Here is a 60,948-nt window from a genome sequence, read left to right on the forward strand (position 1 = left end):
AGGGAACTATGGTGGCCTTCATATACCAGAATAGCATATGCTTAGACTATGAAAACAAATTTAATTTTTAATATACTTACACGAACACACTTGTAGGCATGTTTTATTTTCTGCCAATAAACCCTCTTAAATGTTACACATTTCATAAATCGTTAATAGCTCTTAATCATATTGATCAGTTTGACCAAAATGCCCTGAACCTCCACTTGTTTTAATGTTTGGGAAGAATATGGAGCTTTTAAATTTATTTCCAAGCCATGTTTTGGCTTCAGTTTCTTAAAAGAAAGAAAACAGCAGCCGTACAGTAGCTTCTAGTCTGACTACAAATGATTTGCATGTACCACTGAGCGTATAAGTGTATATATGTGAGCCCATTAGTCCCGTGCTATGCCTTTTTATGGTGGGAGACATGGACAAGAGAGAGACAGAGTGGGAGGGAGAAGCAGAGACAGTTGAGATGTAATGGTTTACACAAAAAGCAACGTGTGACAGTTATATTGGCTGTGATCGCTTGATAGCTTTTTTCCATGGCCAGGTTGTTGATGTTGGAACAACAGCGACACGGAGCAATCATCAGTAGCTCGGGTCAGTGACTGACTCTAAATTTAAGCGTCATATCAAAATATAGCGCTGGCTTAAAGAAACTATAGGATTTTACAGGAATGCTGACACACTGGAATCGGTAAGATTTGTTGGCATCTGGAACATACATTGAACATACACGCCGTTACTGTCTCTCACTCATCACATCACTCACACTTACGCACAAACGCAGGAAGGGAAACAGTGGTTTGCTAATTTAATGCTGGCTGTTCATGAGGCGCCATGAAGGTTGACATTGCACAGTCTATTTTTAGAGCCACTCACTTTAGGAAAGACACAAATCCTTCCAAAATAAGAGCCACCACCACCACCATTGAAAAAAACAAACAAAAAAGCCCCCACTGTGACTGAAGCTACTGAGTGACAGATGATTTACAGCAGTTCAGAAGTAGATATTTGAGGTCAGAGACATCTGACACTCTAATCTGCTTGCACTCACAGCCGCAAACCACAGTGTCGAAGCCACAAACCAGCACTAACTAGAGTTTGTGGGGAAATGATGGAAAAAAGGTTATAGAGTAATCTTATCTGCAGTAAATGAATTAACAAATAAATAATTGTGAGACCTGTGGAAGAATCTGGAATCTGGAATCTTTATGTTCTCTGAATGCCCCATTCAAGCTTTTCATGCGTCATTACTGCACTATGTCCGGGAACCCACAGCTGAAGTAGCTTCCAGTCTTTTAAACTCCTCACGTTTGCTGTTGTTAAGACCTTGAACTATATAATCGATGACTCAGGTCAGTGATCCTTGAAATAAGAATCCAAACAGTGAGATACAAACATTTCTTACGCCAGAAAGTGTTCCACATTAATTTCACATTACAATTCCGAGCACTGAAAAGAAATACTGCAGCAAATCAAACAAGGTGACAGATTTAGAGTCTTTACACTGGTTAATGTTTGGATTACACTGTGAGATTCAAGTGCACTTGTTACTTCTGAATTCTTGCTTTTATAGGCGGTGTATCTGCACAGCTTTAAAGCAGGTACACTTAATTAATTTCCGACTTCTCCTTTGAAATCTCTGCTTTAACGTAATTCCAAACAAAACTGACATTACAAAGCTTTGCCAAGTGCATTTTTTATTGTTTATTTGTTTTATTGCTACATTCAGCCCCATACAGATTATACATAGATATATATGGATTCATTTGTGAGCTGCAGGTGGCATCATGTTTGAAATGTGTCATGCAACATATGCTGCATCACTATATTTCCTCTTGGCCATGCCTTAGGAAGCAGATAGAATTGAACTTGTGAACCCGACCGTCATCCATTTTGCCTTTCCTCCCTAAATTTCCTCCCTAAGTTCCCTCAAAGTGATGAGGCTGCGTTGGAGGAACAAGACCTTGATGGTTCGACGTGTGTGGAATGCTCGCTCTGAGAATCCAAATTCACACGTACGCTACCTTGGGCAGCTCAGCCAACATTCACAAATTCTCCCAAAACCAAGACCCACTTTTTGTTTTGTTTAGCCAAGCGGTATCACGTTGCAAGATTGCGGCGCAAGTGGGGCCAAAGCGTAGATCAAGGAGTCAAAGATGTCATCACACTGTTGCAAACACTGAAACTGTGATGGAAGACAGGTTGATGTTTTTGGCTTACCGCTGTAGTTTCTGATTTGGGGCTGTTTTTAAAGCTGTAGTCTAATCTAATAGCATTGTGAATCACCACTCTCTTCTGTTCAACAGCTTTTAAATCAACTTTTAATATTTTGATCCCATTTTTTTTTTGTGTGCACACGTCAGCCTCAGCAGATGTTGCTAAACATTCCTGCTTATGGCAAAGATGGTCCTCTCCCCCCTGGGAGAAGATCTGGATTTATGTCCATGGGTCTGCAAAGGGCTATAGTTTGATTATGGTGCTTATTAAGTTTAATGGGCCTGGTTGTTAACATATACAACCTACAGGCCAACCAGGATGCTGTCTGCTTTCTACAAGGATAAAAATACATCAAGTAATATGAAAAACATGTGATATAACATGTTATCACCTTAATAGATTAAGGTTATTTTGATTTGAACATATTTAGGGATTCTTTTCTTATCTTTTACAAAACCTTAGAACAGGATTTGGGAGCTGCAAATGAAACCTGACTTTACAGGTTTCCTTTGGAAGTGCCTGGTGGTCTCTTAGCCCTACGCTCAAACCTTTGTCACACTCACTGTCTCAACTAATGTAGGACACAGGAGTCAGTTTGCCTTGGAATCAGTCGTAGTGATGTCTTCCAGCTCCAGCTCCTCTGGAGGAAATACCTCCGCATATTGATTTGTTCTGGAGCATCTTTCAACGACAAGTTGGAATATCAAGTTACAGACTGCAGCTCGAATGTAAACTTCACAATCAATCTCTGGTAGGAACTTGCGGAGAACATAATCAGGCTGCAGCCAAAGCTAAACAATCATATTCGTCTCATGTTCTTCACATGATTTCTCTACGGACGCTCACTGGTTCTGGTGTAGCTCTTGCAGTTATGCGCGTATACGCGAGCAGACACTGCCAGCCGTCAAGCCATACTTATACATTTATCTGGAAATCCTCATAAGCACACTGATGCACTACTTTAAATCTGTCAATGCAATGTTTAATGTATATATTCTTTTCTTCTTTTCTTCACACTCTACACAATAGAGTTTGAAGATTTATTATAAGCTCTTTAATCATGTTTTAACACATAACAGCGCCCTGGTCTTGTGCTATAAAGCCGGAACACACTGTATATAATGCACTTGAGAGGCCAAGAGGATATGACATCAACCTTTTTCTTTTTATGGCATATATACACTGTATATTTTAAGCTGCCTTGGATTGTTGCACAGAAACTTGATAGCTCACAGGGCAGATTTCTGATAACTTAGTATGATCGTGTTGAAAGGAACCATATGAAACAGTGGGTTTTGTTTGGCCGTGTTTTCGTTGAGCAATCGCACACAACTCCTTTGGGATGTTTTCTCAACAACGAAAGGCAAAAGAGAGCAGCTTGAAATAGAGACGGCTGAAAAGTAAACATTAATTTCCGCAGCCAGAATCTCTCTGTCTGTTGCCGATTAAACCCTCTCCTCCAGTGAGAAAGCACCAGTGTTGAATTACTTTATGGTGTGTGTGTTGTGATGTGTGTGTGTGTGTGTGTGTGTGTGGGAGAGTCCGAAGGCAGTGGGTAGATGATCTAATTGTGCGCTTTAGAGTCTTTAAGGCAAACCTGTCCATACCCTGGTGTATGTGTGTGTGTGTGTGTTTTAGCACCTGTGTCCACTAATGTCCTCCCGAATATGATTTGTCATGGGCCAGAGGGAAAGAATGGACAGGAGCCGCTCATATATCCCATGCTGTATTAAGTTCACAACTTGGTGGGTATAGGTTAATAGACCAGTGAGTTGGTTATCTGGTTTCTTGGTCAGTTGTTTGGTTAGTTGTTGATGGGTTTTTTTTGTTCAGTGGTTGATTGTTTGGTGAATTCATTTGTTGGTGGGTTGATTGGTTGATTGCCCTCATGAACAAAAGATTTGAAACAAGTGCCAAACAGTGTGATTTCTTTAGGTCCTGAATATATTTATTATTTATACATTTATTATTGTAGTGGCTTAAGTGATTCACAAGCTCCTGGAAACCATAGGGTGTTCCACTAGCTCGACTTGTGACGTCATAACCAGGGAAACTGAGTGACGTCTGCACTCATGCACTGATTGGTCAGAGAGCCGTCACAGGAAGAGGCCTAAGAATCAAACCGAACAATGCCGAACTGTAGATCAATTAAAAAGACCTAACAATCCTGAAAACGTGGGTTAATCTCCAACATTTAGCAAGGAAAGGTCTAAAATCTCGTCATTTAATAGAGGAGTCTGGCGTATTCAGCGACATCATTGCTGAAAGCCTGCGATTGCGAGCGGCGAGCTGATTTCGGGTCTTTGTGTGATTCTCGTCACTACCGCCTGGGTTTTCATGACCATCCATGTTGTATTTATTTCTCCTTAGCGCACACTTTCTTCTGTAAAAGCCTGTAAACTCAACTTGCGCACAGGTTTTCTGCCTCCACTGAATCACATGACCTAAAGGCGCTTTAATTGTTGAGAGAGAAGGCAGCGACAAGGCTGCGTTTGGGGTGAGACACTCAGAGAGGAAAATAGGATTGTTTATTTGTGCAGCCCTAGTTGATGGATTACTTAGTTGTTTGCTAGTTCAGTGGGTAGACTGGTTGACAGGTTACTTAGTTGGTTGTTTGTTCACTGGGTTGATTGATTGGACGATTCATTTGTTGGTAGGTTAGTTGGTCAGTTTATTTGTAGGTTGACGGTTGGAGGAGAGGATTTTTTTGTTGGTTAGTTGGTAGGATGATTGGTTTGCAGTTAGAGATTAAGCTAGATATGTATATATATATATATACACATATATATCATCATTAATTTCATTGTGGAAATGTCAATATTCCAATTATTTAGTGATTCCACAATTATTAATCCCTACCGTTGATTTGCTGCTTGTGTTACATGACCCTCACTTATGTTTTTGTCCTCTGCATCAATTCTTTGCATCTATTCTTGTTTTGTTTGACTTTGTTGTGTGAAAACAGAATTATCAGTTGATGTCTGATCAATATAGAGCCTCACCATGAGAGTAAAAATCCACACAGAGAATCTATCTTATCGTTATTGATATTGTTCAACTGTCTGTGCGCCTGGATGCAGCAGTCTTTGTAGACAATAGAAAGAGGACACCACATATTCATATCCTGTCCCTTTGCTAAAATATGAGCCTAAAGGAATAAAATCTAATTTTGTTTTCAATTTTTTTTTTTATCAAAGTTCAGTCTTCATCTGATTGTTAGTTTGTGAAACTGATATATCTAAGTCCAGTTCAGGACATGGCTGGTTATTTTTCTTCGGGGGATTCTTGCCTGCTTTACTCAGAACACTCTTCCATTCTTGTCTCTGTTTATGAATTACACAGCGTGTGTACTCCAGAGTGTCCGACCTCTGTGTCACACTTTCTTTCGCACGCCTATTAATTACTGAGTGAAACTGTTCCATGCTGTAGTTAGTGAGGATTAACTGAATGTTCTTGTTCACACATGCAGGATTTAGGCTACCCTGAGAGCTTAGCTTTGAGAATTAATACCTGTGTGTGTGTGTGTGTGTGCGTGCACTTTTGTGCAGGCACAGATGAGTGTGTTTTAATTAAATATATCAAGTTCTTGGAAAACTAGTTGGTTTTGGTGAAATGGTGCGTTTTGCTTGGTGCACTCCCATTCCTTATACGTGCGTTTCTCCAGTGTATTTAAGTGGGCAGGCCTGGCTTAGGGAATTATTTATTTGGAATTCCAGGTCAGGACTTCATGCTGAGGGCCTGGGGCTTCTATAGTGGCTACTGCTTCAGTGACCCCCAACTTCCTGTCCTCACCCATCTCTTTTCAGCCTGGTTTCACTTGTTTTCATAGAAGCTCATGGCCCACATTCTCCTTCTCTTTTTCCACTGCCAAGTGTCCTTCCTTTCTTTCTAATCTCCAATTTGTGCTCAATGCAGCGAATGTAGCAGAAGCATGAAATCACTCCAACATGATTTTACACAATCAAGGCCTTTAACCTTATTTGGACAGATCAAGCTTTGAAAGTGTGCAGCGGTGCTCTCAGTCATAAAACCACTTTGGAGCTGAGGGCGGCTAAATGAGTGTCATCTTTCAAGCTGCTGCATAAAAAAAACAAAAACCTGGTGATATGCTGTAGTTTCCATTCAGTTTTTCCCCCTCTTTCTTAAGGAAAGAGTTTGTTAATTTAGAAGATCTACTTTTTATTTCCACTCACAGGCGGCTGGTCAGAATCTTAAGGGTTACAGTATAGCTAACTCAATTTCTTTTAAACCACATTCTTCAAATGAATTGACAAATAATGACAAAAAATAGTAACACTTTCCTCCTACTCCAACAACCATTTTTATAATATCATTTCTACATTAGAAACAGTTTTTGCAATGACTGACTAATTCCCCCTAAACTACTCTAAATCAGACATTCACACATGTCTGATTTTGCACTGGGTGTCATTTGAGAGTGAATCATCCCTTTGCCACTGTCTTATCTCCTCTGCTCTTTCCATTATCTTTCGGGAGTAAACTTGGGCTCAAGCAACTGTCTGACACTGACTGAATTCTGTCGGAAATGTCTTGTTGTGAGTTTTCCCATGACAACACTGATGAAACTCAGCTGCACAACACAAACGAGGACTTTTACTTCTGGTTTTCATGGTCCTGCCACTCTTTTGTTAGCGTGCGTCTTGTCATCCTCAATGAAAGCAAATCCTTGTCATTCAACGACAAATATAAATACGACTCAGGTTCTGAAAAGTAAACTGAATGACCTCTCCTCTCTTCTCAAACCAGAATGAGACAGAAGGCATTTTAGACACAGCCGGAGCGCCATGGCTATAAATAGAAACATAGCTCAGCGGAGGAATGGGTCGACACACTCAAGGAGAAGCGGGGCAGATGTGTATGGGTTGCAGGTGTGAGCGTGTGGAGGATTGTGCAGCTCACACATGTGAGTCCAATCCAACTGTCGCTGGTGTGTTTGATTAAAGTCAGTCTAGCTTTGTGTCAACACAACTTGATCTTTCAATTGTGAAGAATTGGTTTACCACAAAGGCATTGTTATGAGAATACAATGAAGTAATGTCATCTAGTGGACATTTTTATTTCAGCCCTTTATATTATGTATATATCAGCCTTTTTCAAACTGTGGGACGGGCCCCCCTGGGGGGGCGTGGAGACTTTCCAGGGGGGGTGCAAGTTCTGTTGTTTTTTTTTAAGTCCTAACTAAAGTTTAGCAGTCTCGCTGTGACCGGGACTCATTTAAGTGACGTACCACAACAACAACTACACTGGTGACAAGGTTTGGATTATAGAGAAGTTTCTGACAGGGGCAAAAAGAAAATGGTGCAATGTTTCGGACACTAACAACAGGCTGACGTCAGCCGAACGGAACAATGATTCACGACGACCCAAACCCAAGACGAGGAAATGCCACCAAAGACCTCTCTTTGTGTTGTGACTCAAAACATTGGTAGCATTATATGGCTAAAACAAAAAAAAAATTGATATTGCTAAAGTATTCTTTGTTATCCAAATGTATATATTGTTTAAAAAATGACACTATTATAGTTATAATTGCACAATTCATATTTTAATTTCTCATGAAGCAGTATTGAGGTTATTTGTATTGCTAAAGCAAACATGTTATTTGCACAAGAGATTATTGAAAGAAAAGTGAAAAATTTCTTCTAATATTGATTCAATAAATCAATATATACTTGACACATTGTTACAATTCCGTGAGAGTCGCGGGGCCCCCGGGAAACTTCTTCCTCCAAAGGGGGGCCCAATAGAAAAAGTTTGAGAACCATTTATACATGCCTGCTTTTATAATATATCATATTTCTTTGTAATTAATGTTAAAATGTGTTGTTTGGGCCATTAACTTGCAAATGTAAACATCAGAAATGATTTACAGTGTCTTAAAATGCTAAGCTAAAGTTGCAATTAGTATGTAGTGTAAAAGCTGTGAATCAGGACGCAGTAAACACAGAAAACATAAAGCAAAATGTCTTGACATTTAAATTATTTGAATGGGAAATATGGAAGAGGATCTTCATTTAATTATTTATGCATTATACTATGTACATAAATGTGTGTTCCCTTACACATCCCTCCACTTTCTTCCTTCTTTACTTTTATTTAATGTTATCTTATGTGGGTTTTGCACATTTGGCAAGAGGTGGAAGCAGAAAACATATTTGTATTCCAGTTTAATATTTGGAAAAAACTAAGTTAATTCCTACACACATATTTTTCATATTTGAACCCAATGGTTGCAACTTGTGTAATAATGGTGTTTTTTCACCACCTTGAGGACATTTAAGTGTAATGCAGGCATTTTCAAAGTAAATGTGAAGCTATCTCATAGCCAAAGGAGGGCGCCAGTCAGCTTTTTAATAAATCCACCAGGAGGAGAAAAGACACTTTAGCAGCACTCATGATGCATCGCTGTAAAAATGTGGGTGGGCTGCATTGTGGCCAGTCACAGCTGTGCACATCTGTCTCCTCAGCTTCTCTCTGTCATAAATATCTTGAGAAAACATTACAACAGCTGATACCAGCTGCAGTCAGTGCATATTTCATGGCTTGGCGGCCAAATTAAACTGTTTAAATAAAACTGGACACAGTGGAGACAAACAATTGGAACCTCTTTGCTGAAATCATACGTTTTCTTTTACACAGGACAATTCAATTACATAGACAGCCCCATAAATAGTTCTCAGTCCATCTTACTGGTACATAAACCAATAACAACTTCTGGTAATTGAGCTGTGTTATTATCACTCACTCCTGCAAAGTATTCTCATAAGAAATTTCCAGTAGAGTGGAGCTGTTTGCACTGTCACCCACACCCACACACACACACACACACACAACAATGTGTGTTTGTACTGCCTTCATAGGGAACAGCGTCACTTCCAAGCAGAGATGATATTCTCTCCTGCAGAGTACCTTCCCAGAACATTAGTGTAAGTGTGTGTGTGTTTGTATTAAGCATGCAATCTGAGATTATTAGTTTTTGAAATCCCTACAAGATTCAAAATCTCGTTGGCCTTCTTTTTGTATGTTTAGTGGGGAAATTTTAATTTTCGTTGATTTTGGGCCTGGTTTAAACTTTATAATAAATAAAAAAAAGTTCCTTTCTTTGTGTATATTATGTATGTATATGTGTGTACGTACACGCATGAAGGAGAGTCTTACTTTTCTTATATAATATATATATATATAAAGTAAAAGTCACTTAACTTTTACTTTAAAAGTTGCAGTGTGTAACTTTGGGTGATTTCTTTTTCACGTTGTTGATGTTATTACTCTGCCTCTGTTGAGTCTTTGTGAATTAGTTATGTTTAGTTAAACCCTATTGTGCGCAGTGAGGGGAAATTGTGTTTGGCACCACATAAAAACACACCATAAATTACAAACAGAAACAACAGAAATGATGCAGCACTATTGCCGGGCAACACAAGATCTAAACACTGGGAATCATCAATCAATGAGAGGTGAGGTGAATCGGTTCATGGAGGAATCGGACGTTTGACTGTCTTTTCCAGACTGGAACTGCTTTTCAAGATTAACAGTGAGGTGTGTCAGTCTGGCTTCCCACTGAGAGCTGCAATTTGCCTTCATTTGCCCTAATTGGAGGAGGTTTGCTGTTGCAGAGGTGCCAGCTTAAAAGCAGAGTGTGGGAAAAGGAGACTTTTCTCAGAAGTGAGAGATGGATATGGAACTATTATGAATAAAAATGGAAGATATAGAAGAAACAAGAGGCAGAGAAAGGGGGAGCAGAGGAGGGATGGGGCAAAAACATCTACACACATATACCGTGTGCTTGTGCACACACACCTGGGTCGGATTAGCTGTGGCTAGCAGGGAGGCTGTGTGTTAATGGAGATTTAATAGGTTCTGAAACTGCAGTCGTTCAGTGTGTGTGTGTGTGTGTCAATGCAGATGTGCAATATACTTTTGGATGTTTACCTGTGCGTCGACACACTTCTTTGTTTTATGAAGTTATAAAATCTTTCCATGTTGCATTTTTTTGGTCAGTGGAGTCTTCTGCAAAGAAACCTAAAGAATGTTTTCATTTGAGTGCACGGTTGAGCTGCGGCTCTCTTGATGTTTTAAGAATAGATATTTCTTACGGCAGAAATAATGGCCAAATATTTGAATCATTGTTTTATTTACAGTATTTGTAACGGCCTGACTCATCCTCCCCGCACCATAACATAATGTCAGACTTGTTTATGATGCTTAAAGATTTTTAAATGGTTTTCATTTTGAGTTTTTATTAGAATGAACCAGTTGTTCAGTTCTACCAAGCCCATACTATAACCATGCTTGACCATACTTCAGTTTTTTTCCATGCATCGCTTCCTTCGTGTCTGTAAAGCGGGGTTAAATTGCAGAATGCTGAGCAAGAATGATGCGTGAGTGCCTCAGTTCCTGTTTTGCTTTGTTTCATTTCATTTTTTTTTCTCCCGGCATTTCTAAATCCAACTTCTGTGCGCTCTCCTCTTCCTGACTGCCTGTCTGTCTGTTGCCACGGCAACAACTCAATGATGTAAACACAGCACTGACCCTGGCTGTAGGAGGGAGAACAAAGAAAGCATACCTCTCCAATGTAAGCATTAAGAGATAGTTTATACGCTCAAAAAACTCTGACGCAGTTGGTGCAAGTTCTCGTCAATGGAAAAAAAAAACCCAGACTGAGCTCTGACGGAAATTCTAAATACAGGAAAATAGATGTAAAGGTGCTAAAAGGTATGATTCGTCATCTACCTTAAACATCCTGATACTTTTCCTGTGTTCTGTTCATTCATTTGTTCATTTATTCATATCCTTCTCACAAACCGAGACAAAATGTTGTACGTGCAAAAGCCTAAGTCACTTTACTTCCTTCCCATTTGTAACTTAATGTAAAAGAGTAGTATATGACAACCTGATGCAGATTATTTTCTAACGAATAAGCAAAGGTAAACATTTTTAAATCTAAGCTACAAATTTCAGAGAAAAGCTAAATATTCAACATTTTACAATCTAATGCTGTTGGTTAATAACCTGGAAACACACACACACACACACACACACACACACACTACTTACAACAAAAGGAAAGCATGGTGTGGAGGAGGCCACATATCAGTTTGACAGGTTAGAACAAGCCACCACTTATTTCATGGTTAAAATGACCCCAAAAGAAGGTAAAACTATCGTAAACACAGTGTGTGTGCGTGTGTGTGTGTATGTGTGTGTGTAGCATGATATGGGATGGTGGGAGTGTAGGCGGAGCCAACAAGGGGAGTAGAGTTTGGATTCCAGCTGCATTCCAGAGGAAGAAAAAGAGATGGATGGATGGATCTGTCAACCCCCACCTCCTGTCTTTCTTCTTTTTCTCCTTCTACGCCTCCACCCAAACACACACACACACACACACACACACACACACTAAGTTTGCCTGGTGAAGCTCATGGTAAACCACATGATTATCTACAGAATTAAAGCCCTCCTCAGAACACAACCTATGTGTTTGTGTGGTTGGAGACAGAGAGCAGGGTCTGTGTAGAAAGTCACCCTCACATAAATCATCCCATTTTAATGTAAAGAAGTTAGTGTTTAAGCGGTTTAAGCACGAGAAGTCTCCGGGAAGTAAATGCAAGTATCGTGTGAAGCTATGGAGACACGTCCACTTGATAAGAAAAAAGAAAGGAAAAAAAAAGAAATCCTCAGTTTATGCTGCTTTTCCAAATTTAGATGTTTCTGTGGTCCAGTCCGAATCAGACAAAGTAAATGTTTAAACTAACAAGCTCCGTCGGGACAAATTGTTGAACCAGCTGATGCATCTACGAGGAGAGCATACCACATAAAGCACGAGGCAGGAAGAACACTAGACAGTCGCTTTCCAATACTTTAATAGATAACGCTTACCCCTCAGCTGTTGAATATGAATCATAGGCTACAAAAAAGTGCAGAAGATAATGATAATGAAGATATACTGAGGCTTCTTATTTCATTCTGCCAGAATTTTATCAAACCAGATGATGTTTCCGGCTGATTCAAGACTTCTCTTGAAGAAATACAAACGCTGGAGTGCCTGTGACAAAAGAAACGTTGACCAATCACAGTGTAGTTCAGAGAGAGAAGGCCCCTCCTCCTTTCCATGAAGCAGCGCCACATACATGTCCCTTCAAAGGAAAGGTCACTATTCCAGCGGGGGCCACAAGTGCCGACCGAACCAACCAAGAAAACAATAATCTGATAACAAACTCAATACATGGGTCAATATAGTCGGCGCCTTGCAGAGATAGAGATTCCAGTGGTCGTTTGTCACGTATAACACGTGTGTGTCTGTCTGTGCTCATGTGGTGCGAGGGGCTCCGGACAGAGAGCTTCCATCCAACGTTTACATGAAACCACCCAAATATTTATTCTACAATTTTTTGCTATCGCCGATGAAAAATGCACAAAGTGAAACAATCGTGGAGGTTTCTCCCTGTGTCGCTCTGTGGGAGAGGGTCAGTGACGACGGTTTAATACAATGGAGGCTTGAACTGGATGCTGGTATGTGAGATATATTGTGCATGTGGCACCTGCCACATCTTGTGCATACATAAACGTACTGAAATTGCTGACCGTACAGTCTGCATGCAATATACAGGAGTTTATTAGCTCCACATCACATACTGTGCAGTGTATCACGGTCTTATGACTGCTGAAATCTGAAATCCGCTTTAATAATCAGTTATCATTTTAAAGAGCTGTTTTAAACAGCTTTGTAGAGGGACGCAAAACACGGCTGCCCATTGTGAACAGAGCATTCCTCGAAGGCCACTGTGTTTATACTTCGGCCTAAATATTTAGAGCACCAGCCAAGAAGAATTGAGCCTGCGCAGTTTGCCTTCGATAAAACGTTGATATGCGTCAGGCCGGGTGACAGTGTCGCACTGCAAATACAGCTATTCAAACACAAACAAGCTTTCTACGTGCTTCAACGTATGCAGGCCTGGATTGATAATCTGCACACTAGTGAAAAATGAATCCACACGAAGGGAATGTTCATCACTTGATTCGCCTACATAACAGTTCGACTGAGTTCATACGACACGGTAACCATGTTGGACAGAGAAAGAAGCAAAATATAGTCGATTCTTTTCCAAAATAACGTTATTATTCCTTTAAACATCCTGTTCCCCTTTTGATATTTCTTCTTCCCCTCTGTAAACGACGGGAAAAACACAAATCCTATATGGACTGAAGGAAGGTAAGTTTAATGCAAATAAAGAAGAAAAGGAGAGCGATAACACACAGATAATAGGACACGACTGCAGAGAGAAGCCCTCCAGTCCTTTTTCCTGAATACATCTCCATTCTGCTGCATTGTAATACAGAAACCTCCTTTTTGTCCTCGACCAGCTCCTCTGAAAATTGAGGCAAGTTGATTTGCATTGGAAACAAGCGAAATAGCCGCCAGATTGAGCTAATTATCATGGGAAACCGACTAATAAGGTACCATATAATGTTTCACACAGTTTCGCCATGTCATTGTGTTTGATGCTTTCATTTGAATTGGATTTGCATAGACAAATATGAGATTAGGCGAAGCTCTAAACACTAAATTTGCAAATTTATATGCAAGCAGGCGATCGCACACGCACTCAGCCATCAGCCTGGCAGGAGTCCCTTAAATCTGTTCCAAAATGAAGCAATGAAATAAAAATAAATTTACATTTACTTAATCTATTTTGGAGAGTTTTTTTTTTTTTCCTTTTATCTGGAAATAAGTCCACATGATCACTGCATTTGTTGCTTGACGTTGTGGTCACATGACATCAGATGGTTTTATTCAACTAATAGATCCAGTGATTTTGACCAGTATTGGATTGATAAAAATATTAAGCACTGATGTTGGTATCAGACCAATATGTCAATATGTCAAGTTTGCAAAAAAAGAATATATACGCAATCCTTGCCAAAATGCAACATAACCAGTCATTTCCTGCATATGACATGGACTGATTGGCTGTCAGTTTTCCTGCGAGTCATGAAAAAATTGGCACAGGAAGTGAAGCCAATTGTTGTCACAGTTTCGACAACTGCAGGAAGTATCTGTGTCTGAGTCAACATGTTAGAATGCAACGTTATACCAACGTGTGGTCAAAGCCAACCGCTACGCATAAAAAAAAGAGACTTGAACATGTTCATTAACGTCTTAAACGTTCGTCAAGGGCAGATTCAGACACAGCAACGCTCGCGTGCTCAACACAGTCACAGAAGGTATTTGGATGACAGTGCGGAGAGATTCCTCGAGCCAACAGACTCACGCCGTCATCACTTAGTTTATTGAAACTCTTCGAAGTGTCTCCGGAGACTCTTCAACTCCTGTTCCTTCAGTTTTAGTCGGTCTCAACCCTGCACGTCAAGCGCATCTGACAATGAGAAGACGCAGTGAAAAGGAAGTTTTCGTTGTTGTGTGGATCACTTGACGTATTAAAGCAGGCATGCAGCTGGAGCCTTAAGTGCTGCCAATATTCATTAAACTGGCTGATTTTGGAAGGAAAGGCTTCCATGTTTTCATGAGGTTGCAGGAGGGAGAAAAGAAGCAGTATGTGTTGAATGTTGCACAAAACCTTTTTGCTTATTCGAACACACGTGCTTATGACTGAACATGACTGAAATTTAGTTTGTTGGTTTTGAGGCATCGTTTTAAGTCATGTGAGCATGTTGATCGCGCCACCCTGACGCATGGACTGTGGTGCTATGGCAACAAGTAAAAGCAATTCTTCTTCCTTTCTATGAGCAAATGCCTCAAATGTCATACAAATACAGACACTCCTGTAGTTTTTCCCCCCCACGATGCGCCACTCTCAACGCTACACGACTGTCACTGTCAATCACGTCCAAATCCACTATTAGACCACATTAGCACATCTTATTATAAGCTGACATGTTAACACACACACACACACACACACACTATCAGAGAAATACACATGTCCTTTTCATTGTGTTGCTCGGCACAGCTGGCAAGCTGAGACTCCATGGCAACTCTGGCAGAAAACAGTCAGGTGGCGTGGGAGCTGGATGTGTGTGTGTGTGTGTGTCTATTAAGCTAAAAGGCTGTAAGAAAAGCAGCTGTAAATTGCTGAAACCATTGTGACACATTGTTTGAGGAGCAAACAGGTAGTCGTGCATTACCAGATGCATAATATTCTCTATTCAAATTATAGCCGTATTCACTATTCATTCATATTTCTATAAGGTTTAGTGCATATATTATGAAAGTGTGTTTTTTTTCCAGCATGAGACGCAACTATACAATTTGACTTTCAGGTAAAAAGAACGCAGCAGGAGATTGTCCAGGTTAGACTCGTTCACAACAAGCAGCAGAAAGTTTGAAAGATCCAGGCGAGGGGTGGAGCTTGGGTTGAGCTTGCAGGAGGAAGAACACCTGAAGACTTGCCAGCTGTGTTCTTGTAGTTTTTACATCAGATCCTTTGGATATTTTCCGTAAATAAGGACAAGTTCCAGAAAAGTCCAAAGCAACATATGTGGACATTTTTCTTTCTCTCACTTATCTATACTTTAGTGCCAGTGGCGGTTGCTGGTCTTTAAAACAGGGGAAGCGGATTTGTAGCATGTTTAGTACGACATTCCCTTCATGTCTCTAGAAGATTTGGTAGGAAATGAAATATACCTATAAATAAGTGTATAATCACTTTAAAATAATAAATGAGTAAGCTTTTATATGTACTTTAATAAGGGGCTTTGCATTACGTAGGCCATTATCTTGTGCCACCACGTTTCTACATCAGAGCATGCATTTCATGTATGAAACATGAACTTGAAGATGAAAAAAAAAAGAGATCCTTTTCGGTATGTGAAAGCGACCGTAGTGCCCTCATGCAAGTGGAAAACATACCGAACCTTTAAACAACAGTAATTTAACTAATCAAATGTTTAGCTGCATCAGGTTCAGCTTTCTCATTTGAAAAGCACAAAAACCAGTCGAGCGACTGCATCTTGAATTCATTTATTTAATCCGTGGCAACTGTCAGCGAAGCACAACAGCAGAAAAGAGACATGACAATTAAAGGCAGACATCAGACAGTTTCGCAGACACGAGCAGAGTTTTCTCTTAATGTCCGCAAACCTCAAGCACATGTCAGGGTTTAAATGAGACGCAGATGCGATCACGTCACGCCGCACGATTGCGACTCATCACTCCATCTCCATCTAAACAGAAACACCCGCAACATGAACTGTGTGTGGAATCTGACACACACTTACGCCGCATGCAATGACAGCAAATCCGGCATAAAAAAAGTGAACATATACACACCGCAAACCTGTCAGTCAACCGACGAAGCAAACAAGCTGACAGAGCAGGCGACAAAGAGACGGAGAGATGGCTGGATAGAAGGGTGGAAGGTCAGATCAGCAGATATTTGCATGTGCACAGAGGTGGACGCGTGAGACATGAATAAACATACACACAGACGGGTGGAAAGACTGACCTCACGATAGCGAGACCTGATTTTGTTTTTTTTTTCTCCGCTGGAGATGATGTCACTGCAAGTCAGGTGATGAAAACACGCTGGCTCAGCAAGGTGCTGACATGACCAACACACACATATACACACATGCTGGTACTGGATAGCATTTGTATTGTGAGCAGAAAATATCAGCACTCTGAGGTCACTTACAACTAAAAATCCTAATGATGAAGTACTACTTATTTGAATAGTGTAATATCTACGTTACATAATGTTGGAAGGAAGAAAACATGAAGATATAAACGGTTTTCACCATGTATGAGTTATTTTAATTTACATAGACGGTCAAGAACAGGATAATTAAACTGCAGCCTTTCAATTTGTGACTTCAATTTGAAAAGAATGAATTGTTCCGCCCTGCTAATTACTCAAAGTGTGTTCTCTGTGATGCATTCTCTCAGTTTTGTGCACAGATTTAAGCAGAAGTTGGCCTCTGAGTTGTGTATGGTTCCTATGGTTTCAAACAAATAGCGAAAGAATGATGTGTGACATATGACATATTTTTAGCTGCCTTCACAAAGAGAATCTCTGACACTGGTGCAAAGGTATCAAGCAGACTCAGGTGTGTGTGTCGTTACAGCCTGGGTGTGTCCCAGACACACCCTGGCGAGAGGAGGTTAATCCCATCCACAAATTTCCCTGTGGGGATTAGTGCGGTACATTTTATTGTCCTCTGACACATCTGCCACTTCAATACTGAGCGGGCTCACGCATATTTTCTGTTGTGGATTGCACATGCAAAAAAGGTAGCAGTATGTGCACGCGTGCCATTGTGTTTAGACGCAAGATGCTTGTAGATCTGATCTGTAACGAATCACATTGGAGCCAGGACCAGAACACAGGCCATGAACCACTATAGACCAACAACTGGAGGAAGAATATGCACGTGAGCGTATTTTGATCTGCAGCTCAATAAATTTGAATTTCAGCAATCAGACATGGATCTGCCAAACAAAACGACCTTAACTTCAACTGCAACTACAAGTTTAACAGCCCCCAAACCTTTATTATTAAAAAAAAAAAAAAAGGTTAGGCTGAAGTGTTTTCATTGTTCTGGCCTGTCTAAAGGAGGTGGTGCAGGGATGAAAGCCATCGAGTCATGCTGGACTAGTACCAAGAATTCTTCACTCACAATCCCACCTGCCCCCTCACTCCCCGTCTGCATGTCTATTGGCCCTCAGGAGAGAGTATGGAGATTTAGGACAAGTGGGTTGGCCTGTTGATAGAAGCATCCAGATTGAATCCAGACCCAGGCTGTCGTCACTTTGTGTGTATGTGTGTGAGAGAGAGAGGGAGGGAGAGAGAGAGAGAGGGAGAGGGAGAGCGTTGGTTCCAAAACTAGGGTCATCTTTGGAAGGAGACTGGGACACGACAGCATTTGTTGATGTTTGTTTGGGTGTGTGTGATGAATGAGTGAACCCACATTGGTGGAGAAGCGCTCTCTCTCTCTCTCTCACACACACACACGCACACGCACACACACACACAGACACGCACAAAGAGATACACACACATTCCCCAGTTCTGAGGTCATCCCCCAGTGTGCTGCTTTGTGCTTCTCCTGCTGTAAATTCGTTTACACCGGCCCAGTTTTAAGTGGCGCCCCCTCTCTCTTTTCCCTAATTTTCTCTTACACTCATTCTGTCTTGAGAAATCAAAGTCAAAGTTCAACATCTGAAAGGAAAGCGAGAAAAAAAAAAAGACTCAAAGGCTAAGAAGCAAGGAAACGTGAGAATGTGCACAAATCCGCACACTTTTTTTTTTTCTCTCTCTCTCTCTCTTTGGCTTTACGCTTGAAATATTGGTTTGTTCACAGTGAAAGTGGATCAGAGGGAAAATCTTGCATCAGCTACTTGAGTAAAAAACACTTGATGTTTTTGCACAGCCGTTCCCAAACTAATAAACGCAGTGGTCCAGTTTAAATACTGGAAATCCTCTGTGGCCCGCATAAAAAAGCTTTAATGGAGAGCTATAGTATCCACTGTTATTCAATTAAATCACATGTAGCGCAGGTGCTCGCAAATCCCGATTATGTTTTAACAATACACAAGTTCCAAAGCTGTTGGACAAGGCCATTCTTTTCATTGCAGGTATTTTTTTTTATCAGACAAATTGAACCCAACACCAAATCTGGACATGCCCATTGCTTTAGTATCGACAAGAGCCTTCCATAACCTATTATAGACTAGGTATTTATGTGTTATGAGTTAGAATGAAATAATGATTCTTGACATTCTCAGCTTTCTCCCACTTTAAAACAAAGGCTTCACAAGCCTTTTCTCTGTCTCCTCCTGGATCATCTTACAGCACTTTAACAGAAAATTCTTTCCACTCGATGGAGTGATTTCACAACTCAGGTATTTGGCCTGACGGGGGATGGATGTTGTTGCACCTTGATGTAAACATTGGCAGTGTACATTATATACATTAACCATATAGCCGTGGCCTCATTTGTTCCCTGTGAAATCAGCGTGCATTTCCCGAGGAGTCTTTAAGCGAGGAGGGCCAAGAATATTCACATTTGGGTGTTTTTTTTAAATCAGGAGCAGGTGTACTAAATGCCAGACAAATCATGATGGAGATTTAAAGTGCGATAAATAATTCGAGCTCTTCTCGAGATGGACGCTTAATAGCAGGTTTTTGACTTATCAACGCATAAACGCCGAGCCAAATTCAACAGTGGAAAATCCTGAGCTCACGCTGAAACTGATATATGGTCTTATGTGCGCTCACTTTCACAATTGCTAGATGATACGAGAATTGATTGGCTGGCTGAAGGGATCGTGTAGAATCGGGTCATACAAATAATTCATGTTTTTATGTGCAGCCATATTTGTCCTGCCTCCTCCAGCCTTCCCTCCTCCTCCCACAGGCCCAGAATATGTGTGTTTGTGTGTTTAAGGCATGATCACAGTGTGACCATTGAAAGAATGTAGCTCTGAAAATGAGGACTTAACATTAATGTCCGTGTTTTTAAAGCTGAAAAAGCATATATCACTGTTTATGTCACATTCCACACTATATCCTCAAGAGCTGGCGTCAGGTTTCACAAACATCTATTTGGCCTAGGAAATGACACATTTACCATTGAAAAACATATTCGTTTTACTTGTTTTTCAGCATGAAGAAGAATAACCCCAGTCTATCTATTCTTTCAACTCTAGAAACAATTTGAATTTGGACAGTTAGTGGGTTGTGGGGCTAAATCACAGAGCTTGTTTTGTATGAGACTGATGTCACTGTGCAAAATATATATTCAACTACAAAACCAAAGTGCAAGGATGAGAATGATATGAATCATTTTAAAAATGTATAGGCTGCATTTTAAACTGGCATCGATTTTGCAAAATTGTAATTTGCAAGTCGCTTTCTTTCAAACTGCAATTTCAATGTCAGTCAGTCAGTCATCATCTAACCGCTTTATCCTCCACCAGAGGGTCGCGGGGGGTGCTGCGCCAATCTCAGCCACATCGGGCGACAGGCGGGGCACACCCTGGACAGCTCGCCAGTCCATCGCAGGGCCACACAGAACTAGAGACAAACAACCACTCACTCTCACACCCACTCCCATGGTCAATCTAGAGTGTCCAATCTACCTAATCCCCACATTGCATGTTTTTGGACTGTGGGAGGAAGCCGGAGTACCCGGAGAGAACCCACGCACACACGGGAGAGAACATGCAAACTCCATGCAGAAAGGCCCTTGTTCCAACCGGGGCTTGAACCCGGGTCTTCTCGCTGCAAGGCGAGAGTGCTAACCACAACACCACCGTGTGGCCCGCAATTTCAATGTGAAAATTATTAAATGTTCGACCCTTATGTGCATGCAAGCAAAAGTGTGAGTGTCCATGGTGCAATGCATGCTGGGATAGGCTCCAACAGCATTAATGAATTCATCTGAACTAAACTGCGCCTCAGGCCAACACCTCAGATGCTGGAAGTGGAATCCAAACCTCGGTTGAACACGATCTGATAAGCAGCGTCTTATCACAGAGCTATTCTCTGCCAGAACTGGTTTTCTGTCGCCCGTAACTGTTTAGCACTGCACTAGTTTGGTGACGTGAGATAGACAGTACAATACACAGCATGTGGTTTACGGCTGACTCTGCAGCACTTTATCTGTTATCACCAGGTTTTTTTTGAGTAAGGCGGGTCTTCCCCATAAACCCTCAACATTCTTCAAATGGTTACTGCTCTGATCTGATAAGCAGAGAAGAATTCTCTCACTCATTCACTCATACTGCATCTGAAAACAAGACTAAGTCATGTTTGTTTTTATCTTTCTCAATAAACCCAATTACACACATGGTTTTCATTAGCTCAAACCAAGTGTGTGGCCGTGTGTGTGTGTGTAAGCTGTGAGGCCAGCTCATGTTCCTCAATAAAACTGGACTCTGCTCCATTTGTTCTGTATACTTGTTTTTTTTTTTATTTTGGTCAGATGCAAATGGAGTCTTTTGACACAGATTGCCTAATGCTGGTTCCACATCAAGTGTTACACAAACCTAACCTAACCCCTCCCCCACGTGGAGGAGCCTCAAGTGGTGGACTTCACGGTCACTTTTTAAGGTATTCTTTGAAAGAGAAAAGCATCTAAGTAAATGAAAGCAATTAATTTATTTACAAAGATTATAGCTTTGTATAAGAAACCCTTTATCTTCACAATATATCCAGAGACAACTTTACTGTGTTACTTTATAACACATAGTTCTAGAAGTTTAGAGTCAAATAGTATAGTATAGATCCTCGTAAATCAGACCAGAATGAAATAGAATGAGTATTAATATACTGTCCCCAATACAAATATGTTTGTTGTTTTTTCCTAACTCACATCTTATCAACTTTGTTCCATTTTTTGGTCACTGGCATGAAAACATTTGATGAGTCCTGCTGCTGATAATCAAAAACTTCTCCCATTGCCAGTCCTCCTTCTCCTGCAGCACCCGCCTGCTGCTCCTGTGCCCTTTTTTCAGAGTCAAACACCCAAAGGCAACAAAAACTTCAAACACTTCAAAATAAAAGCATGCATTCATTTTTAAAGGCTGGAAATAATGAGGCACTAAATATGGTCTGTAAATATAAAAAAGTGGTTCAAAATGTTCACATATGTAGTCAGAATAATCATTATGAGCTTTCCAATTCTTTGTGATCTTTTTTTTAATTTATTTTTGCCATGTAATCACACAGTGCCATAAACAAGAACCCCCCTCTGCAAAATCAGCAACATCTGAAAGATCATGACTCAGAAATACTAAATATAAACAATGCCTTGGACAATTAAAAGCATAAAAGTTGAACAGACTGTCAAACACTTTTGTATTGTTTTATTTTGTAGAGTGTCGCCTGATAAAACGCCACAAAAGCCGGCTTATTTTGAAAACGCACACCGGAAGTCTCATTTTGTGCTGCCTCTACCTTGACGTGAGTCTCGCCAGCCTCCCCTCGTTTGGGTCAGCGCTCAGCAGCATCTGTCTTCACCACAGTCCACAGTCAGAGCGCGCAGTATGGATCCGTTACGCGTTTATGCACCGTGGAGTCCTCTTTGGCACGGATGGATTCGTGACACGCGCGTCTGACTCGGTGGTGCGCAGGCAGAGACTTCAAGAAATCATAACTCTCTGTTTGTCTTACATGTAGAAGGGAGGAGAGGATTACTGTTACTCGGGGAGACTTTATTTACGCTCCGCTCCGAAGCGCACACACACTATTTGGGACTTGTGTGTGTTTTCTAACAGGATATCATTCACCGCATCTACATTTTGTGTGTTTACTATATGAGGATACTTCTCCGGGACCATGGGAGACTCCGTGTTTCTCGACAGGCAAAATTCCTATCTTGTAAGTACTGTATTAGACTTGCACTGATAAGAGTTGAGAGCTCACATCTTCTGTCGCCTGTGAGCGCGTATGTGCGTACTGCCTCTCTCGCTGTGTGTGTGTGTGTGTGTGTGTGTGTGTCAACTGCAGAGCTGAGAGGAAACGTGTGTGTGTGTTTCCTGCAAGAATATGAAAGTTTGCATTCATAAACACACGCCTCTGCCTCTGCATAAACAACACCTGGACAGATATTAAGTGCGTTTCTAGATTTTTTTTAATTGTACAAGATCAGTCAGTCCCAAATGTTGTCATAAATACTTCCCCCCCAAAAAAACAGTGACTCAAAACAGAAAGGGGTTACAGCATGCAAACAGCTTCCTGTGATGGAACCTCATGAGTGACATGTGGTGTGTAGGACATGGCATTGGTTCACAAGAACACACGTTTCCTGGTTGGCAGAGGAGACATTCATTTCTCCCACAAACAGTAAACTCGCATACAAACTAGCAGAGGACATGGCAGATCCACAGTCACAGGTGTTGCTTTTGACACTGTACACCTCGATGCGTGGTGGCCACATGAAGGCAAAACAAACAGATATGGGTCAAGGCCAGAGGAGTGGTGAGAACTGTGCTGTCAAAATGAAACCCTCAGCACTTTTGGAGCTCCTGTTTGACTATGAGGCAGTTTTTTCTCTGAAAAACCTCGAAGAACAACAGGTTGTTCACAGAACACTTGGATTCAAGTGGCAATGGGGGTTAAAATATCCACAGATGCTAGTATTTTCTCTCCGTGCTCATTTTTCTTCTCCTCTCCTCTGGTGAGGAATACTCTCCTGACTGCTCCAGTGGTCTGGCTCCTCTTTATAAGCAGCTCCTTCATGGCTGGTAGCCCTCATAAAACTACAAGCATTGATTGGAAAACAATAGCATTTTCTTTGGCTAAGCTGGGAGCATGCTGTGGTCTGGATTTGGGCTTTGCAGTGGGACTATGCCGTGTGAAAGCCCTTATCTCAACATGGCCCACAGCAGTAGGACAGAGCAAGATAAGATAAGATAAGATAAGATAAGATAAGATAAGATAAGATAAGTTAAGATAGTCCTTTATTTGTCCTGCAGTGGGGAAATTTGCATTGTTACAGCAGCAAGACAGTAAAGATAAAAATAATAACAATGAGTCTTCAGTGCAATTAAATTTTACTGAAAGATAGAAGAAGATAGAAAAAGAATACTCATAATGACTGGACCTAAAAGACAACATGGAGAAGTCTACTGACGATGCAGCTCCTTTCAAATGCTTTAACATTTACTTTTGTAAAAATGAATGAAGTATCAGTGAAAATGTCTTCAGATTTACACATTTTTCCAACATTCACAGACACAAACATCCAAAAATGAGTTTGCCTGAGACTTGAGATCAGGTTAAAGAGCTCAGACATACAAACAGATGAGAGCTACACCTGAGGTAAAGTCATAATTAGTTGTGGTTCCTCCTGGATGTAATCCTGTGGAGATATTCCAGTTAAATCCAGATAAAAAGGAGACCCCAGGGCAAACCCAGAATACACTGGGGGATTATATATATCCCTCCAGAATTAGGAATAACACAGGATCCAGCAACAACTGCCGTCTGGACCACAATAAGCAGCAGAAAAATCCACATTTTTTCATGAATGGGAAAGATATGACAAAGATTACCTGAGAAATGTTTGACTTTAGAGGATTCTCCCTATTGGCATTGGCATTGTAGGTAAAATGTAGTTAAAGTTTCCAAAAAAAGGCAAATATTAACATTGGTGAAGCCAAACCTTTGTGATTTCATTGATGTTATTCCACTGATCTCAGTTAGAGTAGTGCTTTATCAGCAATCTGCTCATTATGGCACAGGTTGGGTGTTTGGAGAAACTGATCCAGTTCTCAATTGGAAACCCCTTCAGTTCTTCTGTTATGACGAGTTAAATGATTAAAACCTCACTCTTGCATTGTGATAAATGTAGGAGCTATGTGTTGCTTGATTTTACTAGATCTTTTTTTTACTTTCATTTTAATATTTTTGTTTTGATCAGTATTTATTTATTTTTTCTTTTAGCTACATGCTTCTGTTTAATTTAGTCGCCTCTGCAGTCACTGAAATATCATAATGTCTTTCCATAGCATCCTCTTTTGCTTTGAGACGGCAACCGTAGATTATTTACGCCATCTGACGACGAGGACATGGGTGCATTAAAACATCTGCAAAGTTTGATGCGCAACATTTCACGAGTGAGCAGTGAAAAATCTCGTCAAGTAATTGAGTAAAGAGTGCGGCACAGTGACTTTGCCAAGCTGTAAAAGTGGAGTATAGTTTGCATTGGAAAATGTGTCTCTAAACACAATGTGAGCCAACTCTTTGCAGCCTTTATAAGGTAAGAAATTCATTCAGACAGCATCTATTGATTGTAAACATGTTAAATCTTTTCTCTGGAAACCTTAAACCACCACTTCATTAAAAAAAAAAGCAGCAGGTAAAAGAATAAGATTCATATCCTGACCGTGTGTCATACTTAAATACTGGTGCGCTTCGAGCCACATGGCTCGTTGCCGTCTTATAAATCTCTATCACTCCGTTGAGCTTGGTACAAGAATGTAGTTAAAATATGACTTCCAAATAAAGATGAAGGCTTGTTAATGGAGTATTATGCCCCTTCAGCAGCAGGTTATAAACAACGACGTGCTGTCATCACTCCTGCCAGGGCAGATCGATACGTCTTATTCTTGGTTAGAAGACTGGAGACACACAGGGACGAAGACGGAGTGTGAAACAGATATGGAGGAGCAGCACCTCCCGTTTCCAATGCGTAAACACTGTAAACACACATTTGTTCCACTTGTACTGACGTGTAACGTGCTGTGCGTACAGCGTCAGGGACATTGTACTCACGGCATTCCATTTGTGATAACAGAAAAACAGACTGCATTGATCTCACAGCTCTTGATCCTGGAAGGAATTTGTTTTCCCCCCATTTTGCACATTACAGGTTTACGAGGATTATGAGTCATTAATTGGGAGGAAGATTCATAACAAATAATTCCCCATTTCATGGTCTGTCTGCCACAGTATATAAAATCAAGCTGTGTTGGCTTACAACAGTGCTCTTTGGCTGACAGAAGAATGTCCTCGTAACACATTTGGTGTTCGTGGTGTTTTACATCAGTTGGCGTCTGTAATGTTGCATTACTGGCTTTAACTTCTTTTCCGTTTGCTTTCCTTATTCCTTACTATTGTCCTTTGCCCACCTTAGATAAAGTAGTAGATAGACCAAGGTAACTTAAATTAGTAGGGGTTTATGTGTGGATAATATCAAACTCAAAAGTCCATATGGCTCATCCTGATTGCTGCTCTATGGCCTTTAGGATTCAAAAACCCTAAACCTAAACCTGCAAGAACAACAATGGCCTCTCTTCCCTCTGTCAGATCAGTGTTGATGACTGAAGCTGGGTCACACATCATGTGCACTGCAAAGAACCCTGCTGAAAGCACAAGGAAGTCTTCGAATAAGAGTGTGATGTGAGTGAGCTAATGGTGGTGAGCAGGCAGACAGAGCTGAGGCTTGTGCCAAAAGTCCAGAAATGATCGTTAGTGTCCTGTAGCCATGCCTTGTGTTGGACCAGCTGTTGCAGCTTGCAAACCTCGGAAAATGGAGGATTTGACAAGCCAGTGCTGCTTCCTTTTGCAAGTGTCCTAAATTTGGGTCTTCCAGATTGTAAAAAGATTGATTTTTGAATCCGCGGTGTCCGTGCAGGGGAAAGAGACACAAAGGGAGTATTGATGGAACGATCGATTACTGGGGGTTTGTTTCATTTTCGACTCCCATTTCTCTTTGTTTGTTTGAGTCTGTCATCACTGACCAAACAGAAAATACTCTGCTTTCGAAAACGTCCGTGAAGGCTGATCCCCTGTGAGAGCAGCTACCTGTTCAGACAAGCATCGCTCCCCCCCCTTTTTGGTCCACGCTTTTCTGTTTCTCTGGGCTTTTGACTTTTCCAAAAAAACACCCTCTTACTCGACGTCTCGTACCTGCGAGCGTTCCATAACGCACTGTCCTCTCCATACCTGCTGATGTGTGACCTTGTTCTAACACGGGAGGTGTGTTTGTTTTACTCCCCGGCCGCTCCCAGTACAAATAGCCCTGGAAGGGAGCAAATTACAAAGCGTCCAGTCTGGCTCAGATGTTTTCCACAATGAATCTTCATTGCTTTTAATGTTGAGATGTCTTCAAAGTCCATACGTGTTGCTCAAAACGCTAATGAACAGCTATGCTTACGCCCGTCCGTGTGTGTGTGTGGGGGTGGATGTTGTCAACCATCCACACTGAGTCATCATCACAAGTTTATTTACATTGATCTCGTGTTTTTTTTGAGCCGAGTGAGAACTTTGTAGAAGGAGAAATTGACATTCCGCGATGCTTCTCAGAAAGATCTGACGTTCAGGTGCGCCGACCACTTTTCGGACTTGAACTTGTTGACCCCTTTATCATGTAGGTTCACGTGCTGCCGCTCCTGTCCATGGCACTTGATTTGATTCGTGCTCTGGTGTTTCATGTGGAACATCCATTCCAGGATGGCAGGGGGAGGGGGGAAAAAAAGGAAAAAGCATCATGTGTTGCTTGTCATGACAACGCTGCCTGTCCCTCGTTTTTCTTTCTAGATGCTGTCAGGGAAAGGCACTTTTACTATCAACAGTGAAAGAGAAGTCCGCCCTCCTCAAGACTTGTCTTTTTATGGAGACGCACGAAGGCCGAGGGGAAAACACAGAGGAGAAAGTTCTGGCGAGATCTGCTCAGTGGTTTTCCGTGAAAGATGTGCTTCCATATAGGCAGGAGCTTTTCTTCCCGGCCCTGAACTAAATTCGTGCTCTCGATGTTTTACAGATTTTGATTTACAGTTCTAGCTCCTGCCCTGTTTTATTTTCATGACTTCATCCAAAGGAGTTTCTCTTGTTGTGAGGAAAGTTAAGGGAGTTGGTTAGCAGGTTCAGGAAAAGGTTAGACATGTTTCCCGAGCTGTTAGTGTCACGGGCATGAGGGCATGATGTCAATCATTGTGTCTTGCATCATAGTTTTGTTAAAGGGCCATAACAACACCTTCTCCTCAAGTTGCCCGCATGCTATGAACTCCATGACCTACAATAATGATGATAATTATGGTTGGGTGTTTCTTCTGATTAAATCCATATGATGGTGAAACCCATAAAACGGTGAACTGTCACTTTTTTTTTAACATAAAATGTCACCAATAGTTTTATTTCTAAAACAAATGTGAGCATGAATATGGAAAATAATCTATACCACATTTACATAAATCAATTGAACCTTACTGCTTATATTGAATTTACAGTAAATAAAGTTCATGTTCTCTTTCATGTAAACAGCTCAGGCACCGACATGAGGCACCAACATTTGATTCGGTTGGTAGATACAGAATTGGTGTTATAATAGTATTGTGTTGGTGGTTCCCAACCCTGATGGAAATTCAATGATTCTGCAATAATCAATAATAATTCAAGACAATCGGTGTAATAAACAAGGGGTTAAGTGGAGGAATTACATTCTCCTCACTGCTGTCCACTTTCAGTATCAATAATTGTATCTCACGAATCAGCATATATTGCTGGAATGGATTATTTAAGAGATTTTTCAGGTATATGTACTTTATTTGAGGATTTTAAACATTAATATCTGCACTTTCTATTCCTTACGTTCTCAAAACGGGCTCATTACTTTGGTTGTAATGCAAGCAAGAGGGGATTGTCTATTATTTTAATTTCATTGTCTTCACACCACCTAATTTCAATCTACAGGGATGAGGAAACAACACAAAACGGTAACGGATTTTCAGAAGCAAGACGTTCCCAACCGTGCAAATCTTTTTTGAGCAGCTAGAACTTTCTTTCTTTATTCCCAGTTATTAAAAGTTAGGAATGACTATTTTAACTTTTTACTTGACTAATGGAATCAAGTGTTGTCTTTACCAACATGTCTATTCTAAGTAAATATGAGTACTTTTGCCTCCTTTTGTAAAGAACTGGGTTTTAGGGGTTTGGAAGTACACATTGGCACGGCCCCACTCCGACGCACGCGTACACATGAGTCACGCCACATGGAGCAGAATCAGACGCTTAATTATAAGAACAGATTGTGCTGTCCAGCGGAGAAATCCCTGCTTATATCTTCAGCACAATCTCAGCCATTGCTACGTGGACTCTCCAGAGCGTGTTTGTTTTAATCAAGGACACAGTCGTTGCCGGTCTTAAGACAAACAATTATGCAGACTAGAGGCTGCAGAAAAGCCGGTGATAAAACAAGTAAAAAGAAATTACCCCCAGATGTGGGGTTGAAAGCCTCACAAAAGGTCATTAAGCCAAAGCATCAGTGGCGTTGAGCATCAAGTCATCTGTTTTACTGCTTTACTGTGTCTCTGGAAGGTCAAACATCGTGCAGCAACATGTTTGTCTGAGTGTTTTCTCCTTTAACAAAGTGCATATGTTATTTTGGTCGCGATGTATTGCTCTGCGCTCCGCAGTGGTTGAGCTCGCAGCGCACATTTGTTTCAAATAAAAGACATACATTCGGAATGTTCGGAACAATTATTTATCTAGAAGGAGGTCAGAATATATATAGTTTCCTTTTACAAGTACCAAAATCAAATGACAAGATTTCCTCACAATGATAAAGCTGATCAAATATTCAGCGTTGCATTGTTGCTACTTGAGCACAGAACAAGTGAAGACATTATCACAGATGTTAATGATTTCCAGCTGTGCGCACAACTTCCTTTCTGCCGCAGACGCCTCAGGCAACAGTCTCAAGGCACGATAAAGAAATGCTGCATCTGCTTTTGTCGGAGATTGTGTGACAGTCACTGTTTTGCGCGACGAGCGATTCATTGATCGTTATTGGTTTGTACGTTTGCAAAGAAGGAAGAAACCACAGGGAAAAAAAAAAAAACGAGTATCTGAGAGACAGATGAGGTGACAGACAGGAAGGCGGACGTCAAATTTCCAGTCTGGTGACTATGCGTCTGGAGAGGCTGCACAAAGGGAATCTTCAGAGTCAGACAAGGAATAACACAGATAACGCCAAGAATAACAGATTCATATGAATAGCACACTGGAGATGCCATTTGCTGTTTAGGCTTACAGTGTGTGTGTGTGTGTGTGTAGGCTAATGCATTAAAACAGTGCGTAAACTGGTAAGGTGAAGTGAGTGGTGAGTGTGGCCCTGGAGTTTAAGGAGCCTTTGACTCAGAGTGAACCACCTGCTCTTCAGGCCACCAGTGGAATGTGCCACTATGTGCAAACCAGTCTTGTATAAAGTATCTAAAAGGGATACTTGAGTAAAAGTACAAGTATCTTAACAGAAAATGGCTTTGGTATGACTACAAGTCACCTTTTACAATATTCAATAAAGTATATGATATTTGCAGTACTTGAGTATATAAAATGTACTTCAGTTTTAGAAGTAAAGTCGAAGTAAGTCCCTTAAAAAGCATTTTGAATTTGAATTTAGCGACGGTAGCTCAGTGGGAGAGCAAATCGTCTCTCAACTTGAAGGTTGTGGGTTTGATTACCGTCTCCGCTAGTCTACAGGCAGATACTGCAACTCCACGTTGCTCCTGTCAGCTGTGCATGTGAATGTTATAGAAAATGTGCTGCACGTAGATGCGCTGCATGAACGTGAGCGAATGGCAAAACTGTAGTGTAAAGACTACAAAAGTGCTATATAAATACAGATATTGCATTACCATCTATTTTCTTCTGATTTTATTGAGTAGTAATGAGTAACAGAGATAGTTCCAGGAGTACACAATTTATTTAGGAGTAACATACAGATACTTGGATTTAGTACTTTAATGAATTATATCGGTTCTAGAGAACTGAGAGTCAAGGCAAACGGCCAGACTTCAGTTCTGATATTATTTGCCAGAAACACGTCTATCAGCCTGAACGGGATATATGCTCTGAGCACACAGACATTTATGAGTCAGCTTACAGAGATTAGTATTAGATTATGTTATTAACGGGTATTTGGTGCACACTGTGTCTCGCTGGGGATGCAAATTGAATGTACAGGAGCGAGGGCGCTCCCTCGCGTACTGTGGGCTTGCATCTTGGAGATGCCGTCGCCGCTGCATTTGCAGGTGAAACTCTTGTTATGGTAGATAACCTTACGTGCGACCTCTGCTGGATTCTAGTTTCTTGTGCATTACAGTTTGAATGTGAATAATATCAAATTTCGAATACAAAGTGACACTCCCTAACACGCACAAACAGACTCCCTCATGGAATATTCACTGTTTACCTTACAGTCTATTAATATTCCTCCTCTCATATTCTCCATTTGTTGCCCCACCATTCTCTCATGGAAGAAAGTACCAAAATGGATTTAATGAAATCAGCAAAACTAAATATAGGAGGGTTGCGGCAATCTCGGCTGATATAGGGTGCTAGGCAGGGTACACCCTGGACAGTTCGCCAGTCTATCTCATATAGAGACAAACAACCATCCACTCACACTCAGACCTCTTTTAATCCCGAAGAAAATAGTGAAATAGACTACTAAAACGACAAATGAAGAATGAACGAAGAAGCTGAACTGGTGTGTTATCACTTCTTTTGATGCTTGTATGTACTATGTGTGAGTGATGACCATGTTTTTGACACATCTGCATCGTTTTTAATGATAAGACTTATCAATACTAGATAATGATTATTAAAAACACTCGAGGGAACTTAGAGCTATTGTGTCTCCCCGAGAATGAAGCATGGAAGTATTTTTTAAAAAACAGTCGTGTTGTCTGTCGTCAGGAAAAGGAAAGAACAGGCGAAGGGTTTTTGGTTTCACCTTAATTTCCTCGTGATCTTTGACGGACTTTGTTTGAAGGTCAAAGTTATGCTTCACCCGGAAACTCAGCAGCAAACATTCCAGTCCGTTTATTTGGTTATTAACTGGTTTACATAAGTTTGTTATAGTGTCATAGTGTCTGAAATTAGATTAAAAGACTGCCAAAGACTAACCCTGAGGAAGAGTTATGACAGTGTCTACTTTCTATTTTCCTACTTGTTCATTTAAATTCATTTAAAACAGTACAGTTGTATTTTCCGCATGAGTCGAGAGTAACATTTACTCAATAACTGACCTCCATCACAAATAATGCTTCACTTAAGTTAGAAATATGACAGAAATTAAAATAAGCCACAAAATGGCCTTTGTTAAATATTGAGATTTTAGACATTTCCCTGGTAGTTGTTGGAGATAAACCCATGTTTTTTAGGATTGTTAAGTCTTTTTTTAAGTCATCTAGAGTTCGGCATTGTTTGGCTTGATTCTTGTGTCGGACGTCTCTTCCTGTGACCAATGAGTGGCCGGCAGTCTCGCAACGTCAGGCATAGTACCTACTCAGCTCGTTTGGAACCTATGCTAGCGGAAACGCAACTTAAACGTGCCGTGTCGAGACAAGCCGGTGGAAACATGCCATGAATTATCTCTGCAATTGAGCGCAGGGAAAAACGTATATATCGGTATCAGTTATCGGCCCCAGCAACCCTGATATATCTGCAAATATTGGTCAAAAGTTTGTTATCCCTAGCAGTTTAAGCTTTGAACAAATATTATTCCTGTAGCCAAGCAGAGATATTACTGGAGAGAGTTGTTTGGATCATAAAAGCAACAAAAGGTTTTGTCTAACGAGTAAATTTAACCTCTCCCTCAGGAGAGTAAACTTGATTTTATAGTCTTGTTTCAGTGCTGGGACTTGTTTAGACCTTGTGGTTGCATGCTCTGTTGATCTAATCTCCAAACTCTCACCACCACCACCACCACCACCACCATCAACCCCAGCTGCGCTAAACAAACTTTGAGTTGAGTTTTGATGGCTCTCACAGAGCAGCACCAGTGGAGAGGTGATAAGTCGTTTATCGTGTTCATTAAACACCCCATTAGCACTTATCAGCATGTGCTTAAAGTGCTCTACACCTAGTGATTATTGTCAACACTTTATCACGTTAGTCATTAGTGTGTATATTCATGTTGCGGTCACTTGAAGGTTAGTTGGGGTGTTGGTGGTGGGTGGCGTCACTGGAGCACTGTGTTCCTTCCTTCATCACTGGGGAATCAATAATAGACCAGCTGACCCAGATATGACCTGTGCTCCATGTGCACATACACAAGTACAGTTTATACACACACACACACACACACATACACACTGTCACATCCACTGTGGGGAGAGAACAAAGCACCGCTGGGCAGTGACGGGTGTGGCGTGGGTCTCCAGGAAGTTACACTCGGCTAAAACTTCCTGAACTGAAAAGAGGCCGAAATTAAAACGTTGATTACTTCTGAAGTGTCTTCTCTGATATGCAGGGGTTCGTTGTTATGATTCAATCTTTGTTTTCATTTTTTTTTTCATAGAAAAAAAAGTTATTTCCACCCCATTGTTTTCATCCCTGTGTGGCTGAAAGTAGTGTTTTCTGTTGCGACAAGACACTGACCATAGATTTCACCAAAGGTAGTCACATGTGACGCACTGTTCCTTTGAAGATTTCTAGATATTCCCCATGCAACATTAATCATTATTCATTTTTTTCTATTAGTCGTGCAAGGTTGTTGACTCTTGTTGCATTGCTCTCGGGGTGGAGCTGCTCATTACTTCCACACGCTGCTTTTCAGCTGTTCGGATGGAATGATTGTCCACTCTGAAGGACAGGTTAGCGTGTTTGTGTCTAAACTTATCACTGTCTTATTTTTCTGATGGACCAAAGGGCATTCAAAGTTCAAGGTCATAACGATCTTTGGTAATTACTTTTGGAATGTCTGATGCACTTTTAGGCTGTATATGTTTAAAATGCTCTCCAGTTGTAATTATTATTTCCCTCCAAGGAGTGAAGCTGCAGTCACAGAATCTGTCCATACTTGGCCTGCAGGTATATAAAAAAAAAAAGTCCTTCAAGTGTTGTGTCAGGAATAAAGCGTTGTGTATTTAAAAAAGCGGGCTGACAAACAACAAGGCGACTGTGTAGCTAATGGGCAGCTTTGGCCAGATATGGTCGAGCATTCGTGTCCTCAAGCTCCGCCCCATTTTTACACGCTCACTTTTTCACGTTTGTATGCAGTCTCCTCAACATGTGCGACATGGGCATGAACATTGCACTTAAGCTGCGCATAAACACTGCCATGCGTCTCATAAAGTGACCGCAGCTCTCTGCCCTTTGCTCTGTCATCTTCGTCGTCAGATTCTGAGGGGCGCAGTAGCATGTTATAATCCCTGCTCTTTAACTACTGCACAGGATTATCCAGGAGGGGAGGGAGGGGTCCGATTTGGCACCCATGTGGAAAAATAAAGAGTCTTATGGAGACTTTGCTCTGATCCTGCTGTGTTAAATGAATACAGTGGAAGAAGCAAACCAAGGGAATGCGCTCCACTCATGCTCCTGCCACTGGTGTGAAAAATAAACTAACTATGCTCTAATAGGATCAACATATAATCTTGGCGTAAATGCGTAAAAGCCCTCACACTTGAGTAAGTTATATGAAATCTACTGTACACAGATGCAAATTAAACGCAAGCTTCTAACTTATCTCAGACCCCACTTCCTGTCAAAACACCAACAACATCCTACATGTCAAGTCTGTTAGCATGGCAGGACTTTCACATGAGGAAATCCACTCGGACAGCCTCAGAGTTTCAAAAACCAGCCTTCCACTGCAACTTCTACAGCCAGTCTGTGCGAAATCGAGATTGTCGTGAAATTTGACAAGCTGACATCAACGTCAGAGGGAAAGAAAGTGTTGAGAAGCAAGTGGGTGTTGGAGAAATTACAGACAGGTTGCTCAGAATAACATGTAGTGTGCAATGCGTCTTTATATGATGTGAAATGGCTGTTAAGCTGTGTGTGATGAAGATGCGCATGTCATGTTTAAATAAAAAAACAGAGTCACTGTTGTCACATGTGTGTGTGTCTGGAGGGCAGGAAATAATGGGACCCAGTCGTCTAAGTCTCTTGTGTTGTTGTCACGTGACAGTTCAGTGTACCTTCATTTTCCTGTGACTTTGTCTTCTGCCGAAGTCAAGAGAAAAGTTGCGGTGAACAAGTGAGTCTGGGACCAAATTCCAGCGTTACATGTGAGGCCCGGCGAGTCACGGCTCTTTGGCACAGATGCCAGCTCTAATCAGTAAATCTATTTTTTAGAACATTCCAGGATTGATGGAGTGGCACATTATTTCTCTGGGAGTGGTTGAAGGATGTGTGTGTGTGTGTGTGTGTGTGTGTGTGTTATCCCGTTCTCACAGTGCTGACATAGCGGAGTGCTCTGACTGCAAAGGGTTCGATGGGAACATAATGCTCATGGGGCCACTTACACAACCATTTGGACTGACTGACAGATAAAGAAAACACAAACACACACACAGTACATTATACAGTATGTATTGGACTTCTATCTGTGTTAAATGGAGGGTTAACTTAGCTCTTAACAATTCTGTTCCATTTTGTACCACTATTGAGTCATTGTGAGCTGATGAAAACTGTGTTATTGATTACTTAGTACAGGTCGATATTTAGCTTCTTTTTTATTTATCTATCGGCATTGTAAAATGGTCTGCGGGTTTGTTTTTAAAACTGTGTTCCGTGAAACAGAAAATGTTTTAGGTGGCGTTGCTCACCTTCAACATCATCGCTGCCAAACTATAATGACAAGTTTGTTCGTAAGCATGGTTCAGTTGATACTGACAATGGTTCCTCTACGCAACTTGTTTGCATTTGAGTACGGAGATTGAAATAATTTGTCAGATGTCGCGATAAAGAGTGCAAGACATGTCAGTAGAAGGTTTTGGTTCTATTACAATTATTCCATCATGTACCAAAGTCATAAAAACCCATATCGGTTGACCTTTGGGAATTCAGTTAAGGTTACATTTGCACTCAATAAACAGCTTTTTTACTATATACAGTAATAGAGAATGTTTTCCTTCATCTGAGAATCAAAATCTAAAAATGACAGCACTATTTTGGGGCATCTTAATCTCAAACTCTAATTGCATTACCATTGTAATGTGGGTTAAAACAGAGCCTCTTTCATCACACTGAAAACTCTAATTCTGTGCTTGTTTGTGCAAATTTGTGACAGTGATTCAATTAGATACAATTAGATTAGATCAACTTTATTTATCCCCTTGGGGAAATTAAAGAATCAACAGACGGAGCTACGTGGACCTGCTGCCTCTCAGAATGGCGCAAGGTTGTTGTTGTATTGCATGACACGCAGTAATACTTTACCCCAAAAAATATTATTAAAAAAAGCACATTAATAAATACATTTTAGTCAACAGAGAAATAAAAAATGTGTTAAGAAGCTTCCAAAATGTGCGCTAACGATTAACAATAACAAGCTCCATGTGACATACAATAAGAATTTTATTTTCATGTTTATGGAGTACAAAATGCTTTAAGGACACTGCTTTATGTACATGTTAGGTACTGTATATCTATTGTCCCACTCAAGCTATTTGTTTCCCATCATGCCTTGTGAGTAAATTTGCATGGCAAATTAGGGGTGAGGACCAAATCCACGATACATGATCCAACACAGCTGTTCTCTCCCAAGTCTGGATTTTCCAGAATGTCTACATCAGAAGGTTTTACCATATGCCCGCAAATGTATAGCATCGTTAAAGCTATAGCTGTGTGGCTTGAAGCAGGAGTATTCTGTAAAACCTAAATGTGGATCTTTATACTTCAGCGGTGACGTTTCATTCCAATCACAAACGCTTAAACTCACATTACGAATGAATACGAAACTCTTGGATCCACCCATTTATTTGATTACAATGATCCGCGCCAAAATGCAAAGCTCATGTCTGTAACTTGTGTCGGACAAAGGTTTGCTTTTTGACGGAAATGTCTCCACACTACCTGGAAAAATGGCTTTCGTATAATTCCGCACCTGCGTCACGGAATGAGCTACAGGAAAAACCCGAAGCTTAGTGAGTAAATCTCACTAAATGCTTTTAAACTTCGGATGAGAGAAATGGAGGCTAATTCACAAAAATGTTACTGCTTTTAGATGAGCTTGTCGTGAAACTTAATTCCTCAAATAATCAATAGAATTTTTGGTCTGCTAAAATGGTGGTTTCTCTTGGCCTGGTCTCCTTTGAAAACAAGGTCCTTAATCTTATCTGGGACTTTTGGGGCTGGTTAAATAAAGGTTCTATTAAAAAGAAAGCTAAATTATATATATATATATCAATAAACAGTCTCTGTTGCCCTCGGTTATGGCACATAATCGATTATAGCCCCATAACTTAAGCGGACACATTGGTTTTGTTTGAGATGAAACCCTTCAAATTTATTTGCAAATAAATGTTAAAATCCTTATTTTAGTTAAGGTTTATCTCATATGTTCCCATGTGCATTAAAGTAGAAAATTGAGGATGCAAGGGACGAATCTTTGTCGCGAGGTGGAGCGTCGTCCAACACCGGAGCAGTGGCGCTAGTCGTAAGTTAGTGAGCAAGTCTAAACCCTGATTTGAACGTCTTTTCCCATGTCTTATGACCCACAGTAGTGTTGCTACCACTCAGAAAACAGAGGCATTAGCTTCACAACACAAAGGTCAGTCAACGCTGCAAAGAAAAGTGTAATGACTCTGACATAAATCCAGTCTGCCAGTGAAATCGCAGTCTTTGTTTTTGGATGGAATCTTCCATCCACAAATCACACACACACACACACACACACATTTCACCTCAAATTCGTCTTCTAATATCAACTGCCATGTTGCTACAATACCCACAATTTTCTTTGCTTACATAACCATTATGCAAGTCCTCAAGGTCGGGCCTCGTTATTGCTGCTGGCCGCTTTGTATTAATCTGTCTTTAAAATGTTTCAAGTTCACCCGATTCTTTAGATGTGCCTGCCAATGATTTTTTTTTGGGGGGGGAGATATTTGGAGCACACGGACTCTGAGTTGCTCATTCCTGTGACTGAGTCAGAGAGTTCTCATTAAATGCAAAGGCAGAGTGAAAGCAGCATGATGAATCTTCAAAGCATGCAATTAAAATGGAGTGGGTTTTTTTGTTGTTGAATTTTTACTCTGCATGTCAACAAAAAAACAAAAAACAAATTGAAACCTTAGTTTCTGTATCACAATATACTTTTTCTGTGTAACTTCTTGTTTGGTGAGTGAGCGCATTTTGTTCCATATACTCAAACAAACTTATGCATAATGTACAGCTTCTCTTTTCCTTTTTGAATGTGTTGGCCAATATTCCCCAAAACAAACAAACTATATGTTCCAATGCTCTACATGACATTTATGTAGATTTTATCATGCTGTAAATCAGGCTTGAACCGTTTTCCAGCATGTGATTTTTATCAGAATATAGTGGAAAAAAAAACACTTCCTTTCTTTGGCTTCTGATATCTGTAAATGGTCATTTGTAGCAAACGTTCACATTTAAAAAGCTGAAAGCAATAAATATTTGACATTTTCACTTCCTAAGTGACCTTTTGTTCTAATATGTGTATTTCTATTCATGGGTTCATTGATTTCACGGCGATCACATTTTACAGCCATAACAAGTTTATTTTCCTCGTGTGCATGACATGACCTGCCATTCCATAATTTGATAGCCAACCAAAGATAAGCCTGCAAATACTACATTACTTTCACACTGGGTCACACCAGAAGTGGTTTGGGAGAAGTCGATTAAACGTTATCAGTGTGACAGGTATACGTGCACAGGCCTGCACCGCTGCAAACTAGTGAGGCTTCTCCATAATTACAAGCAGAAGTGAACCATGAGGAGGTTCCAGGTCAGGTAGAGTGATCTATTACATGCATGCATGACACTGACCTGTAAAAGCCAAGGAAGTGGTGTGTGCGCATTCCACTGGCTCAGCGTCGTGGCACAGAAACGTTGCTCATGGCCCTTAAATGTCTGGATGTGCCAGGCTTGTGTCACAGTCCACACAAAGGACCGAGCGGAGAGGACACAACCAATTGTGTCTCGAGCTTGTCCTTCTTTTACCTCGCTCACCGAGCAACCACAGACTGCGTCTATGCAGAAAGTGGACATAGTGAACTAACTCCGTTTTTTAAAGCTTTGAGAATTGCGATTTGTACGACGTTAATTCACGATACCAGCTGTCAGTCACACTGTAATCCTTGTATAGTTTGAATGGAATGGACAAAATATTTAAAGGAAAGTTGAATTGTGATTTTCCTTGATTGACTGTCTACATATTATTTCAATCAAGACAATTACTCTACGGATGAAAACACAGATATTGTTTCCAACACTGATTACATTTACATAGTAAAGTATAAATAGAAGAATTCAATGCTAGCCTTTGTGATTGGGTAATTGTGTTGAAATTGATTCATTGTTCATTGTCATCTCGGATTGGGACTCGTGTGTTTGTTGTTGCCAGGCAGAATGTTTATGCCATTACCACATGACATTGTCTTGTTGTGAGAAAGAAAAGCATTTATTAAACGTATTAGATACATGTTTTACAATGACTGAAGGGAACCACATGGTTTTAAAGGGAAAACAAATGAGGTCATAAAGCAAGACTGTTGTGGCGTTTAAGGTTTACATAACAAGAAACACGTATTTCACTGTCTTTAGCTTTCGCTCCTGTCATATGGCTCAAACGAGTTTAGGTTGTTTGAGTCTTGCAAGATTTTCACCCAGTTCACTGCTCAAGCCAGTGGATTAAAGGCTCTCAAACTCATTTTTTTTTACCTTCCTGAAAAGAGGATTTGGTTCATTGTCTCCATATATGGTTGTACTTAGGATTTCTGTTTTTCCCCAGCAACACTCGAAGGCAGCATGTGTATGCATATATTTCCTGGAGGAGCTGGGATTGTTTTCTCTTGTATGACCAGATGGGAACCAATAGGTTTTTGTCAGGGCCCGTTGCCATGACGCCCCAGGCCAAATATAACCACACTAATGTATCTTATATGGAATATTGAGTGGTGGCTGTTGTTGCCGATTGTTATTGCTTACATCAATAGTGTGCTGTGATTATTGTGACGACATGTATGTATACATATGTATGAGTATACCATGTAAGGAAATGTACGGACACACCTCATCCTGTTAGAAGACGCTGTTTCATGAGTGCACACGTGCTGTTTGACGTAAAACACACAAGGTATTTCGTCGATGTTGTTCACTGAGAGTTGGTCCTCATTTATGCAGTGCATTACAGCAACAAGTGTCTCTGTGTGTGTGTTGCCATAGTAATATTTCTCTCACTTCTTGGCCCTTGCAGTCTTCTCTGTATGCACTGCCCCCGCAATTGACGTGTTCTTTTTCATTTTTTTTCCTCTTTTGCACTTAGCTTTTATGCCATTTGTCCCTGTTTTTCTGAATTACAGCAGAAAGGTTGTGCCGCAGTGCATTAGTCATCCTAACTTCATGGCTCCAGTCCAGCCAGCAGAGTCGTTATTCTTTCAGGGCAACATCTGTGTGCCGGGAACACAGAACAAGAACAAAGGCAACAACAAGATTTACATACAGTACACTCTCCATACCATACATGTCTCAGTGAGCTGCTGTTTGACACACACACACAATCACTTGCATGTGTTGTTTTATCGTGTGTCTGTGATTTATATTATTTGATTAGGCAGAAAAAATAGTTACATTTGGGATCAAATCTGTGCAGCAGCAGGTGATGGCAGTTGTGTAGCGACATATTTTGGAGACAGACATTAGCAGCGAAAGGATGGTTACAGTAGTTACAGATTTGTCTCCATACTGTAACACGTGAACCAATTAACCCCAGTGGTTTTGAGCATCGCGTTCACCATTTCCAGCGGGCCTGAGAGTTCTCACTTCTCAGGTCACATGCAAAAGGCCCACGGTTGGATTTGTGATGAGTTAAACTTGACTCTAAAGGCCTGAATGGACCATAAAGCAGTGTTTTACTCCATTGAGCTCAAATGTGGAAAACTCTGCGACTTTCCACACGTTTCGCACGTTGCCTGAAACTCCCATTTAACCAGTGTGCTTGGAGCCAACTTCCAGACTAGTAATGTGACTGAATGAAAAGAATTGACAAGTTCAAATATCTTATCTTACTGCATAAAATTCAGATACATTTTAATCAAAAATATGTTCTTTTTAATTAATCAAGTGTGTCAAGGAACTAGAAACCACAAAGGATGTAATTTTTTGGGATAAAATCTGTGTGAAAAACAGGTGATCAACACTGGATCTTTGAATATAAAAAAAAGAACTTTTAGCACATGCATTTTAGATGGGGGCAGACTGCTTCCTGGAACTGTGCCCCATCACTCTTCAGTTAGCATTCCACAGGTTCTTTAGGTTGACTCAAGACCTAAAGCTCACTCATCCCCTTCAGAAATCCTGCTGGGCAGAACCAGCTCGACCAAGGAGAGGCCTCTTATTTTACTTTTCCAACTGTTTGTCTTTTCTATTGCTCTGTGTGTGTGTGTGTGTTTGCATCCCTCAAGCCATGTGTGAGGTCAAGCAGGAGGGGGAAACGGGTTTCCTCCACCAGCGATAAGGAATGGCACACACATGGACGTGCACACACAGAAACACACACTCAGCTGTGCTGAATAAAACGCTCTATTAACGGAGGCAGCATGCAATTTGTTTTTCACTGGAGACTCATTCTAACACACACACACACACACACACACACACACACTGGAGGTGGCCCTCCAGGCTGCCAGTGTCCATCTTGTTTTACTTCCACGGTTGAATGATGGCTCTGTTGCTTCACTGCACTGAGTGAGGGGCCAAATAACAAGAGAGTCAACAGCGGGAGTGGAGACCTCAAAATATTGTTAATAGAGGTCTTACTACAAAAACGTGGAAAAACGAAACGTGAATCTCCGGACTTTAAGTCTTGAGAAAAACCACGACTTGAAGAGTCAACATCATTCGAGGGCAAACGCGATGAAATGGCATGTTTTTTATGTTATACATGACAGAAGCTCAAAATGAGAGCATGCAAACACAGACACTTCAGAGTCCACTTGTAAGCCCACTGTCTGGATAAAGCATTAGATAAATTGCAGCTATGTCTCATCTCCAGTTCTTTCTTAACCTCTACCTCCTCCTGACCTCTTCTCCCAGCAGACACACAGGAATGCATGACCAGAGATTCAGATGACTAAAGTGTTCATCAAAGCCAAAGCCCCGCTTCCCGAGTTTCCAGCAATTCCTGACGGTTAGCGTTCACCTCGGCTCAATCAAAGACCAGAGTCAAAAGCTGTGACATAAACCTGTCTGCTGCAGAAAAATGGCATCAGTGATGCAGTCTATTTTCTATATACTCTGGCTCTGGAATAATCACATCTCCTCCACCTCTACAGTTCTGAATACCAGGTGATGTGAGTGGAACTCATTTTGCAGATCAGTAGGTCAAAGACAGGAATTACGCACTTTTCACAGCTGGCAATGTCAAGCTGATACATTCACTCCGGTTTATTTTCTACTGGCTAAAAGTAATATTATATCAGTGCTTACATTATTTCCTGTCCTGTGAGGATCCCGTTGAGCCAAAGCTGACCAGCTGCAGACATGAAAAACAACTGAAAACCAAAAAAAATATATATATTTGAGAAATTCAACTTCATAACTACAGTACTGTGCAAAAGTTTCAGGCACCACCAGCTCTGTCAAATTCTGTGATCATTGGAATTTGGAATGAAGTGATGCGACTTAAAGCTGGTCTTATATATTAGCGAGCTGTCAATGAGTTTAACTCATGCAACATGTGCATGTAATGCTCAAGCATGTCTTGTTTTTTGAAATGAAATAGTAGGACAAACACAGGATTTACCAGTAACATTAATTAAGGTTCCACTCCAGTATTAACAGAGCAGTGTTATTGTTCAGGTGTAAGGGTAGAGCACGCTAAATACACCTGTAGAGGATGTTTTTTTTTTTTTTAAAAACAACAAAAAACTGCATACATTTTTTCTGGATGTGTTCCAGTAAAGTGAAACAGAAATAATGATCTTCTATCTTTGCTAAAACAACAAATCTCATGGTGGCCTAAGACTTTTGCACAGTACTGTATCTCAACTAAAACCAATTGACCTGATCGATCAATGACAAAAGACACATCAACTATTAATATCTAGACACTAGATTTTTTGTTTGTTTTTGGCCAGGTAAATGTGACAAAGATTAAAAATGTTTCCATGAGGAGACCAAAATGAGCAAAATGAGAATCAATTTTATGGTCATTAATGTTGATCTGTAATTAATGTTTGTGTAATCATGCAACTTCATTTATACAGTTTAAAAAGGTGCGTTATTCTTCAGTGCACTGTATGAAAAAGTATATGGGAAATAAAGGGTAGAAGGCTCAGTATATGACATGCAATCCCATTTTACTACGCTGTGCTGTGTTATCCTACATGACTCTGATAGTCTGAACCTACTCTTTGTGTTAATGACAGGGTGATTTCACCTGGAGCAGCCTGTCGGGGCGGAGCGTGCGTCTGACGCCAGTTGCCATCCAGAGCCTGTCGGAGCTAGAGAGGGCCAGGCTGCAGGAGGTGGCGTACACACGTTTACATCAGGACTACGACCTGGGATGTCAGATCACCATTCCAAAAGGTGCGCATCAGTTTGTGTGTGTGTGTTCATGCACGTGGTAGACCTGAGTTAAACGGCGTTGCATAACTGTTAGTTGTAAGCACCGGATGGGTGGAATTTACTGCTTTGGCATACTTTAGATAGCATCAGGTTGTTAAAGTGGTGACATTTATGTGACTCTTTAGGCAAAATGCACGTGTTACTGACTCCAGAACTGCTTTATGTTGCAAACACCACTCCCACTTAATCCAGGTTTTACTGTGGAGGCTTGCACGGATACTTCAAGTGTCCCATAAAATAAAACCAAGACTCCATCCTCACATCTGACTCCATCCCTGAAGTCATGCATGGTTTATGTTTGGGGAAGTTGTGACAACACCACATGGATTGATATGTAAACTACACTTCACATCAGGATCAGCTGCTTCCTGTTTGACCTCCCACTTGTCATTATGACATGAAACTCCCTTTCTGCTGCAGCTGAGGCTGAGTGCAGTCACCCCACTAATCAGCATGTGATGTCGCACTTCTTACGTGCCGTTGCATAAGCAGGCTGTATTTGTCGCTGTGGTCTAAACTTAATGTTTAACAAGTGTGTTTTGGTCTCACAAACTGAACCATTAAGTAGAAAATAGTTTGGAAAGTGACAAAACAAGATAAATCAAGCCGGATGTAGCAGAAGTGGGCTGAATACACTGGGTTTATTATTTGTGTTTATTATGTCTATTTCTGGGTTCTTGTCACGTGGGATTTGAAAATTTGAGGCCAGAAAAAGTCAAATTACCCCGGCACCCTGAGATAAAAAAGAAAAGAGTTGAAGATGTGTTTGAATTTTTATCTTTTTTACTGTTTGGCTTACACAGGGCAACTAATGTGGCATCATGACCGAGATGACCGACTTCACACAGCAATAGAAGACAATAGCGCCATGCTTGCGATAAAGTCAAATATAGTCAATAATGCCGTTTTCATTGCAATGCCTACATAAAAGGAGATAAAATGTCGAACAGAGACATGTTTCCCAACCAGCAGTGGAACAACTGGTCCCAGTGCACGCTAGTTATTAATAACAAAGCACAGCACTCACACACTATACAGTATATTAAACCAACAATGTGGATTTTTGTTTCTATCTTTACTTCAAATATTTATGATATATCAACAAGAAATGTTTTTATTGGACCTATGTATACTCAGGCAGTGAAATTCAATGACTTTAAGGTAACTATGTGCTGGATGAATGTGGATTTTTTGCACATAATCTACACAGACTCCCTGTTTTTATAGTAGTTTCAGGACCTTTCAGATGTTATGACTTAGTTATCTTGCTGTCATTCAGTTAATTGTCTTTATTGTTATAAAGTAGCATATCCAGATCTTAAGCCTGTTATTCATTACACAATTTTGGGCCATTATGACCCACAGAAGAAAAACTGCAATATATTTGAAGAGAGTTTGAAAGATTGCCGTTGTTACTATCTTTCGACCAAAGATAGCTTGCAAAACTTTTCCTACTGAGTCAGACATTTTGTGTGTGATGTATATGATTTATAATACCGACTAGCCGATTAAATTTGAATATGAAATGACGTATTAAGCAGCACAACGCAGTCAAACACGACGGAGACAAAACATGAACACGCTTGTTTTTTTTTCTCCACACACATGAACAGAACAATTGGCACAATTGATCTGCAGCCTTTTACCACTACGGTGCATGCTAATGGCTTTTCCATCAAGCTGATGACTTCCATCATAGTAGTCTACAATTTAGAATCATTAGCATCATACCGAAGTCAAGTTTATTAAATCCATGTTCCACGACTGCTGAACTCTCACAGTCTGTAGAAGTATTTAGAAATGAAGACTGACCAGTCTTGGGATCAGACTGGTCACTACACCTGGACCTTCCCTGCACTGCATGAGAGTGAAGCGGCTGCCATAGCAGCAGTGTAGTGCAGAAGGTGTTTTATCCGGGGCCTTGCATTCCAGCTGAAGGTTAAACCTCTCCCGACCATGATTTAATACGTACTTGTCTGTGTTGCTTATGAATTCCAGAGCCCCGAACAGCGGCCATGTGCTAACGAGGGAAATATTTCAACTTGTGTGGAAGAGTGTGAATGCTAATGTGGGCTTTGCAGAAACGCCATCAATCATGTTCCTGGTGTTTCGTCAGGACTTAAAATCAAGGCGAAAATAAGAGACGAGATGATGAGAGGAAAGCGAGAAAGGTTCACAACTATTTGTAAGGGGAACTAGGAGGTTTTTGGAGGTTCGGGGGATTTCCATACAGCTTCATGAGCCATCTGTCAAAAATCCAGACCATTTCCTATCTCTGCTTCACTCACTCTCCATCACAACATCTGCTTTCTTTCTCCTTCTATCCCCACACGTCCCTTCTTTACGGATTCCCACCTAGATTTCTCTCATGCACCCTAAGACTTCACTTCAAGCTGCAGCACTCTCTCACCTCAGAGGCTGAAGAGGAGAACGCGCACGTTTCTTGCATAATATAAAACCACATTGGAATTTATTTAATTTGTCCAAGAACAACTCGTTCAAATTTGTCAGAAATGAACACATGGGGAAACTGAACCTTCTCCAGCACGTCAGAGGCCAACGTGACCATTGAGCACATTGTGGGAGCTGCATAACACTTCCTGAGCCCCACAAGTCATTTGATCCAGCAGGAGGGAACATCTGGGGTTCAGAGAGAGGTTGTTTAGGCAGCAGGTCAAGTCAAAGACTCTGAAACGATCTGATGTGCAAAAACAATTGGTCTTGGAGACCAAAAAGCAAACAGTAGTGTCGCCGAACTACGGCAGTAAAAGTTGCTGAGGTCTTCGTGAACTGACATCCTGGCGGGAGCCGAGGAGTCCAAGGCTTTAAAGTTGCATGTGCCACGGTTTTCACAGTTTCCTGATCATTAATCAGAAAATTCAGGAGTCATTCATCATGTTGACAACTGTCAAAGTGGCTTTCCACCTCTCAGATAGAAACCTGGACGTAAAGCACTCTCTTATGTGAAATAACCCTAGATCAAATACAATGATGGTTTGGAATGGCGGAGGCAATTGGTGCAATTTATATATATATATATATATATATATATATATATATATATATATATATATATATATATATATATATATATATATATATATATATAAATATATATATACATAAATGTATGTATATATATATATATATACATATACATACATACAAATATATATACACACACACATATGTATGTATATACATGTATGTATGTATGTATATACATGTATGTATGTATATATATACACATATGCATACAATATGCAAAGTGCTCAACAGTGATAACCATCACAAAAGATCAGTCTCTTTTTATAAATAATGATGCATTTGTCAAGTCTAATAATGTCGATGGATATGTACTCGTGTATGTGCAAAAGACAATATAAAAAGTACAGTATGTAAGCAATGTGATTTGTTTTGTCATTAAATGTTTTAATCAACATTTTGATTTGTGACCCTGTCAGAGCAACTATGCGCTGTGGTTAATTTATGTCTGCATTCCTGATATAAACGTATTAGAAGTGAGCGGTATAAGCAAGATAACATACAGTAGTCATGGTGACCATTTGTATTCACATGATTTACTTTCTTGTTTTTTTTCCGGCACAGATGGACAGAAGAGGAAAAAGTCGCTGAGGAGGAAGTTGGACTCTCTCGCAAAGGAGAAGAGTAAAGATAAAGGTATGCCGAGTTTCTCTGAGCACGCATGTTGTCGCCATTTCTCCTCTTTTGGTCTATGTTTAACTCTGGGCCACTCTGAGGGCTCTGCCCCACAGACAGGTGAACAGCGAGGTTATAAAAGCAGTTTTCCTGTACTGGGATTTAACTGTTAATTTAGCCTAAGTGGACTGACGCCTTGTAAGCGGACTGGCCTCCAAGAAGCAGCCGCTCTGCTGCACTAAGGGAAGCATATTTAGCAGAAAGTGAAAATGATCTTAGTCACAGGAGTCCTGATGAAACGAGGCAAATGAGATAAATGAAAAGTGTGGGTGAAGATCCCACGTGTCATTAATTATTATCTGTTTACTGTTGCAGACAAAAAGTCATGTCTGCATATTAAGTAACCAAAGCATCCTGAGATTTTATAAGACACGCACTTTGTGTATTGTTTTTTTCCCCATTTTACATCATAGCTGCTATGCCAGCCTTTAATTTTCCGCTCCAACAAGTGGAAGAAACAGCTGTCAGGCTCTGAGTTTAATATCAGCCCTGCATCACAGCTGAGTCGTCTAAAATAATGTGCACGCTTTGTCCAATCGTGACAAGTATTGTTGGCGACAGCTGGGAAGAAATCTTTTCACATGTAGCATAGGATTGCAGGCAACTTTTCACGACATACCAGGCTCTGCCCCTCCAGAGCCCGGATGGGTTGCATGTATGTCTGGTCTAACTTGCCAAAATAGATTTGAAGTTAAATTTCCTCCTGGGGTTTCTGAATAGCTGCCCTGCCCGTCTCTCTGGAGCAGTCTGAGCCTTTTCTCAGCAAGAAACTAAAAGAAAAAAGGGAAATGCCTCTTTCTTTGATGCCTCTACAGTAATGTGAGCTGCATGAGCTGCAACCAAGGAACACTGACGGCTGAAGGAGGCTCGGATAGTATCAATCAACACGCCAGTCAAAGCAAAGATCTACTAATTGGTCTTTTAAATGCTTTTTTGGCATTCCGAGCTGTTGTCATGTGAGGTAAACTGCACCATTAAAGCATTAAAGCTGTAATTTAAAACGCTCCCGAGGCTTTGAGATACTTCTGCACACATCCGGCTAATATAAACACACACGACAGTGAAGCAGCTGAAAAACACGATGCTGTCAGCCTCGAAAATGGAGACATGTGAAAGTCTGACATGTCTTGATGAATGTGGTCTTGCTGTGGGCACACCAATGTGCTGTGAATTATGATGGCAAAGCCCTGAGCAATTATGTGATACAGATTGGTTATGTGTCTGCACATATATATATATATATATATATATATATATATATATATATATATATATATATATATATATATAGTATATATGGCTGTGTGTGTGTGTTTGGGGGGTTACATAAGCTCTGCTAATGCAGTTAGGCTGTAGAGCAAAATAAGTTGTGTCACAGTGTTAGTGGTCATGTTGTTCATGAACCACAGTCTTCCACTTGTGGTTGTGGAATGCACTTTGTAGAGCAAAATAAGTTGTGTCACAGTGTTAGTGGTCCCCACAGTCTTCCACGTGGTTGTGGAATGCACTTTTTTGTCCCTCTTTAATACACTTTCGCGCTCGCTTGCTCTCTCTCTGTCCCTCCTTCTCTCTCTCACTCACTCACACACACACACACACACACACACACACACACACTAAACAGCTGGACTGTTTTTCCTCAGCTTTTGGCTCAGACCTTGGGATCCAGGAAAATGGGATATATAGCCTGTGTTGGCCCCAATGACATCATTCTGCTCTGAAGTCCGCCGTGTTCATATACTCAACAGTTCAGCACAGATTTGAAACAAATTCAGTTTTGTAGTTAAGCCTCATTTAAAGGTCTCTGGGTAGAGTATAAGAATTTACCCGCATATAATGGTGTGACTGTAGACTGTACGAAATGGAAGACTCCTCCTCCACACATCTACTTGGCCTTGGTCTATGGTGGCCTTTGCAGACCAGAAAGGATCTCGTTCTTTTTTTGTACATGATGTAGCTCAAAGCACCAAACACAAAATGATTTGTCTGTGTCATATAATAAATATAAAAAGCTGATTCTGAACAAAAAAAAAAGAAACATTTCATTTTAAAGCAGTTATACACATACTTATGTATGGTAAATGTTATACACTGGACATACATGTGTTTGTTTTGTTGCGGGGCCCTTTGCATTTATTTTGATAGTGACATAAGAAAGTAACAGTAACCCTGAAAGAGAGGAGGGGCATGACATGTAGTAAATGTTCCACCAGCTGGGAGATGACCTGGAGACCTTCTGCTTGCATGTATGTCCATATGGTTTACGCTTTAACCATTCCTTAAATTGCTGTATTAAGTCTGCCTTTTCAATTCGGTGCCACCCCCAAACCATTCTTCCTATCCTTCCCATCTTGCTTTCAACTTTGCAAAAATTGGAACAAAGCCATGAGCTTCTTTAACACGATAGCTGTTATAAACATGTGTGCAGCCTCTGAAACTGGCCTACATGAAGAACATGACTTTGTTTCTGGGTGAAACTCGTCAAAGTTAGGTTATTATCAAAAGGCACTAGAATTAGCGGTTTGTCTTCGCCAGATTGTTTCCCACAGAGTTCTGTCTGTGATGTCTTATTTCGGAAAACAGCTGTAGTGGTGCTGTCAGCGACAAATTAAGTTTGGGCTGTGACACTCAGCAGAGGTAATAAAGACTAAACATAAAGTTGTTTGATGTTCTACTTTCAAGTTCTCAGCAATCTTTGGCCACTATTAATTATTTCCCTCCTTCCTTTTTCAGTTCTTATTTTCCGACTCATATTTTCCAACATTATCTCCCTTTCCTGACAGAGTTTATACCCCAAGCCTTCAGTATCCCGCTCTCCCTGGTCATCGCGAATGACAGGACACACCGGCAGCGTCAGGACGGCTATCGTCAGGATCACCCACAGCGCGAGGAGCACAAAGACTCCTCCGACCTCGTCTCATCCATTTTACAGGTCTGTAGAGTTATCTGTATATTCATCCATGTGCTTGAACATGGATGAAAAAGCCACATGTAACTCTCGGATATCATGTCCTGCAGTTTGCTACCAAGCGTTCGTCCAATAAGGAGTTATCCAGCAGTAACTCATCGCTGAGTTCGACATCCGAAACGGCCAACGAATCAACATCACCCAACACTCCCGAAGCTGCACCGCGAGCCCGCAGGAGGGTGAGACTAGATAATAAACTAGGTTGGAGTCTCAACCAACATAGCAAGGACCAGGATTTTGATGTTTTATTCATTTGAACATGTTTGAAGTGAACATACAAATTGTCCTGCAGGGAGGCATGTCAGTGGACTCCATCACTGACCTGGACGACAACCAGTCGCGCCTGCTGGAAGCACTGCAGCTCTCTCTGCCGGCCGAAACGCCGAGTAAAAAAGAGAAGCACCGGGACAAAAGGCTAAGCCTCAACCCCATCTACCGTCAGGTGCCCCGGGTGGTTGACAGCTGCTGTCAGCACCTTGAGAAATATGGTGAGCAGCTCATCTATGTACGTCCCTTTATGTGTCACTGCCGTTACTGCAGTAACAGCTGTTATAGACAACGTGTGTTCCCTCTCCACAGGTCTGCAGACTGTGGGGATCTTCAGAGTGGGCAGCTCCAAGAAAAGAGTCAGACAGGTGAGTGGTCATGGAGCGTGTTATTTCTCTTCTGTATGAAAAATTTGGAATAGTTGTTAACTTGTTGGTTAGTTGATTTTTGTATTTTAGTTTATTAGTTGACTTGGTTGGTTGTGTAGATGTGTAGTTGGTTGGCTGGTTGACTGATTGATTGGTTGGTTGGCTGGTAAGTTGGTTGGTTGGTTGGCTGGTTGATTGGTTCTGCATTTGGTTGGTTGGTTGATTGACTGATTAGATGATTTACAGGTTGATCGGTTTTGTGATTGAGAGGTTAGTTTGATAATCGACTGACTGGTTGTGTAGTTGTGTGGTTGGTTGATTGACTGTTTGGTCGTGTAGTCGTTTGTTTCATTGATTGATTGATTGGTTGTTAGTTGTTTAGTTGTGAGGTTAGTTGGTTGATTGCTTAATTGGTTGATAGATGGGTGGTTTGGATAGTTTATTGACTGACCGATTGTGTGGTTGGTTGATTGGTTTTGTGATTGAGAGGTTAGTTTGATTATCGACTGACTGGTTGTGTAGTTGTGTGCTTGGTTGATTGACTGATTGGTTGTGTAGTTGTTTGTTTGTTTGATTGATTGATTGTTAGTTGTTTAGTTGTGAGGTTGGGTGGTTGATTGCTTAATTGGTTGATAGAAGGGTGGGTTGGGTAGTTGTGTGGTTGGCCATATGGTTGACAGGTTCGTTGGTTGGTTGGTTGACCCTCTTCTGCCCTGTACATCATTATGCTTTACAGATAAGGCATAAAAAAGTCACCATCTCGTTGTCACACAACAGACAACAAAGTAGATCAAGTCATACCAACTAAAGGTGGTCCTAATGGCACAAAAGCCTCATCTTAGATTTGTCATCTCATGAACAGTCTTTAATTCAGCAGCCTTACTCACAAGCACAAAGACAATGTTCTTGAATAAACACAATAATAGCTGCTCCTGTAACTCCTACACGTCTTATTATCTCTTACCTTTGACCCAATGTATGAACATATTTATGAGCAAACACATAAATCGTGGTTAAAAGATACGGGGTCAATCAGTGTGGGTGCCATCATTTTACATAGCCTTTTCTTTTCATGTTTTTATAGCTCCGACTTCTACTTATTTACTCACTGACTGACTTTTTCATACACCAGGAAGCACACGGATGCCTGATTGACCTTAGGTTCATGGTGTCCTATATCAGGGGATATATAACAGAGGAGGTGTGCTACCTTGAAAAAAGTGAACATATTATCCAACCTTAATCTTTCTTCAGTTTCTCGGGCAAGACACTTCACAATGTTTAATCAGCTTAAACCTTTAAGACTCTCATGGAAATTGCTAATAGATATGAGTTTTAAACAGGTGACATCTTAAGTCCATCTCACATGTCAGTCTCTTAGCAGCGGCAGCATCATGAAGGATTATTCTACTTCTTAGAGGCAGGGTTTTACTTCTATGAAGAGTGATTATTCTTATTGAGTATATCAGCTTGAATAAGCAGCTTTTCTTAGTGTTTTTTATTGTCACTATATGGGAACATACAGAAGAGCACTGAAAGAATGGGGAGCAAATTCTTGTTATACATTAAATGTGAAAGTAAAGTTTGTGCTGTGGTTAGATTGACCACTCTCTCGTGTGTTTATAATTAGTCTTTTGTTTTTATTATAACACACCAAATTAAACAGTTTGTGTTCACACATCTATGTGAAAATATCCATTTTGCGTTCTCTGGTGATTGTGAAGGCCATGTCAGCATTTATGCATGTTAGCTCCCACTGTGAACGTAAGGTGAAAACTGGTTTATGCTGCACTCAGATGACTCATCTATCTGACAACAGATTTTTTTTTGTGTGGAAGCAATCCAAAAGGTCATGATGGCAGAGATTAGTTGCTAGTAAAACTAGTTTGAACCGACAGGGAATAACGTCCATTGTTGTGTGTAGAGGATATTTCTTACTCAACGTCTTCCTCTTCCTCTCTTTTGTTTTCATCCCTCCTTCAGCTACGAGATGAGTTTGATCGCGGCATCGACGTCCAGCTGGATGAAGAGTACAGTGTTCACGATGTGGCTGCCCTGCTGAAGGAGTTCCTCAGGGACATGCCTGACCCTCTCCTTACCAAGGAGCTCTACACTGCCTTCATCAACTCCACATGTAAGCTCCACTATCCTTTTTCTTCTTTCTTGTTTTTAGTCCTTGCTCCTTGTTCTGTTTTTCATAGCCTGATCTCTGTTGCAGTGTTGGACCACGATGAGCAGCAGAGTGTTGCTCAGTTATTGGTCTATTTGCTACCAGCATGCAACAGTGACACGCTCCATCGCCTTCTGGACTTCCTGTCCACCGTTGCTGCTCATGCCCATGACCAGCGGGCCAAAGACGGTCAGGAGGTAAGTGAAATAAAACCTTTAAATAGTCCCTCTTCAAATCCAGTTAACGAAAAAAATATAAACAAAGTGCTTGTAGCTGCAGGCAACACGTGCTAACAGCTTTTGGGGCAGCTGCCTAAAATTCTGTTTGCCTCCTGTTTCCATCTCATTGAGGGGAAATTACCAAAGAAGTGATAGAAATCAGTCTGTGTGGTTGGTATGTGTGTATATTTCTCTGTGGCTGTCACCGTTGATACAGCGTGAGTGTTGCTGTAAGGTTACTAAACAGCGTGGATTTGATTATCGCATCCGACATGATGTGAATGCCTTTTTTTCCTCCTTCTGGCTGTAAAATGCACAAGGAAACATCACATCTGAAGCTTCGAAGAACGAAATTCCTACCTTAATTAAGGGAAATCAGCACAAAGTAAATGTTTCTCTACCTTGGTTGTGCAACAGGAGTGGCTGTGTGAGGGCACATCTGAAACCTCTTTGGTATGGCTATAGTTGAAAGTGTTGGTCAACCCGTAATTACAATACAAACATGAACAACTTTGTTGTATTGTTTAGAAAAGTACTAAAAATAGATTTTAAACATGAACAACTTTGTTGTATTGTTTAGAACTACTAAAAATAGATTTTAAACATGAACAACTTTGTTGTATTGTTTAGAAAAGTACTAAAAATAGATTTTAAACATGAACAACTTTGTTGTATTGTTTAGAAAAGTACTAAAAAGAGATTTTAAACATGAACAACTTTGTTGTATTGTTTAGAAAATACTAAATAGATTTTAAACATGAACAACTTTGTTGTATTGTTTAGAAAAGTACTAAAAATAGATTTTAAACATGAACAACTTTGTTGTATTGTTTAGAAAAGTACTAAAAATAGATTTTAAACATGAACAACTTTGTTGTATTGTTTAGAATGAATACAAATAGATTTTAAACATGAACTACTTTGTTGTATTGTTTAGAAAAGTACTAAAAGTAGATAGTACGGCAGATATTGGCTTTAAAATGTATTAAACATGCCAAGATCCCCCAATTTGTCTAATGACTAAAACATTAGGCCGAATAGGTTTCTGCCTCCGTGACTTCTATGCTTGCGACTTTTCCAGCTTTTATTTATTTTGCACAATAAAGAAGGAAGTGACATCACAATCCATTGCTCCTCAGTTCCACAAGCTATTTGGCCAAACTCAGGCTTCTTTGTCGGTTGTGTTTTATCTGCATGTGCGTGCGTGGAAGTGTGCAGATGTGGTGTTGTTGAGGGGAAACATTGAGTGTGTTGTGGTATGTGTGTGCGCAGATGGAAGTGTGATTTGTTGCCTCTGTGTCTGAGAATAAAAGGGCTCAAAACACTTTTTTCTTTTTTTTTGCTTCTGGACATTGTGGCTCCAGTATCTGAGATCATGACAGGAAGTCAGAGCCTCTCACACTCAGACTGGAACAGCACATCACTACTTTTGGTTGCTTGTGGCTCCCATCTTTCCTCTGGGACTGGGAGTGGAAAGGGAGAAAAGAGGGATAGAAGCTGACAAATCAATGTATCCCTAAGATTATTATTTGAGAAATTGAAGGGTATATATCATTAATTGTGCACATTGTTGTTAACAAACTGCATGAGTAATCCTAAGAAGCCCCGGACATGACATGGTAAAAAAAAAAAAAAAAAATTGTGCCCACAGAATAGCTATAACAAAGAAGGATAAATGTGTAAGTGGGAAGTGGAGGAGAAAAAGAAGAGTCAGGAGGGGGTGATGTCATTTCTGCAACACTTTCTTAATAATGTCTCCTCACAGGGAAGAAAAATACTCCCTCGTGTTGCTTGGAGGAATCTGTTTTGCGAAACACTCTCTCATTACGAGGCTAATGAACATATTGCATGCAAAACTGCTCTTAAACTGAATGCAAACAACAGGTGGGGTTTAAAAGCTCTTCTCCAGAGCCATTGTTTATCGCCAGGAGGTGGAACGGACGCTGTTTCTACGCCAACAGTGCAGTTTGTGAAACAGACGTTTCGTTTCCTCAGATCACAGGGAACAAGATGACGTCCTTAAACCTGGCCACCATCTTTGGCCCCAACCTTCTCCACAAGCAGAAGAGCTCGGATAAAGAGTTCAGCGTGCAGAGCTCGGCCCGCGCGGAGGAAAGCACGGCCGTCATCGCTGTACTGCAGAGGATGATCGCCAGCTACCAGACACTCTTCATGGTCAGTCAATTGAGAGCATGTCATCTCACCTCGCTTCGTCCTTTCACTCCTTTTACACCAACTTCCTCTTGCATTCCTGTGAGGACTTATAGTAAGACTATCCCTCCTGGTTTAGCGCACAATGGTTTGCGTCTCAGTTAATAAAAGCAGAGCTTTGCCTGGTTTAGTGGACAAAAGAGATGAAAACAAACAGCAAAGACAGAAAATGACCACAGAAAATAAGTGTTATGGGTTAAAATGATGCCTGGATTCCTCTGAGTAGAACAGTGAAGTCGTTAATGCCAAAAACCTTTCATCGAAACACAAAAAAAGACAAAAAAAAAAGCTGACAATTGAGGCATGAAATCCCTCACATGGTGTCAGATGAGGTCACGGTTTTATACGCGCATTACAGCATCGTTGCTCTTTTTTTTTTTTGCTTCTTGTGATTTTCTAAATAGTGCAGACAGGCAGACCAGGTCCTTTCAGGTCCTACACTTTTAACCGTAATGTTTTGTAATGTGCTACCGCCGTTCCCCTGAGGCTCACATTCCTGCAGTAAGCCAATGAAGAGCTATCAATCGCACATAGTGAACTCGGACCGAGTTGCTCGGCGTCGGTTTGTACGCGGCTCAGCTTCTGTGAATGACATCTGAAAGTCGTTTCGTAACCTGCTTATGTCCGACTCGGTTAAAAAAGATCTGGAAACTTTCAGAGCAGCGGAGGATGAGGAGCGGTCTTTCATGTTTGTAGGCAGTTCATTATGGAACACATGTTTGATAAGCAGACATGTCTTAGGTAGATATGCTGAAAAATGCTCCTGTTTGTTAAGTTCACACTAAAATTCACTTAAACGCCACATGTCCATGTCTTTTTTGGTAATATGATCTGAATTATGAATCCACCAAGCAGATAAAAGTTGTAAAATCCTTTGCTAATATTTTAGGTGCCTCCTGATCTGCAAAATGAGGTATTGATGAGTCTGTTGGAGACTGATCCTGACGTGGTCGACTACCTATTGAGGAGAAAAGCATCGCAGTAAGTCGCACACACAGAAAGTGTTTAGTCTCTCCACGTCCACTCTTCGTTTCTTTCAACCGCCTTTTTCTTTTTCCACGCAGGAGTCCTGACCTGCTACAGTCAGAAGAGTCCTTCACCCTGAGCGAGCGCCACTCCTCCAGTGACTCCAACAAGGTGTCGAGTGGCGAGGTGTCCCCGTATGACAACAACTCGCCGATACTGAGCGAGCGCAGGGGAGAACCGGGCATCAAGCAGCATTTCCATGTGCCAGAGCAGTTCACTGTGCTGGGGCAGGTGGGCAGCTGGAGCAGAGAGTCTGGAACAGCTGATCCACGTGGTAGCAAAGGTGACTGATACATTTGGAAATGAGAGCTGCGACTGAGGAAAAGTCGGATAACTAATTCACAGATTTGACCGGCCACGATCAATAACTTGTGTGTTAAACGTAGGCAAAACACAAGTAGATTTGCACATTTTGAACATCTGACATTGGTCTGCGATATTGGTCACACAGAGAAACAAAAATATTCAGTAATAATGTCATTTGTATGCAGCATATTTTCACCGAATCCTCTGATGATTATACTACAGCTCATACATGTGCTTTTCTAGAATTTTTACACAGTTTTGTTGTGTCAACAAAATCATTTTACACGTTAATAATCTAATGGTTTTACTGACTTATTGGCTTTTAATTGCACGTTATATAAAATAACTCACGTCTTTTGCAGTGTTGTGTCACCAACAATATTTTTCTACTGGCTTTTTGGATAGCACCCAGTAAAGTAAATATATATATTTTTTTAATTTATGTGAGTTTTTATTGGCTTTCTATTCCTTATATTCAATAACTCACTGTGTAGTGTCATGGTATTTCACATTTATAGTTCCCCCCTTGTCACACAAAACCTTTTTGGTGAATTTTAATAACAATAATTATTATGATATAATAAATAGTTACAATGTTGAATTATTGAAACTTTTTTTTTTACAAGGGTGGATGAAGCTGAGGAGAGGTGAACAATATGAGGCGGTGAAGGTTGTGGCAGTAGGACTAGCAATTATTTAAAACTACTTTTTACTACTTTGGTTGAATGGAAAAGTACTTTCATGCGCTTTAGTTTATTGTGTGACTTTGTATTTCTTCAGACTCGATATCTGAGGAGCATGCTAACATTTGGGGGACGTGGCACAGCACTCTGAAACCAATACAAAAGGACCAGTCTTACACAGGTAAACAATAACTTTAGGAGCTGTAGTGGTGAAAGAGCAAGGGCTTAATAAAGCTGCCACAGTGTTTTCTGTCACCAGAAAGCAAAGTCCTGATGTTTTTTTTAAGTCATTTAATAGCTTATTTGCTGCCAGGTGAGAGCCTGCAGCTCATTAACAAGTTGGGAGGAAAGAAAACCAACTTGTTGACTGTGACAAACAAGTTTAGTGATCAACAATAATACAAAAGCCCAAAGGTCTAAAACGAAAAAATCCTGCTGGAGCTTTTCCTTTTCCTACTTTTTTAAGCCAAACATTTTACAGTGATTTACTCCATTGATGAAGCTGATGTTCTGTTTCAAGGTTCCCATGGCAACATGTCAGAGGGAAGCTCCCGCAGCTCACAGGAAGGTCTCGACGGACTCCATGGCGATGGCAGGCACCAGGCAGCGGTGCAGCAGACTCTGACGGCACCCGGCATCACAGAGTGCAGACCCCACCCCCCCGTCACCAGAGTGTGTGCCAGCCCTCACGCGGAACACTTACAGCGGAACATCAGCCCATCTGCGACATCACATCTCAACAGCACGCAGAGCCTCCAGCGGGCAGGCGGACACAGAATTAACACCAGACACCAAGGTGGGGCGAACACTGCCGACGGAGAACCCGGCGCGCTTGGCGAAGGCCGCTTTCCGCCCCCTTATAACGCCCACCATCGACTGGCTATTTCTCAAAGTTCACCTCAGCTGGCTGGGGCTCAGCGGCCCCCTCTGCAGCATGGCAGGTCAAGCACAGTACAGAGTCATTCAGCCTCAGCAACAGACGGCCACATGGTGCCGCAGAGCCCGGAGTGGCAGGACTGGCAGAGGGACCGTTGGCAGATCTGGCAACTGCTGTCCTCAGACAATGCTGACACACTGCCTGAAACGCTGGTGTGAACGCACACCGCGGACTCACACTCTGCCAACGTGCGCATCATCAATTGACAATCCTCATCAAGCGCCCTCCGCTTGTCCCTCGCCTTGCCCTTTCAGCCATGGATTTCATCCTTTTCATGAAACCTCCCCCGTGTGTCTCCGGCATCTATAGCGCCATGGCGTTGTTGTTTACATGTGCAGCTGCGGCCTTATACCGATTTGTACATCCAGAAGCCACTAGTATTTCTTCTTTTGTATGGATGTTCAAAGGTTGCTCCTGTTGCCAGCTCGTCTCTTATGTCCATAATGAAAAAAAAAAAAAAAAAATAAAAAAAATGCCCATCAGAAATACCTCAAAAAACTCTCTCTTTGACACATTTTCAGAACAATGCCATGTCCACATCTGCTTTTCTGAGAACGTTTGATCCTTGTACATTGGGACGGCACCGTTTCTTTACTTTGTTATATTTTAATGTCGAATTTTTTAAACAATTCACCATTAAAATAAGATGTACGCATTAGTATTTGCTGCTATGTGTGGACCTTATTGTGTGCGTTCAGCCACATCCGTCTCAAATGTTGATTTACTTTTCAGCATCAAATTCTTTGACTGTATATATATATATATATATATATATATATATATATATATATATATATATATACATACACATGTATATACACCCAAACTGCTGACAAATATAAACAATATATATGTAAAATGACATGTTAAGTCTTTATTTTTGCCTATCTACCTAAAAGTATGTCAGCCCTTTATGAGACAGCCTCCATCTTGGCGCTTTCTCTCTATAATATTTGAATGTAAAATGCTTCACTTGTGGCAAAAATGCTTCGACATGATTACAAAGCACTTAGCTGTGAGTTTGCTTCTTACTCCTGCTGCTCCGCAGGAACAACGTGCCAAAGTCTTTTCTTTACTTTCTTTCTCGACTTTAAAGATATTTATCGGACAGTCAAGTAAAAATCAAGAGCTTGAGACAACTGTACGACACAAAAGGAATTCATCCGTGGGTTATTGTGAGTATCCTATTTGCAGCTATTTATAAAACGACTCGACACAGTAGTAACACACGTGTATGTGAATGACACTGACTGATCTGTATCTGTTTTACCTCTCCTGCTAGACTGAACATTCTAACTGGGTGTGGACGCATTTTATGACGAAAAGGATTCTCACGCTTTAAATTATGCCATTGCAATTCATAAAAAAAATATATATATATATATGGTTTAACTGAGGATTATATCCTCAAATCTTTAAATGCAGTATTTCTGTAAATCTAAACAGGCTCACCCACAACTGATCTGTCCAAATCCTCACAAATGTCACAGTTAAAGTGGGTATTTGCTGGCAAATATTTCACATTTTCTCAAGTTATGGTGTAATATTTGCTCACCTAAAACTACTTTGGCATCACATTTGGAAAGAAGCTTTACTTTATTGGATCCCCTCTTATGTTTCTCCTAATTTCGAACACAATGAGGGGAAAAGTGCTAAGAGTTCTAGTGCCATCTGTTGTCTGACCATGTGCACCAGCATGCGGCTGCCCGAGCCCCACACTTCAGCGTTTCCATGGCATCCATCTGCAGCTCTCAATTTAGAATCAAAGCCTGTGGTTATAAGCACCTTTTTGTGAAAAATGCAGAAAAAAAACACAAAAACTCCGTGAGGAAATAAATGTGCCAAAAGTCTCACGATTTAAAGTCTCTACATGCATTGCTTAAAAATTATATTGTGATCCTTTTTTTTTTGGACTATGTTTCCGTTGAGTGTTGTAATAAATAAATGCAATATATCAATTTTATATCAAGAAGGAAAAAAAACAAACAAACAAAAAAACAAGAAAAGAGGAAATGAATTGTAATGGTCATAGCTTTGTCTCGCTTAACCAAGACTATGTTAAAAGAAACTAAAGACGTGCTACGGTGTTGTTATTGTTGTTTTTATTTTTTAAATTTGGTGGGGTTTACTGGGTACAAGTCATTATGGATTATCTGGTAATTGCTTTTGTACTGCGTGTCATCTTCAATATGCTACTATGGAATTAAATATGGTAAAGTTTACACTGTTGTTGGTGGTGTCCGTCCTTCATATTGAAAGAGAGAACAGTTTTATATATTTTTAGACATTAGACGTTTGTCTACACAATTGTTTTGATTTGATTTGACTTTAGCTCCTTCATTTTGTACCTTTTTTCATTCATCAAGCAACTTTTCTTTTCCTGCTCTGCTGGAAAACAAACCTCATGTGCAATAACAATGCAGTAAAAACTGGTGTGATATGAAATGTAATGTCCAAATCACACCCCTAGAGGTCAGCCAAGATCCTTGAATAGCTTTTGGAAATTTCTAAAGTTTCACTTCACAGTATATCTTGCAAACTGCAATGGACGACGAGCGAAATTAGTTTTTGAAGGTGACAAATGGAGACTGAACTAAACACAGACTAAAAATAGAAAGGGAATAATTGTAAGACTAGTTGTTTAATGGCTTGGAAAAAAAGGGGGAATGTAGAAAAAAAAAGGAGAAAGATTAAATGCTTTTGGTTTCAATTATTGCAGTCCTGCCCGATAGCATATTAAATCACCTCACAGACCTCCAGAAAAATGAAATTATCTGCCAGCAGACCATTAGACGTATTGGAAAAGGCAATGGACGAGCATTTAGTCGTC

At 40.7% G+C, this 60,948-nt stretch overlaps 1 protein-coding gene across 2 annotated transcripts; it reads left to right on the plus strand.

The window, feature by feature from the left end:
* Window positions 1-22,156: 22,156 nt before the first annotated feature.
* On the plus strand, window positions 22,157-58,908 carry LOC122761718 (rho GTPase-activating protein 6-like). 2 transcript variants are annotated; one of them, XM_044016966.1, is made up of 14 exons: window positions 22,157-22,571; window positions 43,046-43,205; window positions 46,854-46,925; window positions 49,748-49,896; window positions 49,983-50,111; window positions 50,225-50,420; window positions 50,512-50,567; window positions 52,551-52,701; window positions 52,786-52,934; window positions 54,951-55,130; window positions 56,056-56,147; window positions 56,231-56,475; window positions 57,279-57,362; window positions 57,702-58,908. In XM_044016966.1, the coding sequence occupies exons 1-14, from the start codon at window positions 22,530-22,532 to the stop codon at window positions 58,274-58,276; spliced, it is 2,280 nt and encodes a 759-aa protein (XP_043872901.1). In that variant the 5' UTR covers window positions 22,157-22,529; the 3' UTR covers window positions 58,277-58,908. The 2 variants fall into 2 exon arrangements, with proteins under 2 accessions (XP_043872901.1, XP_043872906.1); XM_044016971.1 differs by lacking the exon at window positions 57,279-57,362.
* Window positions 58,909-60,948: the final 2,040 nt, after the last annotated feature.

Source organism: Solea senegalensis, linkage group LG2 (assembly GCF_019176455.1).
Source record: "Solea senegalensis isolate Sse05_10M linkage group LG2, IFAPA_SoseM_1, whole genome shotgun sequence".
Lineage (NCBI taxonomy): Eukaryota > Metazoa > Chordata > Actinopteri > Pleuronectiformes > Soleidae > Solea > Solea senegalensis.

Excerpts from the sequence above, each read along its gene's own strand:
- LOC122761718 (XM_044016966.1), top strand. The coding sequence starts at position 22,530 with ATGGGAGACTCCGTGTTTCTCGACAGGCAAAATTCCTATCTT. Across the intron at positions 43,206-46,853 it reads TCAGATCACCATTCCAAAAG|ATGGACAGAAGAGGAAAAAG; the intron begins GTGCGCATCAGT and ends TTTCCGGCACAG. Across the intron at positions 57,363-57,701 it reads AAAGGACCAGTCTTACACAG|GTTCCCATGGCAACATGTCA; the intron begins GTAAACAATAAC and ends TTCTGTTTCAAG.